The sequence below is a fragment of the Schistocerca americana genome, chromosome 4, assembly GCF_021461395.2.
Source record: "Schistocerca americana isolate TAMUIC-IGC-003095 chromosome 4, iqSchAmer2.1, whole genome shotgun sequence".
NCBI classification, from domain to species: domain Eukaryota; kingdom Metazoa; phylum Arthropoda; class Insecta; order Orthoptera; family Acrididae; genus Schistocerca; species Schistocerca americana.
The window spans coordinates 14,894,531-14,966,619 of record NC_060122.1 but is presented as its reverse complement, the minus strand read 5'-3'; positions in this window follow the sequence as shown (position 1 = coordinate 14,966,619).

The following is a 72,089-nucleotide window of genomic DNA, read 5'->3' as shown; positions in this document are numbered from 1 at the left end:
ATTAGTCGGCATTGTGCCTTTTGTATTTAATTCCGATGCAATTTCTGTGTTTCTTCTTCTATAGGAAGGTCAGAGGGACACAGTAAACCTGAAGTGAAGCATCAGAATCTGTAACTAGTGTCACAGAAATGGTTCAAAACATAGACAGTAAGAAGAGTCAGTCTTCTTGTACTTAAGTCGGCATTGTGCTTTTGTATTTAATTCCGATGCAATTTCTGTGTTTCATCGTCAATAAGAAGGTCAGAGGGATACAGTAAACCTGAAGTGAAGCATCGGAAAGTATAACTAGTGTTACAGGAATGGTTCAAAACATAGACAGCAGGAAGAGTCAGTCTTCTTGTACTTAAGTCGGCATTGTGCCATTTGTAATTTTTCTGATGCAATTTCTGTGTTTCATCCTCAATAAGAAGGTCCAAGGGATACAGTAAACCTGAAGCATCGGAATGTATAATTAGTGTCACAGGAATGGTTCAAAACATAGACATTAAGAAGAGTCAGTATTCTTGTACTTAAGTCGGCATTGTGCCTTTTGTATTTAATTCCGATGCAATTTCTGTTTTTCATCGTCAATAAGTAGGTCAGAGGGATACAGTAAACCTGAAGTTAAGCATCGGAATCTATAACTAGTGTCACAGGAATGGTTTAAAGCATAGACCGTAGGAAAAGTCATTCTTCTTGTACCTTAGTCGGCATTGTGCCTTTTGTATTTAATTCCCATGCAATTTCTGTGTTTCATCTTCAATAGGAAGGTCAGAGGAAAACAGTAGACCTGAAGTGAAGCATCGGAATCTATAACTAGTGTCACAGGAATGGTTCAAAACATAGACAGTAGGAAGAGTCATTCTTCTTGTACTTAAGTCGGCATTGTGCCTTTTGTAATTGATTCCGATGCAATTTCTGTGTTTCATTGTCAATAAGACGGTCGAAGGGATACAGTAAACCTGAAGTGAAGCATCGGAATCTATAACTAGTGTCACAGGAATGGTTCAAAACATATACCGTAGGAAGAGTAATTCTTCTTGTACTTAAGTCGGCATTGTGCCTTTTGTATTTAATTCCGATACAATTTCTGTGTTTCATCGTCAATAAGAAGGTCCAAGGGATACAGTAAACCTGAAGTGATGCATCGGAATGTATAACTAGTGTCACAGGAATGGTTCAAACATAGACAGTAGGAAGAGTCAGACTTCTTGTACTCAAGTCGGCATTGTGCCATTTTTAATTAATTCTGATGCACTTTCTGTGTTTCATCCTCAATAAGAAGGTCCAAGGATACAGTAAACCTGAAGCATCAGAATGTATAATTAGCGTCACAGGAATGGTTCAAAACATAGACATTAAGAAGAGTCAGTATTCTTGTACTTAAGTCGGCATTGTGCCTTTTGTACTTAATTCCGATGCAATTTCTGTGTTTCGTCGTCAATAAGAAGGTCAGAGGAATACAGTAAACCTGAAGTGAAGCATCGGAATCTGTAACTAATGTCACAGGAATGGTTCAAAACATAGACAGTAGGAAGAGTCAGTCTTCTTGTACTTAAGTCGGCATTGTGCCTTTTGTATTTAATTCCGATGCAATTTCTGTGGTTCATCGTCAATAAGAAGGTCCAAGGGATACAGTAAACCTGAAGTGAAGCATTGGAATGTATAACTAGTGTCACAGGAATGGTTCGAAACATAGACAGTAAGAAAGGACAGTCTTCTTGTACTTAAGTCGGCATTGTGCCTTTTGTATTTAATTCCGATGCAATTTTTGTGTTTCATCGTCAATTAGAAGGTCCAAGGGATACAGTAAACCTGAAGTGAAGCATCGGAATGTATAACTAGTGTCACAGGAATGGTTCGAAACATAGACAGTAAGAAGGGTCAGTCTTCTTGGACTTAAGTCGGCATTGTGCCTTTTGTATTTAATTCCGATGCAATTTCTGTGTTTATTCTTCTATAGGAAGGTCAGAGGGATACAGTAAACCTGAAGTGAAGCATCGGAATCTGTAACTAGTGTCACAGGAATTGTTCAAACATAGACAGTAAGAAGAGTCAGTCTTCTCGTACTTAAGTCGGCATTGTGCCTTTTGTATTTAATTCCGATGCAATTTCTGTGTTTCATCTTCAATAGGAAGGTCAGAGGGATACAGTAAACCTGAAGTGAAGCATCGGCATCTATAAGTAGTGTCACAGAAATGGTTCAAAACATATACAGTAAGAGGAGTCAGTCTTCTTGTACTTAAGTCGACATTGTGCCTTTGCATTTAATTCCGATGCAATTTCTGTGTTTGATCGTCAATAAGAAGGTCAGAGGGATACAGTAAACTTGAAGTGAAGCATCGGAATCTATAACTAGTGACACAGGAATGGTTCAAACATAGGCAGTAGGAAGAGTCAAACTTCTTGTACTTAAGTCGGCATTGTGCCACTTGTATTTAATTCTGACGCAATTTCTGTGTTTCATCGTCAATAAGAAGGTCCAAGGGATACAGTAAACCTGAAGCATCGGAATGTATAATTAGTGTCACAGGAATGGTTCAAAACATAGACAGTAAGAAGAGTCAGTATTCTTGTACTTAAGTCGGCATTGTGCCTTTTGTATTTAAATCCGATGCAATTTCTGTGTTTCATCGTCAATAAGGAGGTCAGAGGGATACAGTAAACCTGAAGTGAGGCATCGGAATCTATAACTAATGTCACAGGAATGGTTCAAAACATAGTCAGTAGGAAGCGTCAGTCTTCTTGTACTTAAGTCGGCATTGTGCCTTTTGTATTTAATTCCGATGCAATTTCTGTGTTTCATATTCAATAGGAAGGTCAGAGAAATACAGTAAACCTGAAGTGAAGCATCAGAATCAATAATTAGTGTCACAGGAATTGTTCAAACATAGACAGTAAGAAGAGTCAGTCTTCATGTACTTATGTCGGCATTGTGCCTTTTGTATTTAATTCCAATGCAATTTCTGTGTTACATCTTCAATGGGAAGGTCATAGGGATCCAGTAAACCTGAAGTGAAGCATCGGAATCTATAACTAGTGTCACAGGAATGGTTCAAACATAGACAGTAAGAAGGGTCACTCTTCTTGTACTTAAGTCGGCATTGTGCCTTTGTATTTATTCCGATGCAATTTCTGTGTTTCATCGTCAATAAGAAGGTCAGAGGGATACAGTAAACCTGAAGTGAAGCATCGGAATGTATAACTAGTGTCAGAGGAATGGTTCAAAACATAGACAGTAGGAAGAGTCAGTCTTCTTGTACTTGAGTCGGCATTGTGCCTTTTGTAATTATTTCCGATGCAATTTTTGTGTTTCGTCCTCAATATGAAGGTCAGAGGGATACAGTTAACCTGAAGTGAATCATCGAATCTATAACCAGTGTCACAGGAATGGTTCAAAACATAGACAATAGGAAGAATCATTCCTCTTGTACTTAAGTCGGCATTGTGCCTTTTGTATATAATTCCGATGCAATTTCTGTGTTTCATCGTCAAGAAGAAGGTCCAAGGGATACAGTAAACCTGAAATGAAGCATCGGAATCTATAACTAGTGTCTCAGGAATTGTTCAAACATAGACAGTAAGAAGAGACAGTCTTCTTGTACTTAAGTCGGTATTGTGCCTTTTGTATTTAATTCCGATGCAATTTCTGTGGTTCATCGTCAATAAGAAGGTCCAAGGGATACAGTAAACCTGAAGTGAAGCATCGGAATGTATAACTAGTGTCACAGGAATGGTTCGAAACATAGACAGTAAGAAAGGTCAGTCTTCTTGTACTTAAGTCGGCATTGTGCCTTTTGTATTTCTTTACGATGCAATATCTGTGTTTCTTCTTCTACAGGAAGGTCAGAGGGGTACAGTAAACCTGAAGTGAAGCATCGGAATCCATAACTAGTGTCACAGGAATGGTTGAAAGCATAGACCGTAGGAGGAGTCATCCTTCTCTTACCTTAGTCGGCAGTGTGCCTTTTGTATTTAATTCCCATGCAATTTCTGTGTTTCATCTTCAATAGGAAGGTCAGAGGAATACAGTAAACCTGAAGTGAAGCATCGGAATCTATAACTAGTGTCACAGGAATGGTTCAAAACATAGACAGTAGGAAGAGTCATTCTTCTTGTACTTAAGTCGGCATTGTGCCTTTTGTATTTAATTCCGATGCAATTTCTGTGTTTCATTGTCAATAAGACGGTCGAAGGGATACAGTAAACCTGAAGTGAAGCATCGGAATCTATAACTAGTGTCACAGGAATGGTTCAAAACATAGACAGTAGGAAGAGTAATTCTTCTTGTACTTAAGTCGGCATTGTGCCTTTTGTATTTAATTCCGATACAATTTCTGTGTTTCATCGTCAATAAGAAGGTCCAAGGGATACAGTAAACCTGAAGTGAAGCATCGGAATGTATAACTAGTGTCACAGGAATGGTTCAAACATAGACAGTAGGAAGAGTCAGACTTCTTGTACTTAAGTCGGCATTGTGCCATTTTTAATTAATTCTGATGCAATTTCTGTGTTTCATCCCCAATAAGAAGGTCCAAGGGATACAGTAAACCTGAAGCATCTGAATGTGTAATTAGCGTCACAGGAATGGTTCAAAACATAGACATTAAGAAGAGTCAGTATTCTTGGACTTAAGTCGGCATTGTGCCTTTTGTATTTAATTCCGATGCAATTTCTGTGTTTCATCGTCAATAAGAAGGTCAGAGGAATACAGTAAACCTGAAGTGAAGCATCGGAATCTATAACTAATGTCACAGGAATGGTTCAAAACATAGACAGTAGGAAGAGTCAGTCTTCTTGTACTTAAGTCGGCATTGTGCCTTTTGTATTTAATTCCGATGCAATTTCTGTGGTTCATCGTCAATAAGAAGGTCCAAGGGATACAGTAAAACTGAAGTGAAGCATCGGAATGTATAACTAGTGTCACAGGAATGGTTCGAAACATAGACAGTAAGAAAGGTCAGTCTTCTTGTACTTAAGTCGGCATTGTGCCTTTTGTATTTCTTTACGATGCAATTTCTGTGTTTCTTCTTCTACAGGAAGGTCAGAGGGGTACAGTAAACCTGAAGTGAAGCATTGGAATGTATAACTAGTATCACAGGAATGATTTAAAACTTAGACATTAGGTAGAGTCAGTCTTCTTGTACTTAAGTCGGCATTGTGCCTTTTTTGTTTAATTCCGATGCAATTTCTGTGTTTCATCGTCAATTAGAAGGTCCAAGGGATACAGTAAACCTGAAGTGAAGCATCGGAAACTAGTGTCACAGGAATGGTTCAAAACATAGACAGTAAGAAGAGTCAGTATTCTTATACTTAAGTCGGCATTGTGCCTTTTTGTATGTAATTCCGATGCAATTTCTGTGTTTCATCGTCAATAAGAAGGTCAGAGGGATACACTAAACCTGAAGTGAAGCATCGGAGTCCATAACTAGTGTCACAGGAATGGTTGAAAGCATAGACCGTAGGAAGAGTCATTCTTCTTGTACCTTAGTCGGCATTGTGCCTTTTGTATTTAATTCCCATGCAATTTCTGTGTTTCATCTTCAATAGGAAGGTCAGAGGAATACATTAAACCTGAAGTGAAGCATCGGAATCTATAACTAGTGTCACAGGAATTGTTCAAAACATAGACAGTAAGAAGAGTCAGTATTCTTATACTTAAGTCGGCATTGTGCCTTTTTGTATGTAATTCCGATGCAATTTCTGTGTTTCATCGTCAATAAGAAGGTCAGAGGGATACACTAAACCTGAAGTGAAGCATCGGAGTCCATAACTAGTGTCACAGGAATGGTTGAAAGCATAGACCGTAGGAAGAGTCATTCTTCTTGTACCTTAGTCGGCATTGTGCCTTTTGTATTTAATTCCCATGCAATTTCTGTGTTTCATCTTCAATAGGAAGGTCAGAGGAATACATTAAACCTGAAGTGAAGCATCGGAATCTATAACTAGTGTCACAGGAATTGTTCAAACATAGACAGTAAGAAGGGTCAGTCTTCTTGTACTTAAGTCGGCATTGTGTGTTTTGTATTTAATTCCGATGCAATTTCTGTGTTTCATCTTCAATGGGAAGGTCAGAGGGATACAGTAAACTCGAAGTGAAGCATCGGAATCTATAACTAGTGTCACAGGAATGGTTCAAACATAGACAGTAGGAAGAGTCAGACTTCTTGTACTTAAGTCGGCATTGTGCCACTTGTATTTAATTCTGACGCAATTTCTGTGTTTCATCATCAATAAGAAGATCCAAGGGATACAGTAAACCTGAAGCATCGGAATGCATAATTAGTGTCACACGAATGGTTCAAAACATAGACAGTAAGAAGAGTCAGTATTCTTGTACTTAAGTCGGCATTGTGCCTTTTGTATTTAAATCCGATGATATTTCTGTGTTTCAACGTCAATAAGAAGGTCAGAGGGATACAGTAAACCTGAAGTGAAGCATCGGAATCTATAACTAATGTCACAGGAATGGTTCAAAACATAGTCAGTAGGAAGCGTCAGTCTTCTTGTACTTAAGTCGGCATTGTGCCTTTTGTATTTAATTCCGATGCAATTTCTGTGTTTCATCTTCAATAGGAAGGTCAGAGAAATACAGTAAACCTGAAGTGAAGCATCGGAATCAATAATTAGTGTCACAGGAATTGTTCAAACATAGACAGTAGGAAGAGTCAGTCTTCATGTACTTATGTCGGCATTGTGCCTTTTGTATTTAATTCCGATGCAATTTCTGTGTTACATCTTCAATGGGAAGGTCAGAGGGATACAGTAAACCTGAAGTGAAGCATCGGAATCTATAACTAGTGTCACAGGAATGGGTCAAACATAGACAGTAAGAAGAGTCATTCTTCTTGTACTTAAGTCGGCATTGTGCCTTTTGTATTTAATTCCGATGCAATTTCTGTGTTTCTACGTCAATAAGAAGGTCCAAACGATACAGTAAACCTGAAGTGAAGCATCCGAATGTATAACTAGTGTCACAGGAATGGTTCAAAACATAGACATTAGGAAGAGTCAGTCTTCTTGTACTTAAGTCGGCATTGTGCCTTTTGTATTTAATTCCGATGCAATTTTTGTTTCATCGTCAAAAAGAAAGTCCAAGGGATACAGTAAACCTACAGTGAAGCGTCGGAATGTATAACTAGTGTCACAGGAATGGTTCGAAACATAGACAGTAAGAAGGGTCAGTCTTCTTGGACTTAAGTCGGCATTGTGCCTTTTGTATTTAATTCCGATGCAATTTCTGAGTTTCTTCTTCTATAGGAAGGACAGAGGGATACAGTAAACCTGAAGTGAAGCATCGGAATCTGTAACTAGTGTCACAGGAATTGTTCAAACATAGACAGTAAGAAGAGTCAGTCTTCTCGTACTTAAGTCTGCATTGTGCCTTTTGTATTTAATTCCGATGCAATTTCTGTGTTTCATCTTCAATAGGAAGGTCAGAGGGATACAGTAAACCTGAAGTGAAGCATCGGAATCTATAAGTAGTGTCACAGAAATGGTTCAAAACATATACAGTAAGAAGAGTCAGTCTTCTTGTACTTAAGTCGACATTGTGCCTTTGTATTTAATTCCGATGCAATTTCTGTGTTTGATCGTCAATAAGAAGGTCAGAGGGATACAGTAAACTTGAAGTGAAGCATCGGAATCTATAACTAGTGTCACAGGAATGGTTCAAACATAGGCAGTAGGAAGAGTCAGACTTCTTGTACTTAAGTCGGCATTGTGCCACTTGTATTTAATTCTGACGCAATTTCTGTGTTTCATCGTCAATAAGAAGGTCCAAGGGATACAGTAAACCTGAAGCATCGGAATGTATAATTAGTGTCACAGGAATGGTTCAAAACATAGACAGTAAGAAGAGTCAGTATTCTTGTACTTAAGTCGGCATTGTGCCTTTTGTATTTAAATCCGATGATATTTCTGTGTTTCATCGTCAATAAGGAGGTCAGAGGGATAAAGTAAACCTGAAGTGAGGCATCGGAATCTATAACTAATGTCACAGGAATGGTTCAAAACATAGTCATTAGGAAGCGTCAGTCTTCTTGTACTGAAGTCGGCGTTGTGCCTTTTGTATTTAATTCCGATGCAATTTCTGTGTTTCATATTCAATAGGAAGGTCAGAGAAATACAGTAAACCTGAAGTGAAGCATCAGAATCAATAATTAGTGTCACAGGAATTGTTCAAACATAGACAGTAAGAAGAGTCAGTCTTCATGTACTTATGTCGGCATTGTGCCTTTTGTATTTAATTCCGATGCAATTTCTGTGTTACATCTTCAATGGGAAGGTCATAGGGATACAGTAAACCTGAAGTGAAGCATCGGAATCTATAACTAGTGTCACAGGAATGGTTCAAACATAGACAGTAAGAAGGGTCAGTCTTCTTGTACTTAAGTCGGCATTGTGCCTTTGTATTTATTCCGATGCAATTTCTGTGTTTCATCGTCAATAAGAAGGTCAGAGGGATACAGTAAACCTGAAGTGAAGCATCGGAATGTATAACTAGTGACACAGGAATGGTTCAAAACATAGACAGTAGGAAGAGTCAGTCTTTTTGTACTTGAGTCGGCATTGTGCCCTTTGTATTTATTTCCGATGCAATTTCTGTGTTTCATCGTCAATATGAAGGTCAGAGGGATACAGTTAACCTGAAGTGAATCATCGGAATCTATAACCAGTGTCACAGGAATCTTTCAAAACATAGACAATAGGAAGAATCATTCCTCTTGTACTTAAGTCGGCATTGTGCCTTTTGTATATAATTCCGATGCAATTTCTGTGTTTAATCGTCAAAAAGAAGGTCCAAGGGATACAGTAAACCTGAAATGAAGCATCGGAATCTATAACTAGTGTCACAGGAATTGTTCAAACATAGACAGTAAGAAGAGTCAGTCTTCTTGTACTTAAGTCGGTATTGTGCCTTTTGTATTTAATTCCGATGCAATTTCTGTGGTTCATCGTCAATAAGAAGGTCCAAGGGATACAGTAAACCTGAAGTGAAGCATCGGAATGTATAACTAGTGTCACAGGAAAGGTTCGAAACATAGACAGTAAGAAAGGTCAGTCTTCTTGTACTTAAGTCGGCATTGTGCCTTTTGTATTTCTTCCGATGCAATTTCTGTGTTTCATCGTCAATAAGAAGGTCCAAGGGATACAGTAAACCTGAAATGAAGCATCGGAATCTATAACTAGTGTCACAGGAATTGTTCAAACATAGACAGTAAGAAGAGTCAGTCTTCTTGTACTTAAGTCGGCATTGTGCCTTTTTTGTTTAATTCCGATGCAATTTCTGTGTTTCATCGTCAATTAGAAGGTCCAAGGGATACAGTAAACCTGAAGTGAAGCATCGGAAACTAGTGTCACAGGAATGGTTCAAAACATAGACAGTAAGAAGAGTCAGTATTCTTATGCTTAAGTCGGCATCGTGCCTTTTTGTATGTAATTCCGATGCAATTTCTGTGTTTCATCGTCAATAAGAAGGTCAGAGGGATACACTAAACCTGAAGTGAAGCATCGGAGTCCATAATTAGTGTCACAGGAATGGTTGAACTCATAGACCGTAGGAAGAGTCATTCTTCTTGTACCTTAGTCGGCATTGTGCCTTTTGTATTTAATTCCCATGCAATTTCTGTGTTTCATCTTCAATAGGAAGGTCAGAGGAATACATTAAACCTGAAGTGAAGCATCGGAATCTATAACTAGTGTCACAGGAATTGTTCAAACATAGACAGTAAGAAGGGTCAGTCTTCTTGTACTTAAGTCGGCATTGTGTGTTTTGTATTTAATTCCGATGCAATTTCTGTGTTTCATCTTCAATGGGAAGGTCAGAGGGATACAGTAAACTCGAAGTGAAGCATCGGAATCTATAACTAGTGTCACAGGAATGGTTCAAACATAGACAGTAGGAAGAGTCAGACTTCTTGTACTTAAGTCGGCATTGTGCCACTTGTATTTAATTCTGACGCAATTTCTGTGTTTCATCATCAATAAGAAGATCCAAGGGATACAGTAAACCTGAAGCATCGGAATGCATAATTAGTGTCACACGAATGGTTCAAAACATAGACAGTAAGAAGAGTCAGTATTCTTGTACTTAAGTCGGCATTGTGCCTTTTGTATTTAAATCCGATGATATTTCTGTGTTTCAACGTCAATAAGAAGGTCAGAGGGATACAGTAAACCTGAAGTGAAGCATCGGAATCTATAACTAATGTCACAGGAATGGTTCAAAACATAGTCAGTAGGAAGCGTCAGTCTTCTTGTACTTAAGTCGGCATTGTGCCTTTTGTATTTAATTCCGATGCAATTTCTGTGTTTCATCTTCAATAGGAAGGTCAGAGAAATACAGTAAACCTGAAGTGAAGCATCGGAATCAATAATTAGTGTCACAGGAATTGTTCAAACATAGACAGTAGGAAGAGTCAGTCTTCATGTACTTATGTCGGCATTGTGCCTTTTGTATTTAATTCCGATGCAATTTCTGTGTTACATCTTCAATGGGAAGGTCAGAGGGATACAGTAAACCTGAAGTGAAGCATCGGAATCTATAACTAGTGTCACAGGAATGGGTCAAACATAGACAGTAAGAAGAGTCATTCTTCTTGTACTTAAGTCGGCATTGTGCCTTTTGTATTTAATTCCGATGCAATTTCTGTGTTTCTACGTCAATAAGAAGGTCCAAACGATACAGTAAACCTGAAGTGAAGCATCCGAATGTATAACTAGTGTCACAGGAATGGTTCAAAACATAGACATTAGGAAGAGTCAGTCTTCTTGTACTTAAGTCGGCATTGTGCCTTTTGTATTTAATTCCGATGCAATTTTTGTTTCATCGTCAAAAAGAAAGTCCAAGGGATACAGTAAACCTACAGTGAAGCGTCGGAATGTATAACTAGTGTCACAGGAATGGTTCGAAACATAGACAGTAAGAAGGGTCAGTCTTCTTGGACTTAAGTCGGCATTGTGCCTTTTGTATTTAATTCCGATGCAATTTCTGAGTTTCTTCTTCTATAGGGAGGACAGAGGGATACAGTAAACCTGAAGTGAAGCATCGGAATCTGTAACTAGTGTCACAGGAATTGTTCAAACATAGACAGTAAGAAGAGTCAGTCTTCTCGTACTTAAGTCTGCATTGTGCCTTTTGTATTTAATTCCGATGCAATTTCTGTGTTTCATCTTCAATAGGAAGGTCAGAGGGATACAGTAAACCTGAAGTGAAGCATCGGAATCTATAAGTAGTGTCACAGAAATGGTTCAAAACATATACAGTAAGAAGAGTCAGTCTTCTTGTACTTAAGTCGACATTGTGCCTTTGTATTTAATTCCGATGCAATTTCTGTGTTTGATCGTCAATAAGAAGGTCAGAGGGATACAGTAAACTTGAAGTGAAGCATCGGAATCTATAACTAGTGTCACAGGAATGGTTCAAACATAGGCAGTAGGAAGAGTCAGACTTCTTGTACTTAAGTCGGCATTGTGCCACTTGTATTTAATTCTGACGCAATTTCTGTGTTTCATCGTCAATAAGAAGGTCCAAGGGATACAGTAAACCTGAAGCATCGGAATGTATAATTAGTGTCACAGGAATGGTTCAAAACACAGACAGTAAGAAGAGTCAGTATTCTTGTACTTAAGTCGGCATTGTGCCTTTTGTATTTAAATCCGATGATATTTCTGTGTTTCATCGTCAATAAGGAGGTCAGAGGGATAAAGTAAACCTGAAGTGAGGCATCGGAATCTATAACTAATGTCATAGGAATGGTTCAAAACATAGTCAGTAGGAAGCGTCAGTCTTCTTGTACTGAAGTCGGCGTTGTGCCTTTTGTATTTAATTCCGATGCAATTTCTGTGTTTCATATTCAATAGGAAGGTCAGAGAAATACAGTAAACCTGAAGTGAAGCATCAGAATCAATAATTAGTGTCACAGGAATTGTTCAAACATAGACAGTAAGAAGAGTCAGTCTTCATGTACTTATGTCGGCATTGTGCCTTTTGTATTTAATTCCGATGCAATTTCTGTGTTACATCTTCAATGGGAAGGTCATAGGGATACAGTAAACCTGAAGTGAAGCATCGGAATCTATAACTAGTGTCACAGGAATGGTTCAAACATAGACAGTAAGAAGGGTCAGTCTTCTTGTACTTAAGTCGGCATTGTGCCTTTGTATTTATTCCGATGCAATTTCTGTGTTTCATCGTCAATAAGAAGGTCAGAGGGATACAGTAAACCTGAAGTGAAGCATCGGAATGTATAACTAGTGTCACAGGAATGGTTCAAAACATAGACAGTAGGAAGAGTCAGTCTTTTTGTACTTGAGTCGGCATTGTGCCCTTTGTATTTATTTCCGATGCAATTTCTGTGTTTCATCGTCAATATGAAGGTCAGAGGGATACAGTTAACCTGAAGTGAATCATCGGAATCTATAACCAGTGTCACAGGAATCTTTCAAAACATAGACAATAGGAAGAATCATTCCTCTTGTACTTAAGTCGGCATTGTGCCTTTTGTATTTCTATACGATGCAATTTCTGTGTTTCTTCTTCTACAGGAAGGTCAGAGGGGTACAGTAAACCTGAAGTGAAGCATTGGAATGTATAACTATTATCACAGGAATGGTTTAAAACTGAGACATTAGGTAGAGTCAGTCTCCTTGTACTTAAGTCGGCATTGTGCCTTTTTTGTTTAATTCCGATGCAATTTCTGTGTTTCATCGTCAATTAGAAGGTCCAAGGGATACAGTAAACCTGAAGTGAAGCATCGGAAACTAGTGTCACAGGAATGGTTCAAAACATAGACAGTAAGAAGAGTCAGTATTCTTATACTTAAGTCGGCATTGTGCCTTTTTGTATGTAGTTCCGATGCAATTTCTGTGTTTCTTCGTCAATAAGAAGATCAGAGGGATACAGTAAACCTGAAGTGAAGCATCGGAATCCATAACTAGTGTCACAGGAATGGTTGAAAGCATAGACCGTAGGAAGAGTCACTCTTCTTGTACCTTAGTCGGCATTGTGCCTTTTGTATTTAATTCCCATGCAATTTCTGTGTTTCATCTTCAATAGGAAGGTCAGAGGAATACAGTAAACCTGAAGTGAAGCATCGGAATCTATAACTAGTGTCACAGGAATGGTTCAGAACATAGACAGTAGGAAGAGTCATTCTTCTTGTACTTAAGTCGGCATTGTGCCTTTTGTATTTAATTCCGATGCAATTTCTGTGTTTCATTGTCAATAAGACGGTCGAAGGGATACAGTAAACCTGAAGTGAAGCATCGGAATCTATAACTAGTGTCACAGGAATGGTTCAAAACATAGACAGTACGAAGAGTAATTCTTCTTGTACTTAAGTCGGCATTGTGCCTTTTGTATTTAATTCCGATACAATTTCTGTGTTTCATCGTCAATAAGAAGGTCCAAGGGATACAGTTAACCTGAAGTGATGCATCGGAATGTATAACTAGTGTCACAGGAATGGTTCAAACATAGACAGTAGGAAGAGTCAGACTTCTTGTACTTAAGCCGGCATTGTGCCATTTTTAATTAATTCTGATGCAATTTCTGTGTTTCATCCTCAATAAGAAGGTCCAAGGGATACAGTAAACCTGAAGCATCGGTATGTATAATTAGTGTCACAGGAATGGTTCAAAACATAGACAGTAAGAAGAGTCAGTATTGTTGTACTTAAGTCGGCATTGTGCCTTTTGTATTTAAATCCGATGATATTTCTGTGTTTCAACGTCAATAAGAAGGTCAGAGGGATACAGTAAACCTGAAGTGAAGCATCGGAATCAATAATTAGTGTCACAGGAATTGTTCAAATATAGACAGTAAGAAGAGTCAGTCTTCATGTACTTATGTCGGCATTGTGCCTTTTGTATTTAATTCCGATGCAATTTCTGTGTTACATCTTCAATGGGAAGGTCAGAGGGATACAGTAAACCTGAAGTGAAGCATCGGAATCTATAACTAGTGTCACAGGAATGGTTCAAACATAGACAGTAAGAAGAGTCATTCTTCTTGTACTTAACTCGGCATTGTGCCTTTTGTATTTAATTCCGATGCAATTTCTGTGTTTCTACGTCAATAAGAAGGTCCAAACGATACAGTAAACCTGAAGTGAAGCATCCGAATGTATAACTAGTGTCACAGGAATGGTTCAAAACATAGACATTAGGAAGAGTCAGTCTTCTTGTACTTAAGTCGGCATTGTGCCTTTTGTATTTAATTCCGATGCAATTTCTGTGTTTCATCGTCAAAAAGAAGGTCCAAGGGATACAGTAAACCTGCAGTGACGCATCGGAATGTATAACTAGTGTCACAGGAATGGTTCGAAACATAGACAGTAAGAAAGGTCAGTCTTCTGGTACTTAAGTCGGCATTGTGCCCTTTGTATTTCTTTACGATGCAATTTCTGTGTTTCTTCTTCTACAGGAAGGTCAGAGGGGTACAGTAAACCTGAAGTGAAGCATCGGAATCTATAAGTAGTGTCACAGAAATGGTTCAAAACATATACAGTAAGAAGAGTCAGTCTTCTTGTACTTAAGTCGACATTGTGCCTTTGTATTTAATTCCGATGCAATTTCTGTGTTTGATCGTCAATAAGAAGGTCAGAGGGATACAGTAAACTTGAAGTGAATCATCGGAATCTATAACTAGTGTCGCAGGAATGGTTCAAACATAGGCAGTAGGAAGAGTCAGACTTCTTGTACTTAAGTCGGCAATGTGCCAGTTGTATGTAATTCTGACGCAATTTCTGTGTTTCATCGTCAATAAGAAGGTCCAAGGGATACAGTAAACCTGAAGCATCGGAATGTATAGCTAGTGTCACAGGAGTGGTTCAAAACATAGACAGTAAGAAGAGTCAGTATTCTTGTACTTAAGTCGGCATTGTGCCTTTTGTATTTAAATCCGATGATATTTCTGTGTTTCATCGTCAATAAGGAGGTCAGAGGGCTACAGTAAACCTGAAGTGAGGCATCGGAATCTATAACTAATGTCACAGGAATGGTTCAAAACATAGTCAGTAGGAAGCGTCAGTCTTCTTGTACGTAAGTCGGCATTGTGCCTTTTGTATTTAATTCCGATGCAATTTCTGTGTTTCATATTCAATAGGAAGGTCAGAGAAACACAGTAAACCTGAAGTGAAGCATCAGAATCAATAATTAGTATCACAGGAATTGTTCAAACATAGACAGTAAGAAGAGTCAGTCTTCATGTACTTATGTCGGCATTGTGCCTTTTGTATTTAATTCCGATGCAATTTCTGTGTTACATCTTCAATGGGAAGGTCATAGGGATACAGTAAACCTGCAGTGAAGCATCGGAATCTATAACTAGTGTCACAGGAATGGTTCAAACATAGACAGTAAGAAGGGTCAGTCTTCTTGTACTTAAGTCGGCATTGTGCCTTTGTATTTCTTCCGATGCAATTTCTGTGTTTCATCGTCAATAAGAAGGTCAGAGGGATACAGTAAACCTGAAGTGAAGCATCGGGATGTATAACTAGTGTCACAGGAGTGGTTCAAAACATAGACAGTAGGAAGAGTCAGTCTTCTTGTACTTGAGTCGGCATTGTGCCTTTTGTATTTATTTCCGATGCAACTTCTGTGTATCATCGTCAATAAGAAGGTCAGAGGGATACAGTAAACCTAAAGTGAATCAACGGAATCTATAACCAGTGTCACAGGAATGGTTCAAAACATAGACAGTAGGATGAATCATTCCTCTTGTACTTAAGTCGGCATTGTGCCTTTTGTATATAATTCCGATGCAATTTCTGTGTTTCATCGTCAAAAAGAAGGTCCAAGGGATACAGTAAACCTGAAATGAAGCATCGGAATCTATAACTAGTGTCACAGGAATTGTTCAAACATAGACAGTAAGAAGAGTCAGTCTTCTTGTACTTAAGTCGGTATTGTGCCTTTTGTATTTAATTCCGATGAAATTACTTTGTTTCATCGTCAATACGGAGGTCTGAGGGATACAGTAAACCTGATGTTAAGCATCGGAATCTATAACTAGTGTCACAGGAATGGTTGAAAACATAGACAGTAAGAAGAGTCACTATTCTTGAACTTAAGTCGGCATTGTGCCTTTTTCTATTTAATTCCGATGCAATTTCTGTGTTTCATCTTCAATAGGAAGGTCAGAGGGATACAGTACACCTGAAGTGAAGCATCGGAATCTATAACTATTGTCACAGGAATGGTTCAAAACATAGACAGTAGGAAGGGTCAGAATTCTTGTACTTTAGTCGGCATTGTGCCTTTGTATTTATTCCGATGCAATTTCTGTGTTTCATCGTCAATAAGAAGGTCTGAGGGATACAGTAAACCTGAAGTGAAGCATCGGAATCCAAAACTAGTGTCACAGGAATGGTTGAAACCATAGTCCGTAGGAAGAGTCATTCTTCATGTACCTTAGTCGGCATTGTGCCTTTTGTATTTAATTCCCATGCAATTTCTGTGTTTCATCTTCAATAGGAAGGTCAGAGGAATACAGTAAATATGAAGTGAAGCATCGGAATCTATAACTAGTGTCACAGGAATTGTTCAAACATAGACAGTAAGAAGGGTCAGTCTTCTTGTACTTAAGTCGGCATTGTGCCTTTGTATTTATTCCGATGCAATTTCTGTGTTTCATCGTCAATAAGAAGGTCAGAGGGATACAGTAAACCTGAAGTGAAGCATCGGAATGTATAACTAGTGTCACAGGAGTGGTTCAAAACATAGACAGTAGGAAGGGTCAGAATTCTTGTACTTTAGTCGGCATTGTGCCTTTGTATTTATTCCGATGCAATTTCTGTGTTTCATCGTCAATAAGAAGGTCAGAGGGATACAGTAAACCTGAAGTGAAGCATCGGAATCTATGACTAGTGTCACAGGAATGGTTCAAAACATAGACATTCGGCATTGTGCCTTTTTGTATGTAATTCCGATGCAATTTCTGTGTTTCATCGTCAATAAGAAGGTCAGAGGGATACAGTAAACCTGAAGTGAAGCATCGGAATCCAAAACTAGTGTCACAGGAATGGTTGAAAGCATAGACGGTGGGAAGAGTCATTCTTCTTGTACCTTAGTCGGCATTGTGCCTTTTGTATTTAATTCCTATGCAATTTCTGTGTTTCATCTTCAATAGGAAGGTCAGAGGAATACAGTAAACCTGAAGTGAAGCGTCGGAATCTATAACTAGTGTCACAGGAATTGTTCAAACATAGACAGTAAGAAGGGTCAGTCTTCTTGTACTTAAGACGGCATTGTGCGTTTTGTATTTAATTCCGATGCAATTTCTGTGTTTCATCTTCAATGGGAAGGTCAGAGGGATACAGTAAACTTGAAGTTAAGCATCGGAATCTATAACTAGTGTCACAGGAATGGTTCAAACATAGACAGTAGGAAGAGTCAGTCTTCTTGTACTTGAGTCGGCATTGTGCCTTTGTATTTATTCCGATGCAATTTCTGTGTTTCATCGTCAATAAGAAGGTCAGAGGAATACAGTAAACCTGAAGTGAAGCATCGGAATCTATGACTAGTGTCACAGGAATGGTTCAAAACATAGACAGTAAGAAGAGTCAGTATTCTTATACTTAAGTCGGCATTGTGCCTTTTTGTATGTAATTCCGATGCAATTTCTGTGTTTCATCGTCAATAAGAAGGTCAGAGGGATACAGTAAACCTGAAGTGAAGCATCGGAATCCAAAACTAGTGCCACAGGAATGGTTGAAAGCATAGACCGTAGGAAGAGTCATTCTTCTTGTACCTTAGTCGGCATTGTGCCTTTTGTATTTAATTCCCATGCAATTTCTGTGTTTCATCTTCAATAGGAAGGTCAGAGGAATACAGTAAACCTGAAGTGAAGCGTCGGAATCTATAACTAGTGTCACAGGAATTGTTCAAACATAGACAGTAAGAAGGGTCAGTCTTCTTGTACTTAAGACGGCATTGTGCGTTTTGTATTTAATTCCGTTGCAACTTCTGTGTTTCATCGTCAATAAGAAGGTCAGAGGGATACAGTAAACCTAAAGTGAATCATCGGAATCTATAACCAGTGTGACAGGAATGGTTCAAAACATAGACAGTAGGAAGAATCATTCCTCTTGTACTTAAGTCGGCATTGTGCCTTTTTGTATGTATTTCCGATGCAATTTCTGTGTTTCATCGTCAATAAGAAGGTCAGAGGGATACAGTAAACCTGAAGTGAAGCATCGGAATCCTAAACTAGTGTCACAGGAATGGTTGAAAGCATAGACCGTAGGAAGAGTCATTCTTCTTGTACCTTAGTCGGCATTGTGCCTTTTGTATTTAATTCCCATGCAATTTCTGTGTTTCATCTTCAATAGGAAGGTCAGAGGAATACAGTAAACCTGAAGTGAAGCATCGGAATCAATAATTAGTGTCACAGGAATTGTTCAAACATAGACAGTAAGAAGAGTCAGTCTTCATGTACTTATGTCGGCATTGTGCGTTTTGTATTTAATTCCGATGCAATTTCTGTGTTACATCTTCAATGGGAAGGTCAGAGGGATACAGTAAACCTGAAGTGAAGCATCGGAATCTATAACTAGTGTCACAGGAATGGTTCAAACATAGACAGTAAGAAGAGTCATTCTTCTTGTACTTAAGTCGGCATTGTGCCTTTTGTATTTAATTCCGATTCAATTTCTGTGTTTCTACGTCAATAAGAAGGTCCAAACGATACAGTAAACCTGAAGTGAAGCATCCGAATGTATAACTAGTGTCACAGGAATGGTTCAAAACATAGACATTAGGAAGAGTCAGTCTTCTTGTACTTAAGTCGGCATTGTGCCTTTTGTATTTAATTCCGATGGAATTTCTGTGTTTCATCGTCAAAAAGAAGGTCCAAGGGATACAGTAAACCTGCAGTGAAGCATCGGAATGTATAACTAGTGTCACAGGAATGGTTCGAAACATAGGCAGTAAGAAGACTCAGTCTTCTCGTACTTAAGTCGGCATTGTGCCTTTTGTATTTAATTCCGATGCAATTTCTGTGTTTCATCTTCAATAGGAAGGTCAGAGGGATACAGTAAACCTGAAGTGAAGCATCGGAATCTATAAGTAGTGTCACAGAAATGGTTCAAAACATATACAGTAAGAAGAGTCAGTCTTCTTGTACTTAAGTCGACATTGTGCCTTTGTATTTAATTCCGATGCAATTTCTGTGTTTGATCGTCAATAAGAAGGTCAGAGGGATACAGTAAACTTGAAGTGAAGCATCGGAATCTATAACTAGTGTCACAGGAATGGTTCAAACTTAGGCAGTAGGAAGAGTCAGACTTCTTTTACTTAAGTCGGCATTGTGCCACTTCTATTTAATTCTGACGCAATTTCTGTGTTTCATCGTCAATAAGAAGGTCCAAGGGATACAGTAAACCTGAAGCATCGGAATGTATAATTATTGTCACAGGAATGGTTCAAAACATAGACAGTAAGAAGAGTCAGTATTCTTGTACTTAAGTCGGCATTGTGCTTTTTGTATTTAAATCCGATGATATTTCTGTGTTTCATCGTCAATAAGGAGGTCAGAGGGATACAGTAAACCTGAAGTGAGGCATCGGAATCTATAACTAATGTCACAGGAATGGTTCAAAACATAGTCAGTAGGAAGCGTCAGTCTTCTTGTACTTAAGTCGGCATTGTGCCTTTTGTATTTAATTCCGATGCAATTTCTGTGTTTCATATTCAATAGGAAGGTCAGACAAATACAGTAAACCTGAAGTGAAGCATCAGAATCAATAATTAGTGTCACAGGAATTGTTCAAACATAGACAGTAAGAAGAGTCAGTCTTCATGTACTTATGTCGGCATTGTGCCTTTTGTATTTAATTCCGATGCAATTTCTGTGTTACATCTTCAATGGGAAGGTCATAGGGATACAGTAAACCTGAAGTGAAGCATCGGAATCTATAACTAGTGTCACAGGAATGGTTCAAACATAGACAGTAAGAAAGGTCAGTCTTCTTGTACTTAAGATTGCATTGTGCCTTTGTATTTATTCCGATGCAATTTCTGTGTTTCATCGTCAATAAGAAGGTCAGAGGGATACAGTAAACCTGAAGTGAAGCATCAGAATGTATAACTAGTGTCACAGGAATGGTTCAAAACATAGACAGTAGGAAGAGTCAGTCTTCTTGTACTTGAGTCGGCATTGTGCCTTTTGTATTTATTTCCGATGCAACTTCTGTGTTTCATCGTCAATAAGAAGGTCAGAGGGATACAGTAAACCTAAAGTGAATCAACGGAATCTATAACCAGTGTCACAGGAATGGTTCAAAACATAGACAGTAGGATGAATCATTCCTCTTGTACTTAAGTCGGCATTGTGCCTTTTGTATATAATTCCGATGCAATTTCTGTGTTTCATCGTCAAAAAGAAGGTCCAAGGGATACAGTAAACCTGAAATGAAGCATCGGAATCTATAACTAGTGTCACAGGAATTGTTCAAACATAGACAGTAAGAAGAGTCAGTCTTCTTGTACTTAAGTCGGTATTGTGCCTTTTGTATTTAATTCCGATGAAATTACTTTGTTTCATCGTCAATACGGAGGCTGAGGGATACAGTAAACCTGATGTTAAGCATCGGAATCTATAACTAGTGTCACAGGAATGGTTGAAAACATAGACAGTAAGAAGAGTCACTATTCTTGAACTTAAGTCGGCATTGTGCCTTTTTCTATTTAATTCCGATGCAATTTCTGTGTTTCATCTTCAATAGGAAGGTCAGAGGGATACAGTACACCTGAAGTGAAGCATCGGAATCTATAACTATTGTCACAGGAATGGTTCAAAACATAGACAGTAGGAAGGGTCAGAATTCTTGTACTTTAGTCGGCATTGTGCCTTTGTATTTATTCCGATGCAATTTCTGTGTTTCATCGTCAATAAGAAGGTCAGAGGGATACAGTAAACCTGAAGTGAAGCATCGGAATCTATGACTAGTGTCACAGGAATGGTTCAAAACATAGACAGTCGGCATTGTGCCTTTTTGTATGTAATTCCGATGCAATTTCTGTGTTTCATCGTCAATAAGAAGGTCAGAGGGATACAGTAAACCTGAAGTGAAGCATCGGAATCCAAAACTAGTGTCACAGGAATGGTTGAAAGCATAGACGGTAGGAAGAGTCATTCTTCTTGTACCTTAGTCGGCATTGTGCCTTTTGTATTTAATTCCTATGCAATTTCTGTGTTTCATCTTCAATAGGAAGGTCAGAGGAATACAGTAAACCTGAAGTGAAGCGTCGGAATCTATAACTAGTGTCACAGGAATTGTTCAAACATAGACAGTAAGAAGGGTCAGTCTTCTTGTACTTAAGACGGCATTGTGCGTTTTGTATTTAATTCCGATGCAATTTCTGTGTTTCATCTTCAATGGGAAGGTCAGAGGGATACAGTAAACTCGAAGTTAAGCATCGGAATCTATAACTAGTGTCACAGGAATGGTTCAAACATAGACATTAGGAAGAGTCAGTCTTCTTGTACTTGAGTCGGCATTGTGCCTTTGTATTTATTCCGATGCAATTTCTGTGTTTCATCGTCAATAAGAAGGTCAGAGGAATACAGTAAACCTGAAGTGAAGCATCGGAATCTATGACTAGTGTCACAGGAATGGTTCAAAACATAGACAGTAAGAAGAGTCAGTATTCTTATACTTAAGTCGGCATTGTGCCTTTTTGTATGTAATTCCGATGCAATTTCTGTGTTTCATCGTCAATAAGAAGGTCAGAGGGATACAGTAAACCTGAAGTGAAGCATCGGAATCCAAAACTAGTGCCACAGGAATGGTTGAAAGCATAGACCGTAGGAAGAGTCATTCTTCTTGTACCTTAGTCGGCATTGTGCCTTTTGTATTTAATTCCCATGCAATTTCTGTGTTTCATCTTCAATAGGAAGGTCAGAGGAATACAGTAAACCTGAAGTGAAGCATCGGAATCTATAACTAGTGTCACAGGAATTGTTCAAACATAGACAGTAAGAAGGGTCAGTCTTCTTGTACTTAAGTCGGCATTGTGCCTTTGTATTTATTCCGATGCAATTTCTGTGTTTCATCGTCAATAAGAAGGTCAGAGGGATACAGTAAACCTGAAGTGAAGCATCAGAATGTATAACTAGTGTCACAGGAGTGGTTCAAAACATAGACAGTAGGAAGAGTCAGTCTTCTTGAACTTGAGTCGGCATTGTGCCTTTTGTATTTATTTCCGATGCAACTTCTGTGTTTCATCGACAATAAGAAGGTCAGAGGGATACAGTAAACCTAAAGTGAATCATCGGAATCTATAACCAGTGTGACAGGAATGGTTCAAAACATAGACAGTAGGAAGAATCATTCCTCTTGTACTTAAGTCGGCATTGTGCCTTTTTGTATGTATTTCCGATGCAATTTCTGTGTTTCATCGTCAATAAGAAGGTCAGAGGGATACAGTAAACCTGAAGTGAAGCATCGGAATCCTAAACTAGTGTCACAGGAATGGTTGAAAGCATAGACCGTAGGAAGAGTCATTCTTCTTGTACCTTAGTCGGCATTGTGCCTTTTGTATTTAATTCCCATGCAATATCTGTGTTTCATCTTCAATAGGAAGGTCAGAGGAATACAGTAAACCTGAAGTGAAGCATCGGAATCAATAATTAGTGTCACAGGAATTGTTCAAACATAGACAGTAAGAAGAGTCAGTCTTCATGTACTTATGTCGGCATTGTGCGTTTTGTATTTAATTCCGATGCAATTTCTGTGTTACATCTTCAATGGGAAGGTCAGAGGGATACAGTAAACCTGAAGTGAAGCATCGGAATCTATAACTAGTGTCACAGGAATGGTTCAAACATAGACAGTAAGAAGAGTCATTCTTCTTGTACTTAAGTCGGCATTGTGCCTTTTGTATTTAATTCCGATGCAATTTCTGTGTTTCTACGTCAATAAGAAGGTCCAAACGATACAGTAAACCTGAAGTGAAGCATCCGAATGTATAACTAGTGTCACAGGAATGGTTCAAAACATAGACATTAGGAAGAGTCAGTCTTCTTGTACTTAAGTCGGCATTGTGCCTTTTGTATTTAATTCCGATGGAATTTCTGTGTTTCATCGTCAAAAAGAAGGTCCAAGGGATACAGTAAACCTGCAGTGAAGCATCGGAATGTATAACTAGTGTCACAGGAATGGTTTGAAACATAGACAGTAAGAAGACTCAGTCTTCTCGTACTTTAGTCGGCATTGTGCCTTTTGTATTTAATTCCGATGCAATTTCTGTGTTTCATCTTCAATAGGAAGGTCAGAGGGATACAGTAAACCTGAAGTGAAGCATCGGAATCTATAAGTAGTGTCACAGAAATGGTTCAAAACATATACAGTAAGAAGAGTCAGTCTTCTTGTACTTAAGTCGACATTGTGCCTTTGTATTTAATTCCGATGCAATTTCTGTGTTTGATCGTCAATAAGAAGGTCAGAGGGATACAGTAAACTTGAAGTGAAGCATCGGAATCTATAACTAGTGTCACAGGAATGGTTCAAACTTAGGCAGTAGGAAGAGTCAGACTTCTTTTACTTAAGTCGGCATTGTGCCACTTCTATTTAATTCTGACGCAATTTCTGTGTTTCATCGTCAATAAGAAGGTCCAAGGGATACAGTAAACCTGAAGCATCGGAATGTATAATTATTGTCACAGGAATGGTTCAAAACATAGACAGTAAGAAGAGTCAGTATTCTTGTACTTAAGTCGGCATTGTGCTTTTTGTATTTAAATCCGATGATATTTCTGTGTTTCATCGTCAATAAGGAGGTCAGAGGGATACAGTAAACCTGAAGTGAGGCATCGGAATCCATAACTAATGTCACAGGAATGGTTCAAAACATAGTTAGTAGGAAGCGTCAGTCTTCTTGTACGTAAGTCGGCATTGTGCCTTTTGTATTTAATTCCGATGCAATTTCTGTGTTTCATATTCAATAGGAAGGTCAGAGAAATACAGTAAACCTGAAGTGAAGCATCAGAATCAATAATTAGTGTCACAGGAATTGTTCAAACATAGACAGTAAGAAGAGTCAGTCTTCATGTACTTATGTCGGCATTGTGCCTTTTGTATTTAATTCCGATGCAATTTCTGTGTTACATCTTCAATGGGAAGGTCATAGGGATACAGTAAACCTGAAGTGAAGCATCGGAATCTATAACTAGTGTCACAGGAATGGTTCAAACATAGACAGTAAGAAAGGTCAGTCTTCTTGTACTTAAGTTTGCATTGTGCCTTTGTATTTATTCCGATTCAATTTCTGTGTTTCATCGTCAATAAGAAGGTCAGAGGGATACAGTAAACCTGAAGTGAAGCATCAGAATGTATAACTAGTGTCACAGGAATGGTTCAAAACATAGACAGTAGGAAGAGTCAGTCTTCTTGTACTTGAGTCGGCATTGTGCCTTTTGTATTTATTTCCGATGCAACTTCTGTGTTTCATCGTCAATAAGAAGGTCAGAGGGATACAGTAAACCTGAAGTGAATCATCGGAATCTATAACCAGTGTCACAGGAATGGTTCAAAATAGACAGTAGGAAGAATCATTCCTCTTGTACTTAAGTCGGCATTGTGCCTTTTGTATATAATTCCGATGCAATTTCTGTGTTTCATCGTCAAAAAGAAGGTCCAAGGGATACAGTAAACCTGAAATGAAGCATCGGAATCTATAACTAGTGTCACAGGAATTGTTCAAACATAGACAGTAAGAAGAGTCAGTCTTCTTGTACTTAAGTCGGTATTGTGCCTTTTGTATTTAATTCCGATGAAATTACTTTGTTTCATCGTCAATAAGGAGGTCTGAGGGATACAGTAAACCTGATGTTAAGCATCGGAATCTATAACTAGTGTCACAGGAATGGTTGAAAACATAGACAGTAAGAAGAGTCAGAATTCTTGAACTTAAATCGGCATTGTGCCTTTTTCTATTTAATTCCGATGCAATTTCTGTGTTTCATCTTCAATAGGAAGGTCAGAGGGATACAGTAAACCTGAAGTGAAGCATCGGAATCTATAACTAGTGTCACAGGAATTGTTCAAAACATAGACAGTAGGAAGTGTCATTCTTCTTGTACTTAAGTCGGCATTGTGCCTTTTGTATTTAATTCCGATGCAATTTCTGTGTTTCATTGTCAATAAGGAGGTCTGAGGGATACAGTAAACCTGAAGTGAAGCATCGGAATCTATAACTAGTGTCACAGGAATGGTTGAAAACATAGACAGTAAGAAGAGTCACTATTCTTGAACTTAAGTCGGCATTGTGCCTTTTTCTATTTAATTCCGATGCAATTTCTGTGTTTCATCTTCAATAGGAAGGTCAGAGGGATACAGTACACCTGAAGTGAAGCATCGGAATCTATAACTATTGTCACAGAAATGGTTCAAAACATAGACAGTAGGAAGGGTCAGAATTCTTGTACTTAAGTCGGCATTGTGCCTTTTGTATTTAATTCCGATGCAATTTCTGTGTTTCATTGTCAATAAGGATGTCTGAGGGATACAGTAAACCTGAAGTGAAGCATCGGAATCTACAACTAGTGTCACAGGAATGGTTGAAAACATAGACAGTAAGAAGAGTCACTATTCTTGAACTTAAGTCGGCATTGTGCCTTTTTCTATTTAATTCCGATGCAATTTCTGTGTTTCATCATCAATAGGAAGGACAGAGGGATACAGTACACCTGAAGTGAAGCGTCGGAATCTATAACTAGTGTCACAGGAATGGTTCAAAACATAGACTGTAGGAAGAGTCATTCTTCTTGTACTTAAGTCGGCATTGTGCCTTTTGTATTTAATTCCGATGCAATTTCTGTGTTTCATTGTCAATAAGACGGTCGAAGGGATACAGTAAACCTGAAGTGAAGCATCGGAATCTATAACTAGTGTCACATGAATGGTTCAAAACATAGACAGTAGGAAGAGTAATTCTTCTCGTACTTAAGTCGGCATTGTGCCTTTTGTATTTAATTCCGATACAATTTCTGCGTTTCATCGTCAATAAGAAGGTCCAAGGGATACAGTAAACCTGAAGTGATGCATCGGAATGTATAACTAGTGTCACAGGAATGGTTCAAACATAGACAGTAGTAAGAGTCAGACTTCTTGTACTTAAGTCGGCATTGTGCCATTTGTAATTAATTCAGATGCAATTTCTGTGTTTCATCCTCAATAAGAAGGTCCAAGGGATACAGTAAACCTGAAGCATCGGAATGTATAATTAGTGTCACAGGAATGGTTCGAAACATAGACAGTAAGAAAGGTCAGTCTTCTTGTACTTAAGTCGGCATTGTGCATTTTGTATTTCTTTACGATGCAATTTCTGTGTTTCTTCTTCTACAGGAAGGTCAGAGGGGTACAGTAAACCTGAAGTGAAGCATTGGAATGTATAACTAGTATCACAGGAATGGTTCAAAACTTAGACATTAGGTAGAGTCAGTCTTCTTGTACTTAAGTCGGCATTGTGCCTTTTTTGTTTAATTCCGATGCAATTTCTGTGTTTCATCGTCAATTAGAAGGTCCAAGGGATACAGTAAACCTGAAGTGAAGCATCGGAAACTAGTGTCACAGGAATGGTTCAAAACATAGACAGTAAGAAGAGTCAGTATTCTTATACTTAAGTCGGCATTGTGCCTTTTTGTATGTAATACCGATGCAATTTCTGTGTTTCATCGTCAATAAGAAGGTCAGAGGGATACAGTAAACCTGAAGTGAAGCATCGGAGTCTATAACTAGTGTCACAGGAGTGGTTCAAAGCATAGACCGTAGGAAGAGTCATTCTTCTTGTACCTTAGTCGGCATTGTGCCTTTTGTATTTAAATCCGATGATATTTCTGTGTTTCAACGTCAATAAGAAGGTCAGAGGGATACAGTAAACCTGAAGTGAAGCATCGGAATCTATAACTAATGTCACAGGAATGGTTCAAAACATAGTCAGTAGGAAGCGTCAGTCTTCTTGTACTTAAGTCGGCATTGTGCCTTTTGTATTTAATTCCGATGCAATTTCTGTGTTTCATCTTCAATAGGAAGGTCAGAGAAATACAGTAAACCGTAAGTGAAGCATCGGAATCAATAATTAGTGTCACAGGAATTGTTCAAACACGGACAGTAAGAAGAGTCAGTCTTCATGTACTTATGTCGGCATTGTGCCTTTTGTATTTAATTCCGATGCAAGTTCTGTGTAACATCTTCAATGGGAAGGTCAGAGCTATACAGTAAACCTGAAGTGAAGCATCGGAATCTATAACTAGTGTCAGAGGAATGGTTCAAACATAGACAGTAAGAAGAGTCATTCTTCTTGTACTTAAGTCGGCATTGTGCCTTTTGTATTTAATTCCGATGCAATTTCTGTGTTTCTACGACAATAAGAAGGTCCAAACGATACAGTAAACCTGAAGTGAAGCATCGGAATGTATAACTAGTGTAACAGGAATGGTTCGAAACATAGACAGTAAGAAAGGTCAGTCTTCTTGTACTTAAATCGGCATTGTGCATTTTGTATTTCTTTACGATGCAATTTCTGTGTTTCTTCTTCTACAGGAAGGTCAGAGGGGTACAGTAAACCTGAAGTGAAGCATTGGAATGTATAACTAGTATCACATGAATGGTTCAAATGTTAGACATCAGGTAGAGTCAGTCTTCTTGTACTTAAGTCGGCATTGTGCATTTTTTGTTTAATTCCGATGCAATTTCTGTGTTTCATTGTCAATTAGAAGGTCCAAGGGATACAGTAAACCTGAAGTGAAGCATCGGAAACCAGTGTCACAGGAATGGTTCTAAACATAGACAGTAAGAAGAGTCAGTATTCTTATACTTAAGTCGGCATTGTGCCTTTTTGTATGTAATTCCGATGCAATTTCTGTGTTTCATCGTCAATAAGAAGGTCAGAGGGATACAGTAAACCTGAAGTGAAGCATCGGAGTCTATAACTAGTGTCACAGGAATGGTTCAAAGCATAGTCCGTAGGAAGAGTCATTCTTCTTGTACCTTAGTCGGCATTGTGCCTTTTGTATTTAAATCCGATGATATTTCTGTGTTTCAACGTCAATAAGAAGGTCAGAGGGATACAGTAAACCTGAAGTGAAGCATCGGAATCTATAACTAATGTCACAGGAATGGCTCAAAACAAAGTCAGTAGGAAGCGTCAGTCTTCTTGTACTTAAGTCGGCATTGTGCCTTTTGTATTTAATTCCGATGCAATTTCTGTGTTTCATCTTCAATAGGAAGGTCAGAGAAATACAGTAAACCTGAAGTGAAGCATCGGAATCAATAATTAGTGTCACAGGAATTGTTCAAACATAGACAGTAAGAAGAGTCAGTCTTCATGTACTTATGTCGGCATTGTGCCTTTTGTATGTAATTCCGATGCAATTTCTGTGTTACATCTTCAATGGGAAGGTCAGAGGGGTACAGTAAACCTGAAGTGAAGCATCGGAATCTGTAACTAGTGTCACAGGAATGGTTCAAACATAGACAGTAAGAAGAGTCATTCTTCTTGTACTTAAGTCGGCATTGTGCCTTTTGTATTTAATTCCGATGCAATTTCTGTGTTTCTACGTCAATAAGAAGTTCCAAACGATACAGTAAACCTGAAGTGAAGCATCCGAATGTATAACTAGTGTCACTGGAATGGTTCAAAACATAGACAGAAGGAAGAGTCAGTCTTCTTGTACTTAAGTCTGCATTGTGCCTTTTGTATTTAATTGTTATGCAATTTCTGTGTTTCATCGTCAAAAAGAAGGTCCAAGGGATACAGTAAACCTGCAGTGAAGCATCGGAATGTATAACTAGTGTCACAGGAATGGTTCGAAACATAGACAGTAAGAGGGGTCAGTCTTCTTGGCCTTAAGTCGGCATTGTGCCTTTTGTATTTAATTCCGATGCAATTTCTGTGTTTCTTCTTCTATAGGAAGGTCAGAGGGATACAATAAACCTGAAGTGAAGCATCGGAATCTGTAACTAGTGTCACAGGAATTGTTCAAACATAGACAGTAAGAAGAGTCAGTCTTCTCGTACTTAAGTCGGCATTGTGCATTTTGTATTTAATTCCGATGCAATTTCTGTGTTTCATCTTCAATAGGAAGGTCAGAGGGATACAGTAAACCAAAAGTGAAGCATCGGAATCTATAAGTAGTGTCACAGAAATGGTTCAAAACATATACAGTAAGAAGAGTCAGTCTTCTTGTACTTAAGCCGGTATTGTGCCTTTGTATTTAATTCCGATGCAATTTCTGTGTTTGATCGTCAATAAGAAGGTCAGAGGGATACAGTAAACTTGAAGTGAGGCATCGGAATCTATAACTAGTGTCACAGGAATGGTTCAAACATAGTCAGTAGGAAGAGTTAGACTTCTTGTACTTAAGTCGGCATTGTGCCACTTGTATTTAATTCTGACGCAATTTCTGTGTTTCATCGTCAATAAGAAGGTCCAAGGGATACAGTAAACCTGAAGCATCGGAATGTATAATTAGTGTCACAGGAATGGTTCAAAACATAGACAGTAAGAAGAGTCAGTATTCTTGTACTTAAGTCGGCATTGTGCCTTTGGAATTTAAATCCGATGATATTTCTGTGTTTCATCGTCAATAAGGAGGTCAGAGGGATACAGTAAACCTGAAGTGAGGCATCGGAATCTATAACTAATGTCACAGGAATGGTTCAAGCATAGTCAGTAGGAAGCGTCAGTCTTCTTGTACTTAAGTCGGCATTGTGCCTTTTGTATTTTATTCCGATGCAATTTCTGTGTTTCTTCTTCTATAGGAAGGTCAGAGGGATACAGTAAACCTGAAGTGAAGCATCGGAATCTGTAACTAGTGTCACAGGAATTGTTCAAACATAGACAGTAAGAAGAGTCAGTCTTCTCGTACTTAAAGCGGCATTGTGCCTTTTGTATTTAATTCCGATGCAATCTCTGTGTTTCATCTTCAATAGGAAGGTCAGAGGGATACAGTAAACCTGAAGTGAAGCATCGGAATCTATAAGAAGTGTCACAGAAATGGTTCAAAACATAGACAGTAAGAAGAGTCAGTCCTCTTGTACTTAAGTCGGCATTGTGCCTCTGTATTTATTCCGATGCAATTTCTGTGTTTCATTGTCAATAAGAAGGTCAGAGGGATACAGTAAACCTGAAGTGAAGCATCGGAATGTATAACTAGTGTCACAGGAATGGTTCAAAACATAGACAGTAGGAAGAGTCATTTCTCTTGTACTTAAGTCGGCATTGTGCCTTTTGTATTTAATTCCGATGCAATTTCTGTGTTTCATTGTCAATAAGGAGGTCTGAGGGATACAGTAAACCTGAAGTGAAGCATCGGTATCTATAACTAGTGTCACAGGAATGGTTGAAAACATAGACAGTAAGAAGAGTCACTATTCTTGAACTTAAGTCGGGATTGTGCCTTTTTCTATTTAATTCCGATGCAATTTCTGTGTTTCATCTTCAATAGGAAGGTCAGAGGGATACAGTACACCTGAAGTGAAGCATCGGAAGCTGTAACTAGTGTCACAGGAATGGTTCAAAACATAGACAGTAGGAAGGGTCAGTCTTCTTGTACTTGAGTCGGCATTGTGCCTTTTGTATTTATTTCCGATGCAATTTCTGTGTTTCATCGTCAAAAAGAAGTTCCAAGGGATACACTAAACCTGAAATGAAGCATCGGAATCCATAACTAGTGTTACAGGAATGGTTCGAATCATAGACTGTAAGAAGGGTCAGTCTTCTTGTACTTGAGTCGGCATTGTGCGTTTTGTATTTAATTCCGATGCAATTTCTGTGTTTCTTCTTCTATAGGAAGGTCAGAGGGATACAGTAAACCTGAAGTGAAGCATCGGAATCTGTAACTAGTGTCACAGGAATTGTTCAAACATAGACAGTAAGAAGAGTCAGTCTTCTTGTACTCAAGTCGGCATTGTGCCTTTCGTATTTATTTCCGATGCAATTTCTGTGATTCATCGTCAATAAGAAGGTCACAGGGATACAGTAAACCTGAAGTGAAGCATCGGAATCTATAACTAGTGTCACAGGAATGGTTCATAACATAGACAGTAGGAAGAGTAATTCTTCTTGTACTTAAGTCGCCATTGTGCCTTTTGTATTTAATTCCGATGCAATTTCTGTGTTTCATAGTCAACAAGACGGTCGAAGGGATACAGTAAACCTGAAGTGAAGCATCGGAATGTATAACTAGTGTCACAGGAATGGTTCAAAACATAGACAGTAGGAAGAGTAATTCTTCTTGTATTTAAGTCGGCATTGTGCCTCTTGTATTTAATTCCGATGCAATTTCTGTGTTTCATCGTCAATAAGAAGGTCCAAGGGATACAGTAAGCCTCCTGAAGTGAAGCATCGGAATGTATTATTAGTGTCACAGGAATGGTTCAAAACATAGACAGTAAGAAGAGTCAGTCTTCTTGTACTTAAGTCGGCTTTATGCCTTTTGTATTTAATTCCGATGCAATTTCTGTGTTTCATCTTCAATAGGAAGGTCAGAGGGATACAGTAAACCTGAAGTGAAGCATCGGAATCTATAACTAGTGTCACAGAAATGGTTCAAACATAGACAGTAGGAAGCGTCAGTCTTCTTGTACCTAAGTCGGCATTGTCCATTTTGTATTAAATTCCGATACAATTTCTGTGTTTCATCGTCAACAAGAAGGTCCAAGGGATACAGTATACCTGAAGTGATGCATCGGAATGAATAACTAGTGTCACAGGAATGGTTCAAACATAGACAGTTGGAAGAGTCAGACTTCTTCTACTTAAGTCGGCATTGTGCCATTTGTGTTTAATTCTGATGCAATTTCTGTGTTTCATAGTCAATAAGAAGGTCCAAACGATACAGTAAACCTGAAGTGAAGCATCGGAATGTATAACTAGTGTCACAGGAATGGTTCAAAACATAGACAGTAGGAAGAGTCAGTCTTCTTGTACTTAAGACGGCATTGTGCCTTTTGTATTTAATTCCGATGCAATTTCTGTGTTTCATCGTCAAAAACAATGTCCAAGGGATACAGTAAACCTGAAGTGAAGCATCGGAATGTATAACTAGTGTCACAGGAATTGTTCGAAACATAGACAGTAAGAAGGGTCAGTCATCTTGTACTTAAGTCGGCATTGTGCCTTTTGTATTTAATTCCGATGCAATTTCTGTGTTTCTTCTTCTATAGGAAGGTCAGAGGGTGCAGTAAACCTGAAGTGAAGCATCGGAATGTATAAATAGTGTCACAGGAATGGTTCAAAACTTAGACTTTAGGTAGGGTCAGTCTTCTTGTACTTAAGTCGGCATTGTGCCTTGCATATTTAATTCCGATGCAGTTTCTGTGTTTCAACGTCAATAAGAAGGTCCAAGGTATACAGTAAACCTGAAGTGAAGCATCGGAATGTATAACTAGTGTCACAGGAATGGTTCGAAACATAGACAGTAAGAAGAGTCAGTCTTCTTGTACTTAAGTCGGCATTGTGCCTTTTGTATTTAATTCCGATGCAATCTCTGTGTTTCATCTTCAATAGGAAGGTCAGAGGGATACAGTAAACCTGAAGTGAAGCATCGGAATCTATAAGTAGTGTCACAGAAATGGTTCAAAACATAGACAGTAAGAAGAGTCTGTCTTCTTGTACTTAAGTCGGCATTGTGCTTTTGTATTTAATTCCGATGCAATTTCTGTGTTTCATCGTCAATAGGAAGGTCAGGGGGATACAGTAAACCTGAAGTGAAGCATCGGAATCTATAACTAGTGTCACAGAAATGGTTCAAACATAGACAGTAAGAAGAGTCAGTCTTCTTGTACTTAAGTCGGCATTGTGCCTTTTGTATTAAATTCCGATACAATTTCTGTGTTTCATCGTCAATAAGAAGGTCCAAGGGATACAATAAACCTGAAGTGATGCATCGGAATGTATAACTAGTGTCACAGGAATGGTTCAAAACTTAGGCATTAGGTAGAGTTAGTCTTCTTGTACTTAAGTCGGCATTGTGCCTTTTTTATTTAATTCCGAAGCAATTTCTGTGTTTCATCGTCAATAAGAAGGTCCAAGGTATACAGTAAACCCGAAGTGAAGTATTGGAATGTATAACTAGTGTCACAGGAATGGTTCGAAACATAGACAGTAAGAAGGGTCAGTCTTCTTGTACTTAAGTCGGCATTGTGCCTTTTGTATTTAATTCCGATGCAAATTCTGTGTTTCTTCTTCTATAGGAAGGTCAGAGGGATGCAGTAAACCCGAAGTGAAGCATCGGAATCTGTAACTAGTGTCACAGGAATTGTTCAAACATAGACAGTAAGAAGAGTCAGTCTTCTTGTACTTAAGTCGGCATTGTGCCTTTTGTATTTAATTCCGATGCAATCTCTGTGTTTCATCTTCAATAGGAAGGTCAGAGGGATACAGTAAACCTGAAGTGAAGCATCGGAATCTATAAGTAGTGTCACAGAAACGGTTCAAATCATAGCCAGTAAGAAGAGTCAGTCTTCTTGTACTTAAGTCGGCATTGTGCTTTTGTATTTAATTTCGATGCAATTTCTGTGTTTCATCGTCAATAAGAAAGTCAGAGGGATACAGTAAACCAGAAGTGAATCATCGGAATCTATAACCAGTGTCACAGGAATGGTTCAAAAACTTAGACAGTAGGAAGAATCATTCTTCTTGTACTTAAGTCGGCATTGTGCGTTTTGTATATAATTCTGATGCAATTTCTGTGTTTCATCGTCAAAAAGAAGGTCCACGGGATACAGTAAACCTGAAGTGAAGCATCGGAATCTATAACTAGTGTCACAGGAATTGTTCAAACATAGACAGTAAGAAGAGTCACTCTTCTTGTACTTAAGTCGGTATTGTGCCTTTTGTATTTAATTCCGATAAAATTACTTTGTTTCATCGTCAATAAGGAGGTCTGAGGGATACAGTAAACCTGAAGTTAAGCATCGGAATCTGTAACTAGTGTCACAGGAATGGTTGAAAACATAGACAGTAAGGAGAGTCAGAATTCTTGAACTTAAGTCGGCATTGTGCCTTTTTCTATTTAATTCCGATGCAATTTCTGTGTTTCATCTTCAATAGGAAGGTCAGAGGGATACAGTAAACCTGAAGTGAAGCATCGGAGTCTATAACTAGTGTCACAGGAATGGTTCAAAGCATAGTCCGTAGGAAGAGTCATTCTTCTTGTACCTTAGTCGGCATTGTGCCTTTTGTATTTAAATCCGATGATATTTCTGTGTTTCAACGTCAATAAGAAGGTCAGAGGGATACAGTAAACCTGAAGTGAAGCATCGGAATCTATAACTAATGTCACAGGAATGGTTCAAAACAAAGTCAGTAGGAAGCGTCAGTCTTCTTGTACTTAAGTCGGCATTGTGCCTTTTGTATTTAACTCCGATGCAATTTCTGTGTTTCATCTTCAATAGGAAGGTCAGAGAAATACAGTAAACCTGAAGTGAAGCATCGGAATCAATAATTAGTGTCACAGGAATTGTTCAAACATAGACAGTAGGAAGAGTCAGTCTTCATGTACTTATGTCGGCATTGTGCCTTTTGTATGTAATTCCGATGCAATTTCTGTGTTACATCTTCAATGGGAAGGTCAGAGGGGTACAGTAAACCTGAAGTGAAGCATCGGAATCTATAACTAGTGTCACAGGAATGGTTCAAACATAGACAGTAAGAAGAGTCATTCTTCTTGTACTTAAGTCGGCATTGTGCCTTTTGTATTTAATTCCGATGCAATTTCTGTGTTTCTACGTCAATAAGAAGTTCCAAACGATACAGTAAACCTGAAGTGAAGCATCCTAATGTATAACTAGTGTCACTGGAATGGTTCAAAACATAGACAGAAGGAAGAGTCAGTCTTCTTGTACTTAAGTCTGCATTGTGCCTTTTGTATTTAATTGTTAAGCAATTTCTGTGTTTCATCGTCAAAAAGAAGGTCCAAGGGATACAGTAAACCTGCAGTGAAGCATCGGAATGTATAACTAGTGTCACAGGAATGGTTCGAAACATAGACAGTAAGAGGGGTCAGTCTTCTTGGACTTAAGTCGGCATTGTGCCTTTTGTATTTAATTCCGATGCAATTTCTGTGTTTCTTCTTCTATAGGAAGGTCAGAGGGATACAATAAACCTGAAGTGAAGCATCGGAATCTGTAACTAGTGTCACAGGAATTGCTCAAACATAGACAGTAAGAAGAGTCAGTCTTCTCGTAGTTAAGTCGGCATTGTGCCTTTTGTATTTAATTCCGATGCAATTTCTGTGTTTCATCTTCAATAGGAAGGTCAGAGGGATACAGTAAACCAAAAGTGAAGCATCGGAATCTATAAGTAGTGTCACAGAAATGGTTCAAAACATATACAGTAAGAAGAGTCAGTCTTCTTGTACTTAAGCCGGTATTGTGCCTTTGTATTTAATTCCGATGCAATTTCTGTGTTTGATCGTCAATAAGAAGGTCAGAGGGATACAGTAAACTTGAAGTGAGGCATCGGAATCTATAACTAGTGTCACAGGAATGGTTCAAACATAGTCAGTAGGAAGAGTTAGACTTCTTGTACTTAAGTCGGCATTGTGCCACTTGTATTTAATTCTGACGCAATTTCTGTGTTTCATCGTCAATAAGAAGGTCCAAGGGATACAGTAAACCTGAAGCATCGGAATGTATAATTAGTGTCACAGGAATGGTTCAAAACATAGACAGTAAGAAGAGTCAGTATTCTTGTACTTAAGTCGGCATTGTGCCTTTTGTATTTAAATCCGATGATATTTCTGTGTTTCATCGTCAATAAGGAGGTCAGAGGGATACAGTAAACCTGAAGTGAGGCATCGGAATCTATAACTAATGTCACAGGAATGGTTCAAGCATAGTCAGTAGGAAGCGTCAGTCTTCTTGTACTTAAGTCGGCATTGTGCCTTTTGTATTTAATTCCGATGCAATTTCTGTGTTTCTTCTTCTATAGGAAGGTCAGAGGGATACAGTAAACCTGAAGTGAAGCATCGGAATCTGTAACTAGTGTCACAGGAATTGTTCAAACATAGACAGTAAGAAGAGTCAGTCTTCTCGTACTTAAGTCGGCATTGTGCCTTTTGTATTTAATTCCGATGCAATCTCTGTGTTTCATCTTCAATAGGAAGGTCAGAGGGATACAGTAAACCTGAAGTGAAGCATCGGAATCTATAAGAAGTGTCACAGAAATGGTTCAAAACATAGACAGTAAGAAGAGTCAATCCTCTTGTACTTAAGTCGGCATTGTGCCTCTGTATTTATTCCGATGCAATTTCTGTGTTTCATCGTCAATAAGAAGGTCAGAGGGATACAGTAAACCTGAAGTGAAGCATCGGAATGTATAACTAGTGTCACAGGAATGGTTCAAAACATAGACAGTAGGAAGAGTCATTTCTCTTGTACTTAAGTCGGCATTGTGCCTTTTGTATTTAATTCCGATGCAATTTCTGTGTTTCATTGTCAATAAGGAGGTCTGAGGGATACAGTAAACCTGAAGTGAAGCATCGGTATCTATAACTAGTGTCACAGGAATGGTTGAAAACATAGACAGTAAGAAGAGTCACTATTCTTGAACTTAAGTCGGGATTGTGCCTTTTTCTATTTAATTCCGATGCAATTTCTGTGTTTCATCTTCAATAGGAAGGTCAGAGGGATACAGTACACCTGAAGTGAAGCATCGGAAGCTGTAACTAGTGTCACAGGAATGGTTCAAAACATAGACAGTAGGAAGGGTCAGTCTTCTTGTACTTGAGTCGGCATTGTGCCTTTTGTATTTATTTCCGATGCAATTTCTGTGTTTCATCGTCAAAAAGAAGTTCCAAGGGATACACTAAACCTAAAATGAAGCATCGGAATCTATAACTAGTGTTACAGGAATGGTTCGAATCATAGACTGTAAGAAGGGTCAGTCTTCTTGTACTTGAGTCGGCATTGTGCGTTTTGTATTTAATTCCGATGCAATTTCTGTGTTTCTTCTTCTATAGGAAGGTCAGAGGGATACAGTAAACCTGAAGTGAAGCATCGGAATCTGTAACTAGTGTCACAGGAATTGTTCAAACATAGACAGTAAGAAGAGTCAGTCTTCTTGTACTCAAGTCGGCATTGTGCCTTTCGTATTTATTTCCGATGCAATTTCTGTGATTCATCGTCAATAAGAAGGTCACAGGGATACAGTAAACCTGAAGTGAAGCATCGGAATCTATAACTAGTGTCACAGGAATGGTTCATAACATAGAAAGTAGGAAGAGTCATTCTTCTTGTACTTAAGTCGCCATTGTGCCTTTTGTATTTAATTCCGATGCAATTTCTGTGTTTCATAGTCAACAAGACGGTCGAAGGGATACAGGAAACCTGAAGTGAAGCATCGGAATGTATAACTAGTGTCACAGGAATGGTTCAAAACATAGACAGTAGGAAGAGTAATTCTTCTTGTATTTAAGTCGGCATTGTGCCTCTTGTATTTAATTCCGATGCAATTTCTGTGTTTCATCGTCAATAAGAAGGTCCAAGGGATACAGTAAACCTCCTGAAGTGAAGCATCGGAATGTATTATTAGTGTCACAGGAATGGTTCAAAACATAGACAGTAAGAAGAGTCAGTCTTCTTGTACTTAAGTCGGCTTTATGCCTTTTGTATTTAATTCCGATGCAATTTCTGTGTTTGATCTTCAATAGGAAGGTCAGAGGGATACAGTAAACCTGAAGTGAAGCATCGGAATCTATAACTAGTGTCACAGAAATGGTTCAAACATAGACAGTAGGAAGCGTCAGTCTTCTTGTACCTAAGTCGGCATTGTCCATTTTGTATTAAATTCCGATACAATTTCTGTGTTTCATCGTCAACAAGAAGGTCCAAGGGATACAGTATACCTGAAGTGATGCATCGGAATGAATAACTAGTGTCACAGGAATGGTTCAAACAAAGACAGTAGGAAGAGTCAGACTTCTTGTACTTAAGTCGGCATTGTGCCATTTGTGTTTAATTCTGATGCAATTTCTGTGTTTCATAGTCAATAAGAAGGTCCAAACGATACAGTAAACCTGAAGTGAAGCATCGGAATGTATAACTAGTGTCACAGGAATGGTTCAAAACATAGACAGTAGGAAGAGTCAGTCTTCTTGTACTTAAGACGGCATTGTGCCTTTTGTATTTAATTCCGATGCAATTTCTGTGTTTCATCGTCAAAAACAATGTCCAAGGGATACAGTAAACCTGAAGTGAAGCATCGGAATGTATAACTAGTGTCACAGGAATTGTTCGAAACATAGACAGTAAGAAGGGTCAGTCATCTTGTACTTAAGTCGGCATTGTGCCTTTTGTATTTAATTCCGATGCAATTTCTGTGTTTCTTCTTCTATAGGAAGGTCAGAGGGTTGCAGTAAACCTGAAGTGAAGCATCGGAATGTATAAATAGTGTCACAGGAATGGTTCAAAACTTAGACTTTAGGTAGGGTCAGTCTTCTTGTACTTAAGTCGGCATTGTGCCTTTTATATTTAATTCCGATGCAGTTTCTGTGTTTCAACGTCAATAAGAAGGTCCAAGGTATACAGTAAACCTGAAGTGAAGCATCGGAATGTATAACTAGTGTCACAGGAATGGTTCGAAACATAGACAGTAAGAAGAGTCAGTCTTCTTGTACTTAAGTCGGCATTGTGCCTTTTGTATTTAATTCCGATGCAATCTCTGTGTTTCATCTTCAATAGGAAGGTCAGAGGGATACAGTAAACCTGAAGTGAAGCATCGGAATCTATAAGTAGTGTCACAGAAATGGTTCAAAACATAGACAGTAAGAAGAGTCAGTCTTCTTGTACTTAAGTCGGCATTGTGCTTTTGTATTTAATTCCGATGCAATTTCTGTGTTTCATCGTCAATAGGAAGGTCAGGGGGATACAGTAAACCTGAAGTGAAGCATCGGAATCTATAACTAGTGTCACAGAAATGGTTCAAACATAGACAGTAAGAAGAGTCAGTCTTCTTGTACTTAAGTCGGCATTGTGCCTTTTGTATTAAATTCCGATACAATTTCTGTGTTTCATCGTCAATAAGAAGGTCCAAGGGATACAATAAACCTGAAGTGATGCATCGGAATGTATAACTAGTGTCACAGGAATGGTTCAAACATAGACAGTAGGAAGAGTCAGACTTCTTGTACTTAAGTCGGCATTGTGCCATTTGTATTTAATTCTGATGCGATTTCTGTGTTTCATCGTCAATAAGAAGGTCCAAACGAAACAGTAAACCCGAAGTGAAGCATCGGAATGTATAACTAGTGTCACAGGAATGGTTCAAAACATAGACAGTAGGAAGAGTCAGTCTTCTTGTACTTAAGTCGGCATTGTGCCTTTTGTATTTAATTCCGATGCAATTTCTGTGTTTCATCGTCAAAAACAAGGTCCAAGGGATACAGTAAACCTGAAGTGAAGCATCGGAATGTATAACTAGTGTCACAGGAATGGTTCGAAACATAGACAGTAAGAAGGGTCAGTCTTCTTGTACTTAAGTCGGCATTGTGCCTTATGTATTTAATTCCGATGCAATTTATGTGTTTCTTCTTCTATAGGAAGGTCAGAGGGTTACAGTAAACCTGAAGTGAAGCATCGGAATGTATAACTAGTGTCACAGGAATGGTTCAAAACTTAGGCATTAGGTAGAGTTAGTCTTCTTGTACTTAAGTCGGCATTGTGCCTTTTTTATTTAATTCCGAAGCAATTTCTGTGTTTCATCGTCAATAAGAAGGTCCAAGGTATACAGTAAACCCGAAGTGAAGTATTGGAATGTATAACTAGTGTCACAGGAATGGTTCGAAACATAGACAGTAAGAAGGGTCAGTCTTCTTGTACTTAAGTCGGCATTGTGCCTTTTGTATTTAATTCCGATGCAAATTCTGTGTTTCTTCTTCTATAGGAAGGTCAGAGGGATGCAGTAAACCCGAAGTGAAGCATCGGAATCTGTAACTAGTGTCACAGGAATTGTTCAAACATAGACAGTAAGAAGAGTCAGTCTTCTTGTACTTAAGTCGGCATTGTGCCTTTTGTATTTAATTCCGATGCAATCTCTGTGTTTCATCTTCAATAGGAAGGTCAGAGGGATACAGTAAACCTGAAGTGAAGCATCGGAATCTATAAGTAGTGTCACAGAAACGGTTCAAATCATAGCCAGTAAGAAGAGTCAGTCTTCTTGTACTTAAGTCGGCATTGTGCATTTGTATTTAATTTCGATGCAATTTCTGTGTTTCATCGTCAATAAGAAAGTCAGAGGGATACAGTAAACCAGAAGTGAATCATCGGAATCTATAACCAGTGTCACAGGAATGGTTCAAAAACTTAGACAGTAGGAAGAATCATTCTTCTTGTACTTAAGTCGGCATTGTGCGTTTTGTATATAATTCTGATGCAATTTCTGTGTTTCATCGTCAAAAAGAAGGTCCACGGGATACAGTAAACCTGAAGTGAAGCATCGGAATCTATAACTAGTGTCACAGGAATTGTTCAAACATAGACAGTAAGAAGAGTCAGTCATCTTGTACTTAAGTCGGCTTTATGCCTTTTGTAATAAATTCCGATGCAATTTCTGTGTTTCATCTTCAATAGGAGGGTCAGAGGGATACAGTAAACCTGAAGTGAAGCATCGGAATCTATAACTAGTGTCACAGAAATGGTTCAAACATAGACAGTAAGAAGAGTCAGTCTTCTTGTACTTAAGTCCTCATTATGCCTTTTGTATTAGGTTCCGATACAATTTCCGTGTTTCATTGTCAATAAGAAGGTCCAAGGGATACAGTAAACCTGAAGTGATGGATCGGAATGTATAACTAGTGTCACAGGAATGGTTCAAACATAGACAGTGGGAAGAGTCAGACTTCTTGTACTTAAGTCGGCATTGTGCCATTTGTATTTAATTCTGATGCAATTTTTGTGTTTCATCGTCAATAAGAAGCTCCAAGGGATACAGTGAACCTGATGCATCGGAATGTATAATTAGTGTCACAGGAATGGTTCAAAACATAGACAGTAAGAAGAGTCAGTATTCTTGTACTTAAGTCGGCATTGTGCCCTTTGTATTTAATTCCGTTGCAATTTCTGTGTTTCATCGTCAATAAGAAGGTCAGAGGGATACAGTAAACCTGAAGTGAAGCATCGGAATGTATAACTAGTGTCACAGGAATGGTTCGAAACTTAGACAGTAAGAAGGGTCAGTCTTCTTGTACTTAAGTCGGCATTGTGCCATTTGTATTTAATTCCGATGCAATTTCTGTATTTCTTCTTCTATAGGAAGGTCAGAGGGTTACAGCAAACCTGAAGTGAAGCATCGGAATGTATAACTAGTGTCACAGGAATGGTTCAAATCTTAGACATTAGGTAGAGTCAGTATTCTTGTACTTAAGTCGGCATTGTGCCCTTTGTATTTAATTCCGTTGCAATTTCTGTGTTTCATCGTCAATAAGAAGGTCAGAGGGATACAGTAAACCTGAAGTGAAGCATCGGAATGTATAACTAGTGTCACAGGAATGATTCGAAACATAGACAGTAAGAAGGGTCGGTCTTCCTGTACTTAAGTCGCCATTGTGCCTTTTGTATTTAATTCCGATGCAATTTCTGTGTTTCTTCTTCTATAGGAAGGTCAGAGGGATACAGTTAACCTGAAGTGAAGCATCGGAATCTGTAACTAGTGTCACAGGACTTGTTCAAACATTGACAGTAACAAGAGTCAGTCTTCTTGTACTTAAGTCGGCATTGTGCCTTTTGTATTTAATTCCGATGCAATCTCTGTGTTTCATCTTCAATAGGAAGGTCAGAGGGATACAGTAAACCTGAAGTGAAGCATCGGAATCTATAAGTCGTGTCACAGAAATGGTTCAAAACACAGACAGTAAGATGAGTCATTCTTCTTGTACTTAAGTCGGCATTGTGCTTTTGTATTTATTTCCGATGCAATTTCTGTGTTTCATCGTCAATAAGAAGGTCAGAGGGATACAGTAAACCTGAAGTGAAGCATCGGAATGTATAACTAGTGTCACAGGAATGGTTCAAACATAGACAGTAGGAAGAGTCATTCTTCTTGTACTTAAGTCGGCATTGTGCCTTTTGTATTTAATTCCGATGCAATTTCTGTGTTTCATTGTCAATAAGGAGGTCTGAGGGATACAGTAAACCTGAAGTGAAGCATCGGAATCTATAACTAGTGTCACAGGAATGGTTCAAAACATAGACAGTAGGAAGAGTAATTCTTCTTGTATTTAAGTCGGCATTGTGCCTTTTGTATTTCATTCCGATGCAATTTCTGTGTTTCATCGTCAATAACAAGGTCCAAGGTATACAGTGAACCTGAAGTGAAGCATCGGAATGTATAACTAGTGTCACAGGAATGTTTCGAATCATAGACTGTAAGAAGGGTCAGTCTTCTTGTACTTGAGTCGGCATTGTGCCTTTTGAATTTAATTCCGATGCAATTTCTGTGTTTCTTCTTCTATAGGAAGGTCAGAGGGATACAGTAAACCTGAAGTGAAGCATCTTAATCTGTAACTAGTGTCACAGGAATTGTTCAAACATAGACAGTAAGAAGAGTCAGTCTTCTTGTACTCAAGTCGGCATTGTGCCTTTCGTATTTATTTCCGATGCAATTTCTGTGATTCATCGTCAATAAGAAGGTCAGAGGGATACAGTAAACCAGAAGTGAAGCATCGGAATCTATAACTAGTGTCACAGGAATGGTTCATAACATAGACAGTAGGAAGAGTCATTCTTCTTGTACTTAAGTCGCCATTGTGCCTTTTGTATTTAATTCCGATGCAATTTCTGTGTTTCATAGTCAACAAGACGGTCGAAGGGATACAGTAAACCTGAAGTGAAGCATCGGAATGTATAACTAGTGTCACAGGAATGGTTCAAAACAGAGACAGTAGGAAGAGTAATTCTTCTTGTATTTAAGTCGGCATTGTGCCTCTTGTATTTAATTCCGATGCAATTTCTGTGTTTCATCGTCAATAAGAAGGTCCAAGGGATACAGTAAACCTCCTGAAGTGAAGCATCGGAATGTATTATTAGTGTCACAGGAATGGTTCAAAACATAGACAGTAAGAAGAGTCAGTCTTCTTGTACTTAAGTCGGCTTTATGCCTTTTGTATTTAATTCCGATGCAATTTCTGTGTTTCATCTTCAATAGGAAGGTCAGAGGGATACAGTAAACCTGAAGTGAAGCATCGGAATCTATAACTAGTGTCACAGAAATGGTTCAAACATAGACAGTAAGAAGAGTCAGTCTTCTTGTACCTAAGTCGGCATTGTCCATTTTGTATTAAATTCCGATACAATTTCTGTGTTTCATCGTCAATAAGGAGGTCCAAGGGATACAGTATACCGGAAGTGATGCATCGGAATGAATAACTAGTGTCACAGGAATGGTTCAAACATAGACAGTAGGAAGAGTCAGTCTTCTTGTACTTAAGTCGGCATTGTGCCATTTGTGTTTAATTCTGATGCAATTTCTGTGTTTCATCGTCAATAAGAAGGTCCAAACGATACAGTAAACCTGAAGTGAAGCATCGGAATGTATAACTAGTGTCACAGGAATGGTTCGAAACATAGACAGTAAGAAGGGTCAGTCATCTTGTACTTAAGTCGGCATTGTGCCTTTTGTATTTAATTCCGATGCAATTTCTGTGTTTCTTCTTCTATAGGAAGGTCAGAGGGTTACAGTAAACCTGAAGTGAAGCATCGGAATGTATAACTAGTGTCACAGGAATGGTTCAAAAATTAGACTTTAGGTAGGGTCAGTCTTCTTGTACTTAAGTCGGCATTGTGCCTTTTATATTTAATTCCGATGCAATTTCTGTGTTTCAACGTCAATAAGAAGGTCCAAGGTATACAGTAAACCTGAAGTGAAGCATCGGATTGTATAACTAGTGTCACAGGAATGGTTCGAAACATAGACAGTAAGAAGAGTCAGTCTTCTTGTACTTAAGTCGGCATTGTGCCTTTTGTATTTAATTCCGATGCAATTTCTGTGTTTCTTCTTCTATAGGAAGGTCAGAGGGATACAGTAAGCCTGAAGTGAAGCATCGGAATCTGTAACTAGTGTCACAGGAATTGTTCAAACATAGACAGTAAGAAGAGTCAGTCTTCTTGTACTTAAGTCGGCATTGTGCCTTTTGTATTTAATTCCGATGCAATCTCTGTGTTTCATCTTCAATAGGAAGGTCAGAGGGATACAGTAAACCTGAAGTGAAGCATCGGAATCTATAAGTAGTGTCACAGAAATGGTTCAAAACATAGACAGTAAGAAGAGTCAGTCTTCTTGTACTTAAGTCGGCATTGTGCTTTTGTATTTAATTCCGATGCAATTTCTGTGTTTCATCGTCAATAGGAAGGTCAGGGGGATACAGTAAACCTGAAGTGAAGCATCGGAATCCATAACTAGTGTCACAGAAATGGTTCAAACATAGACAGTAAGAAGAGTCAGTCTTCTTGTACTTAAGTCGGCATTGTGCCTTTTGTATTAAATTCCGATACAATTTCTGTGTTTCATCGTCAATAAGAAGGTCCAAGGGATACAATAAACCTGAAGTGATGCATCGGAATGTATAACTAGTGTCACAGGAATGGTTCAAACATAGACAGTAGGAAGAGTCAGACTTCTTGTACTTATGTCGGCATTGTGCCATTTGTATTTAATTCTGATGCGATTTCTGTGTTTCATCGTCAATAAGAAGGTCCAAACGAAACAGTAAACCTGAAGTGAAGCATCGGAATGTATAACTAGTGTCACAGGAATGGTTCAAAACATAGACAGTAGGAAGAGTCAGTCTTCTTGTACTTAAGTCGGCATTGTGCCTTTTGTATTTAATTCCGATGCCATTTCTGTGTTTCATCGTCAAAAACAAGGTCCAAGGGATACAGTAAACCTGAAGTGAAGCATCGGAATGTATAACTAGTGTCACAGGAATGGTTCGAAACATAGACAGTAAGAAGGGTCAGTCTTCTTGTACTTAAGTCGGCATTGTGCCTTTTGTATTTAATTCCGATGCAATTTATGTGTTTCTTCTTCTATAGGAAGGTCAGAGGGTTACAGTAAACCTGAAGTGAAGCATCGGAATGTATAACTAGTGTCACAGGAATGGTTCAAAACTTAGACATTAGGTAGAGTTAGTCTTCTTGTACTTAAGTCGGCATTGTGCCTTTTTTATTTAATTCCGATGCAATTTCTGTGTTTCATCGTCAATAAGAAGGTCCAAGGTATACAGTAAACCCGAAGTGAAGTATTGGAATGTATAACTAGTGTCACAGGAATGGATCGAAACATAGACAGTAAGAAGGGTCAGTCTTCTTGTACTTAAGTCGGCATTGTGCCTTTTGTATTTAATTCCGATGCAAATTCTGTGTTTCTTCTTCTATAGGAAGGTCAGAGGGATGCAGTAAACCCGAAGTGAAGCATCGGAATCTGTAACTAGTGTCACAGGAATTGTTCAAACATAGACAGTAAGAAGAGTCAGTCTTCTTGTACTTAAGTCGGCATTGTGCCTTTTGTATTTAATTCCGATGCAATCTCTGTGTTTCATCTTCAATAGGAAGGTCAGAGGGATACAGTAAACCAGAAGTGAAGCATCGGAATCTATAAGTAGTGTCACAGAAACGGTTCAAAACATAGCCAGTAAGAAGAGTCTGTCTTCTTGTACTTAAGTCGGCATTGTGCTTTTGTATTTAAATTCGATGCAATTTCTGTGTTTCATCGTCAATAAGAATGTCAGAGGGATACAGTAAACCAGAAGTGAATCATCGGAATCTATAACCAGTGTCACAGGAATGGTTCAAAAACATAGACAGTAGGAAGAATCATTCTTCTTGTACTTAAGTCGGCATTGTGCGTTTTGTATATAATTCTGATGCTATTTCTGTGTTTCATCGTCAAAAAGAAGGTCCACGGGATACAGTAAACCTGAAGTGAAGCATCGGAATCTATAACTAGTGTCACAGGAATTGTTCAAACATAGACAGTAAGAAGAGTCAGTCTTCTTGTACTTAAGTCGGTATTGTGCCTTTTGTATTTAATTCCGGTAAAATTACTTTGTTTCATCGTCAATAAGGAGGTCTGAGGGATACAGTAAACCTGAAGTTAAGCATCGGAATCTGTAACTAGTGTCACAGGAATGGTTGAAAACATAGACAGTAAGAAGAGTCAGAATTCTTGAACTTAAGTCGGCATTGTGCCTTTTTCTATTTAATTCCGATGCAATTTCTGTGTTTCATCTTCAATAGGAAGGTCAGAGGGATACAGTAAACCTGAAGTGAAGCATCGGAATCTATAACTAGTGTCACAGGAATGGTTCAAAACATAGACAATGAGAAGAGTCATTCTTCATGTACTTAAGTCGGCATTGTGCCTTTTGTATTTAATTCCGATGCAATTTCTGTGTTTCATTGTCAATAAGGAGGTCTGAGGGATACAGTAAACCTGAAGTGAAGCATCGGAATCTATAACTAGTGTCACAGGAATGGTTGATAACGTAGACAGTAAGAAGAGTCAGTATTCTTGAACTTAAGTCGGCATTGTGCCTTTTGTATTTAATTCAGATGCAATTTCTGTGTTTCATTGTCAATAAGACGGTCGAAGGGATACAGTAAACCTGAAGTGAAGCTTAGGAATCTATAACTAGTGTCACAGGAATGGTTCAAAACATAGACAGTGGGAAGAGTAATTCTTCTTGTATTTAAGTCGGCATTGTGCCTTTTGTATTTAATTCCGATGCAATTTCTGTGTTTCATCGTCAATAAGAAGGTCCAAGGGATCCAGTAAACCTCCTGAAGTGAAGCATCGGAATGTATTATTAGTTTCACAGGAATGGTTCAAAACATAGACAGTAAGGAGAGTCAGTCTTCTTGTACTTAAGTCGGCTTTATGCCTTTTGTAATTAATTCCGATGCAATTTCTGTGTTTCATCTTCAATAGGAGGGTCAGAGGGATACAGTAAACCTGAAGTGAAGCATCGGAATCTATAACTAGTGTCACAGAAATGGTTCAAACATAGACAATAAGAAGAGTCAGTCTTCTTGTACTTAAGTCCTCATTATGCCTTTTGTATTAGGTTCCGATACAATTTCTGTGTTTCATTGTCAATAAGAAGGTCCAAGGGATACAGTAAACCTGAAGTGATGGATCGGAATGTATAACTAGTGTCACAGGAATGGTTCAAACATAGACAGTGGGAAGAGTCAGACTTCTTGTACTTAAGTCGGCATTGTGCCATTTGTATTTAATTCTGATGCAATTTCTGTGTTTCATCGTCAATAAGAAGGTCCAAGGGATACAGTGAACCTGATGCATCGGAATGTATAATTAGTGTCACAGGAATGGTTCAAAACATAGACAGTAAGAAGAGTCAGTATTCTTGTACTTAAGTCGGCATTGAGACTTTTGTATTTAATTCCGTTGCAATTTCTGTGTTTCATCGTCAATAAGGAGGACCAAACGATACAGTAAACCTGAGGTGAAGCATCGGAATGTATAACTAGTGTTACAGGAATGGTTCAAAACATAGACAGTTGGAAGAGTCAGTCTTCTTGTACTTAAGTCGGCATTGTGCCTTTTGTATTTAATTCCGATGCAATTTCTGAGTTTCATCGTCAATAAGAAGGTCCAAGCGATGCAGTAAACCTGAAGTGAAGCATCGGAATGTATAACTAGTGTCACAGGAACGGTTCGAAACTTAGACAGTAAGAAGGGTCAGTCTTCTTGTACTTAAGTCGGCATTGTGCCATTTGAATCTAATTCCGATGCAATTTCTGTATTTCTTCTTCTATAGGAAGGTCAGAGGGTTACAGCAAACCTGAAGTGAAGCATCGGAATGTATAACTAGTGTCACAGGAATGGTTCAAATCTTAGACATTAGGTAGAGTCAGTCTTCTTGTACTTAAGTCGGCATTGTGCCTTTTTTATTTAATTCCGATGCAATTTCTGTGTTTCATCGTCAATAAGAAAGTCAAAGGGATACAGTAAACTTGAAGTGAAGCATGGGAATGTATAACTAGTGTCACAGGAATGGTTCGATACATAGACAGTAAGAAGGGTCGGTCTTCCTGTACTTAAGTCGCCATTGTGCCTTTTGTATTTAATTCCGATGCAATTTCTGTGTTCCTTCTTCTATAGGAAGGTCAGAGGGATACAGTAAACCTGAAGTGAAGCATCGGAATCTGTAACTAGTGTCACAGGACTTGTTCAAACATTGACAGTAAGAAGAGTCAGTCTTCTTGTACTTAAGTCGGCATTGTGCCTTTTTCTATTTAATTCCGATGCAATTTCTGTGTTTCACCTTCAATAGGAAGGTCAGAGGGATACAGTAAACATGAAGTGAAGCATCGGAATCTATAATTAGTGTCACAGGAATGGTTCAAAACATAGACAGTAGGAAGAGTCATTCTTCTTGTACTTAAGTCGGCATTGTGCCTTTTGTATTTAATTCCGATGCAATTTCTGTGTTTCATTGTCAATAAGACGGTCGAAGGGATACATTAAACCTGAAGTGAAGCATCGGAATCTATAACTAGTGTCACACGAATGGTTCAAAACATAGACAGTAGGAAGAGTAATTCTTCTTGTACTTAAGTCGGCATTGTGCCTTTTGTATTTAATTCCGATGCAATTTCTGTGTTTCTTCTTCTATAGGAAGGTCAGAGGGTTACAGTAAACCTGAAGTGAAGCATCGGAATGTATAACTAGTGTCACAGGAATGGTTCAAAACTTAGACATTAGGTAGAGACAGTATTCTTCTACTTAAGTCAGCATTGTGCCTTTTTTATTTAATTCCGATGCAATTTCTGTGTTTCATCGTCAATAAGAAGGTCAAAGGGATACAGTAAACCAGAAGTAAAGCATCGGAATGTATAACTAGTGTCACAGGAATGGTTCGAAACATAGACAGTAAAAAGGGTCAGTCTTCTTGTACTTAAGTCGGCATTGTGCCTTTTGTATTTAATTCCGATGCAATCTCTGTGTTTCATCTTCAATAGGAAGGTCAGAGGGATACAGTAAACGTGAAGTGAAGCATCGGAATCTATAAGTAGTGTCACAGAAATGGTTCAAAACATAGACAGTAAGAGGAATCAGTCTTCTTGTACTTAAGTCGGCATTGTGCTTTTGTATTTAATTCCGATGCAATTTCTGTGTTGCATCGTCAATACGAAGGTCAGAGGGATACAGTAAACTTGAAGTAAAGCATCGGAATGTATAACTAGTGTCACAGGAATTGTTCAACCATAGACAGTGAGAAGTGTCAGTCTTCTTGTACTTAAGTCGGTATTGTGCCTTTTGTATTTAATTCCGATGAAATTACTTTGTTTCATCGTCAATAAGGAGGTCTGAGGGATACAGTAAACCTGAAGAGAAGCATCGGAATCTATAACTAGTGTCACAGGAATGGTTGAAAACATAGACAGTAAGAAGAGTCAGTATTCTTGAACTTAAGTCGGCATTGTGCCTTCTTCTATATAATTCCGATGCAATTTCTGTGTTTCACCTTCAATAGGAAGGTCAGAGGGATACAGTAAACATGAAGTGAAGCATCGGAATCTATAACTAGTGTCACAGGAATGGTTCAAAACATAGACAGTAGGAAGAGTCATTCTTCTTGTACTTAAGTCGGCATTGTGCCATTTGTATTTAATTCTGATGCAATTTCTGTGTTTCATCGTCAATAAGATGGTCCAAGGGATACAGTAAACCTAATGCATCGGAATGTATAATTAGTGTCACTTGAATGGTTCAAGATATAGGCAGTAAGAAGAGTCAGTATTCTTGTACTTAAGTCGGCATTGTGCCTTTTGTATTTAATTCCGATTCAATTTCTGTGTTTCATCGTCAATAAGAAGGTCCAAGGGATACAGTAAACCTGAAGTGAAGCATCGGAATGTATAACTAGTGTCACAGGAATGGTTCGAAACATAGACAGTAAGAAGAGTCAGTCTTCTTGTACTTAAGTCGGCATTGTGTCTTTTGTATTTAATTACGAAGCAATTTCTGTATTTCTTCTTCTACAGGAAGGTCAGAGGGTTACAGTAAACCTGAAGTGAAGCATCGGAATGTATAACTAGTGTCACAGGAATGGTTCAAAACTTAGACATTAGGTAGAGTCAGTCTTCTTGTACTTAAGTCGGCATTGTGCCTTTTTTATTTAATTCCGATGCAATTTCTGTGTTTCATCGTCAATTAGAAGGTCCAAGGGATACAGGAAACCTGAAGTGAAGCATCGGAAACTAGTGTCACAGGAATGGTTCAAAACATAAACAGTAAGGAGGGTCAGTCTTCTTGTACTTATGTCGGCATTGTGCCTTTTGTATTTAATTACGATGCAATTTCTGTGTTTCTTCTTCTACAGGAAGGTCAGAGGGTTACAGTAAACCTGAAGTGAAGCATCGGAATCTATAACTAGTGTCACAGGAATGGTTCAAAGCATAAACAGTAGGAAGAGTCATGCTTCTTGTACTTAAGTCGGCATTGTGCCTTTTGTATTTAATTCCCATGCAATTTCTGAGTTTCATCTTCAATAGGAAGGTCAGAGGAATACAGTAAACCTGAAGTGAAGCATCGGAATCTATAACTAGTGCCACAGGAATTGTTCAATATAGACAGTAAGAAGGGTCAGTCTTCTTGTACTTAAGTCGGCATTGTGCTTTTTCTATTTAATTCCGATGCAATTTCTGTGTTTCATCTTCAATGGGAATGTCAGAGGGATACAGTAAACTTGAAGTGAAGCATCGGAATCTATAACTAGTGTCACAGAAATGGTTCAAAACATAGACAGTAGGAGGAGTCAGTCTTCTTGCACTTGAGTCGGCATTGTGCCTTTTGTATTTATTTCCGATGCAATTTATGTGTTTCATCTTCAAAAGGAAGGTCAGAGGGATACAGTAAACCTGAAGTGAAGCATCGGATTCTGTAACTAGTGTCACAGGAATTGTTCAAACATAGACAGTAAGAAGTGTCAGTCTTCTTGTACTTAAGTCGGCATTGTGCCTTTTGTATTTAATTCCGATGCAGTCTCTGTGTTACATCTTCAATAGGATGTTCAGAGGGATACAGTAAACCTGAAGTGAAGCATCGGAATCCATAAGTAGTGTGACAGAAATGGTTCAAAACATAGACAGTAAGAAGAGTCAGTCTTCTTGTACTTAAGTCGGCATTGTGCTTTTGTATTTAATTCCGATGCAATTTCTGTGTTTCATCGTCAATAAGAAGGTCAGAGGGATACAGTAAACCTGAAGTGAATCATCGGAATCTATAACCAGTGTCACAGGAATGGTTCAAAACATAGACAGTAGGAAGAATCATTCTTCTTGTACATAAGTCGGCATTGTGCCTTTTGTATGTAATTCCGATGCAATTTCTGTGTTTCATCGTCAAAAAGAAGGTCCAAGGGATACAGTAAACCTGAAGTGAAGCATCGGAATCTATAACTAGTGTCACAGGAATTGTTCAAACATAGACAGTAAGAAGAGTCAGTCTTCTAGTACTTAAGTCGGTATTGTTCCTTTTGTATTTAATGCTGATGAAATTTCTTTGTTTCATCGTCAATAAGAAGGTCTGAGGGATATAGTATACCTGAAGTGAAGCATCGGAATCTATAACTAGTGTCACAGGATTATTTCAAAACATAAACAGTAGGAAGAGACATTCTTCTTGTACTTAAGTCGGCATTGTGTCTTTTGTATTTAATTCCGATGCAATTTCTGTGTTTCATTGTCAACAAGACGGTCGAAGGGATACAGTAAACCTGAAGTGAAGCATCGGAATCTATAACTAGTGTCACAGGAATTGTTCAAAACATAGACAGTAGGGAGAGTCAGTCTTCATGTACTTAAGTCGGCATTGTGCCTTTTGTATTTAATTCGGATGCAATTTCTGTGTTTCATCGTCAATAAGAAGGTCCAAGGGACACAGTAAACCTGAAGTGAAGCATCGGAATGTATGACTAGTGTCACAGGATTGGTTCAAAACATAGACAGTAGGAAGTGTCAGTCTTCTTGTACTTAAGTCGGCATTGTGACTTTTTTATTTAATTCCGATGCAATTTCTGTGTTTCTTCTTCTATAGGAAGGTCAGAGGGTTACAGTAAACCTGAAGTGAAGCATCGGAATGTATAACTAGTGTCACAGGAATGGTTCAAAACTTAGACATTAGGTAGAGTCAGTCTTCTTGTACTTAAGTCGGCATTGTGCCTTTTTTATTTAATTCCGATGCAATTTCTGTGTTTCATCGTCAATAAGAAGGTCAAAGGGATACAGTAAACCAGAAGTGAAGCATCGGAATGTATAACTAGTGTCACAGGAATGGTTCGAAACATAGACAGTAAAAAGGGTCAGTCTTCTTGTACTTAAGTCGGCATTGTGCCTTTTGTATTTAATTCCGATGCAATTTCTGTGTTTCATCGTCAATAAGAAGGTCAGAGGGATACAGTAAACCTGAAGTGAAGCATCGGAATGTATAACTAGTGTCACAGGAATGGTTCAAAACATAGACAGTAGGAAGAGTCAGTCTTCTTGTACTTGAGTCGGCTTTGTGTCTTCTGTATTTATTTCCGATGCAATTTCTGTGTTTCATTGTCAATAAGACGGTCGAAGGTATACAGTAAACCTGAAGTGAAGCATCGGAATCTATAACTAGTGTCACACGAATGGTTCAAAACATAGACAGTGGGAAGTGTAATTCTTCTTGTACTTAAGTCGGCATTGTGCATTTTGTATATGATTCCGATGCAATTTCTGTGTTTCATCGTCAAAACGAAGGTCCAAGGGATACAGTAAACCTGAAGTCAAGCGTCGGAATCTGTAACTAGTGTCACAGGAATTGTTCAACCATAGACAGTAAGAAGAGTCAGTCTTCTTGTACTTAAGTCGGTATTGTGCCTTTTGTATTTAATTCCGATGAAATTACTTTGTTTCATCGTCAATAAGGAGGTCTGAGGGATACAGTAAACCTGAAGTGAAATATCGGAATCTATAACTAGTGTCACAGAAATGGTTCAAAACATAGACAATAGGAAGAGTCATTCTTCTTGTACTTAAGTCGGCATTGTGCCTTTTGTATTTAATTCCGATGCAATTTCTGTGTTTCATTGTCAATAAGACGGTAGAAGGTATACAGTAAACCTGAAGTGAAGCATCGGAATCTATAACTAGTGTCACACGAATGGTTCAAAACATAGACAGTGGGAAGTGTAATTCTTCTTGTACTTAAGTCGGCATTGTGCCTTTTGTATTTAATTCCGATACAATTTCTGTGTTTCATCGTCAATAAGAAGGTCCAAGGGATACAGTAAACCTGAAGTGATGCATCGGAATGTATAACTAGTGTCACAGGAATGGTTCAAACATAGACAGGAGGAAGAGTCAGACTTCTTGTACTTAGTTCGGCATTGTGCCATTTGTATTTAATTCTGATGCAATTTCTGTGTTTCATCGTCAATAAGAAGGTCCAAGGGATACAGTAAACCTAAAGCATCGGAATGTATAATTAGTGTCACTTGAATGGTTCAAGATATAGACAGTAAGAAGAGTCAGTATTCTTGTACTTAAGTCGGCATTGTGCCTTTTGTATTTAATTCCGATTCAATTTCTGTGTTTCATCGTCAATAAGAAGGTCCAAGGGATACAGTAAACCTGAAGTGAAGCATCGGAATGTATAACTAGTGTCACAGGAATGTTTCGAAACATAGACAGTAAGATGGGTCAGTCTTCTTGTACTTAAGTCGGCATTGTGCCTTTTGTATTTAATTACGAAGCAATTTCTGTGTTTCTTCTTCTACAGGAAGGTCAGAGGGTTACAGTAAACCTGAAGGGAAGCATCGGAATGTATAACTAGTGTCACAGGAATGGTTCAAAACTTAGACATTAGGTAGAGTCAGTCTTCTTGTACTTAAGTCCGCATTGTGCCTTTTTTATTTAATTCCGATGCAATTTCTGTGTTTCATCGTCAATTAGAAGGTCCAAGGGATACAGTAAACCTGAAGTGAAGCATCGGAAACTAGTGTCACAGGAATGGATCAAAACATAGACAGTAAGGAGGGTCAGTCTTCTTGTACTTATGTCGGCATTGTGCCTTTTGTATTTAATTACGATGCAATTTCTGTGTTTCTTCTTCTACAGGACGGTCAGAGGGTTACAGTAAACCTGAAGTGAAGCATCGGAATCTATAACTAGTGTCACAGGAATGGTTCAAAGCATAGACAGTAGGAAGAGTCATTCTTCTTGTACTTAAGTCGGCATTGTGCCTTTTGTATTTAATTCCCATGCAATTTCTGTGTTTCATCTTCAATAGGAAGGTCAGAGGAATACAGTAAACCTGAAGTGAAGCATCGGAATTTATAACTAGTGTCACAGGAATTGTTCAAACATAGACAGTAAGAAGGGAGAGTCTTCTTGTACTTAAGTCGGCATTGTGCTTCTTGTATTTAATTCCGATGCAATTTCTGTGTATCATCTTCAATGGGAAGGTCAGAGGGATACAGTAAACTTGAAGTGAAGCATCGGAATCTATAACTAGTGTCACAGAAATGGTTCAAAACATAGACAGTAGGCGGAGTCAGTCTTCTTGTACTTGAGTCGGCATTGTGCCATTTGTATTTATTTCCGATGCAATTTATGTGTTTCATCTTCAAAAGGAAGGTCAGAGGGATACAGTAAACCTGAAGTGAAGCATCGGAATCTGTAACTAGTGTCACAGGAATTGTTCAAACATAGACAATAAGAAGTGTCAGTCTTCTTGTACTTAAGTCGGCATTGTGCCTTTTGTATTTAATTCGGATGCAATCTCTGTGTTTCATCCTCAATAGGATGTTCAGAGGGATACAGTAAACCTGAAGTGAAGCATCGGAATCTGTAAGTAGTGTCACAGAAATGGTTCAAAACATAGACAGTAGGAAGTGTCATTCTTCCTGTACTTAAGTCGGCATTGGGCCTTTTGTATTTAATTCCCATGCAATTTCTGTGTTTCATCTTCAATAGGAAGGTCAGAGGAATACAGTAAACCTGAAGTGAAGCATCGGAATTTATAACTAGTGTCACAGGAATTGTTCAAACATAGACAGTAAGAAGGGTCAGTCTTCTTGTACATAAGTCGGCATTGTGCTTTTTGTATTTAATTCCGATGCAATTTCTGTGTTTCATCTTCAATAGGAAGGTCAGAGGGATACAGTAAACTTGAAGTGAAGCATCGGAATCTATAACTAGTGTCACAGAAATGGTTCAAAACATAGACAGTAGGAGGAGTCAGTCATCTTGTACTTGAGTCGGCATTGTGCCATTTGTATTTATTTCCGATGCAATTTATGTGTTTCATCTTCAAAAGGAAGGTCAGAGGGATACAGTAAACCTGAAGTGAAGCATCGGAATCTGTAACTAGTGTCACAGGAATTGTTCAAACATAGACAGTAAGAAGTGTCAGTCTTCTTGTACTTAAGTCGGCATTGTGCCTTTTGTATTTAATTCCGATGCAATCTTTGTGTTTCATCTTCAATATAATGTTCAGAGGGATACAGTAAACCTGAAGTGAAGCATCGGAATCTATAAGTAGTGTCACAGAAATGGTTCAAAACATAGACAGTAAGAAGAGTCAGTCTTCTTGTACTTAAGTCGGCATTGTGCTTTTGTATTTAATTCCGATGCAATTTCTGTGTTTCATCGTCAATTAGAAGGTCAGAGGGATACAATAAACCTGAAGTGAAGCATCGGAATGTACAACTAGTGTCACAGGAATGGTTCAAAACATAGACAGTAGGAAGAGTCAGTCTTCTTGTACTTGAGTTGGCATTGTGCCTTTTGTATTTATTTCCGATGCAATTTTTGTGTTTCATCATCAATAAGAAGGTCAGAGGGATACAGTAAACTTGAAGTGAAGCATCGGAATCTATAACTAGTGTCACAGGAATTGTTCAAACAAAGACAGTAAGAAGAGTCAGTCTTCTTGTACTTAAGTCGGTATTGTGCCTTTTGTATTTAATTCCGATGAAATTTCTTTGTTTCATCGTCAATAAGAAGGTCTGAGGGATATAGTATACCTGAAGTGAAGCATAGGAATCTATAACTAGTGTCACAGGATTGGTTCAAAACATAGACAGTTGGAAGAGTCATTCCTCTTGTACTTAAGTCGGCATTGTGTCTTTTGTATTTAATTCCGATGCAATTTCTGTGTTTCATTGTCAACAAGACGGTCGAAGGGATACAGTAAACCTGGAGTGAAGCGTCGGAATCTATAACTAGTGTCACAGGAATTGTTCAAAACATAGACAGTAGGAAGAGTCAGTCTTCTTGTACTTAAGTCGGCATTGTGCCTTTTGTATTTAATTCCGATGCAATTTCTGTGTTTCATCGTCAATAAGAAGGTCCAAGGGACACAGTAAACCTGAAGTGAAGCATCGGAATGTATGACTAGTGTCACAGGAATGGTTCAAAACATAGACAGTAGGAAGAGTCAGTCTTCTTGTACTTGAGTCGGCATTGTGCCTTTTGTATTTATTTCCGATGCAATTTCTGTGTTTCATCATCAATAAGAATTTCAGAGGGATACAGTAAACCTGAGGAGAAGCATCGGAATCTATAACCAGTGTCACAGGAATGGTTCAAAACATAGACAGTAGGAAAAGTCATTCTTCTTGTACTTAAGTCGGCATTGTGTCTTTTGCATTTAATTCCGATGCAATTTCTGTGTTTCATCGTCAAAAAGAAGGTCCAAGGGATACAGTAAACCTGAAGTGAAGCATCGGAATCTATAACTAGTGTCACAGGAACTGTTCAAACAATGACAATAAGAAGAGTCAGTCTTCTTGTACTTAAGTCGGCATTGTGCTTTTTGTATTAAATTCCGATGCAATTTCTGTGTTTCTTCTTCAATAGGAAGGTCAGAGGGATACAGTAAACTTGAAGTGAAGCATGAGAATCTATAACTAGTGTCACAGAAATGGTTCAAAGCATAGACAGTAGGAGGAGTCAGTCTTCTTGTACTTGAGTCGGCATTGTGCCATTTGTATTTATTTCCGATGCAATTTATGTGTTTCATCTTCAAAAGGAAGGTCAGAGGGATACAGTAAACCTGAAGTGAAGCATCGGAATCTGTAACTAGTGTCACAGGAATTGTTCAAACATAGACAATAAGAAGTGTCAGTCTTCTTGTACTTAAGTCGGCATTGTGCCTTTTGTATTTAATTCCGATGCAATCTCTGTGTTTCATCTTCAATAGGATGTTCAGAGGGATACAGTAAACCTGAAGTGAAGCATCGGAATCTATAAGTAGTTCACAGAAATGGTTCAAAACATAGACAGTAGGAAGAGTCATTCTTCTTGTACTAAAGTCGGCATTGTGCCTTTTGTATTTAATTCCCATGCAATTTCTGTGTTTCATCTTCAATAGGAAGGTCAGAGGAATACAGTAAACCTCAAGTGAAGCATCGGAATTTATAACTAGTGTCACAGGAATTGTTCAAACATAGACAGTAAGAAGGGTCAGTCTTCTTGTACTTAAGTCGGCATTGTGCTTTTTGTATTAAATTCCGATGCAATTTCTGTGTTTCATCTTCAATAGGAAGGTCAGAGGGATACAGTGAACTTGAAGTGAAGCATGAGAATCTATAACTAGTGTCACAGAAATGGTTCAAAACATAGACAGTAGGAGAAGTCAGTCTTCTTGTACTTGAGTCGGCATTGTGCCATTTGTATTTATTTCCGATGCAATTTATATGTTTCATCTTCAAAAGGAAGGTCAGAGGGATACAGTAAACCTGAAGTGAAGCATCGGAATCTGTAACTAGTGTCACAGGAATTGTTCAAACATAGATAGTAAGAAGTGTCAGTCTTCTTGTACTTAAGTCGGCATTGTGCCTTTTGTATTTAATTCCGATGCAATCTTTGTGTTTCATCTTCAATAGGATGTTCAGAGGGATACAGTAAACTTGAAGTGAAGCATCGGAATCTATAACTAGTGTCACAGGAATTGTTCAAACATAGACAGTAAGAAGAGTCAGTCTTCTTGTACTTAAGTCGGTATTGTGCCTTTTGTATTTAATTCCGATGAAATTTCTTTGTTTCATCGTCAATAAGAAGGTCTGAGGGATATAGTATACCTGAAGTGAAGCATCGGAATCTATAACTAGTGTCACAGGATTGGTTCAAAACATAGACAGTTGGAAGAGTCATTCCTCTTGTACTTCAGTCGGCATTGTGTCTTTTGTATTTAATTCCGATGCAATTTCTGTGTTTCATTGTCAACAAGACGGTCGAAGGGATGCAGTAAACCTGAAGTGAAGCGTCGGAATCTATAACTAGTGTCACAGGAATTGTTCAAAACATAGACAGTAGGAAGAGTCAGTCTTCTTGTACTTATGTCGGCATTGTGCCTTTTGTATTTAATTCCGATGCAATTTCTGTGTTTCATCGTCAATAAGAAGGTCCAAGGGACACAGTAAACCTGAAGTGAAGCATCGGAATGTATGACTAGTGTCACAGGAATGGTTCAAAACATAGACAGTAGGAAGAGTCAGTCTACTTGTACTTGAGTCGGCATTGTGCCTTTTGTATTTATTTCCGATGCAATTTCTGTGTTTCATCATCAATAAGAAGTTCAGAGGTATACAGTAAACCTGAGGTGAAGCATCGGAATCTATAACCAGTGTCACAGGAATGGTTCAAAACATAGACAGTAGGAAAAGTCATTCTTCATGTACTCAAGTCGGCATTGTGTCTTTTGTATTTAATTCCGATGCAATTTCTGTGTTTCATCGTCAAAAAGAAGGTCCAAGGGATACAGTAAACCTGAAGTGAAGCATCGGAATCTATAACTAGTGTCACAGGAACTGTTCAAACATAGACAGTAAGAAGAGTCAGTCTTCTTGTACTTAAGTCGGTATTGTGCCTTTTGTATTTAATTCCGATGAAATTTCTTTGTTTCATCGTCAATAAGAAGGTCTGAGGGATATAGTATACCTGAAGTGAAGCATCGGAATCTATAACTAGTGTCACAGGATTGGTTCAAAACATAGACAGTAGGAAGAGTCATTCTTCTTGTACTTATGTCGGTATTGTGCCTTTTGTATTTAATTCCGATGAAATTTCTTTGTTTCATCGTCAATAAGAAGGTCTGAGGGATATAGTATACCTGAAGTGAAGCATCGGAATCTATAACTAGTGTCACAGGATTGGTTCAAAACATAGACAGTAGGAAGAGTCATTCCTCTTGTACTTAAGTCGGCATTGTGTCTTTTGTATTTAATTCCGATGCAATTTCTGTGTTTCATTGTCAACAAGGCGGTCGAAGGGATACAGTAAACCTGAAGTGAAGCGTCGGAATCTATAACTAGTGTCACAGGAATTGTTCAAAACATAGACAGTAGGAAGAGTCAGTCTTCTTGTACTTAAATCGGCATTGTGCCTTTTGTATTTAATTCCGATGCAATATCTGTGTTTCATCGTCAATAGGAAGGTCCAAGGGACACAGTAAACCTGAAGAGAAGCATCGGAATGTATGACTAGTGTCACAGGATTGGTTCAAAACATAGACAGTAAGAAGAGTCAGTCTTCTTGTACTTGAGTCGGCATTGTGCCTTTTGTATTTATTTCCGATGCAATTTCTGTGTTTCATCATCAATAAGAAGTTCAGAGGGATACAGTAAACCTGAGGTGAAGCATCGGAATCTATAACCAGTGTCACAGGAATGGTTCAAAACATAGACAGTAGGAAAAGTCATTCTTCTTGTACTTAAGTCGGCATTGTGTCTTTTGTATTTAATTCCGATGCAATTTCTGTGTTTCATCGTCAAAAAGAAGGTCCAAGGGATACAGTAAACCTGAAGTGAAGCATCGGAATCTATAACTAGTGTCACAGGAACTGTTCAATTATAGACAGTAAGAAGAGTCAGTCTTCTTGTACTTAAGTCGGTATTGTGCCTTTTGTATTTAATTCCGATGAAATTTCTTTGTTTCATCGTCAATAAGAAGGTCTGAGGGATATAGTATACCTGAAGTGAAGCATCGGAATCTCTAACTAGTGTCACAGGATTGGTTCAAAACATAGACAGTAGGAAGAGTCATTCTTCTTGTACTTAAGACGGCATTGTGTCTTTTGTATTTAATTCCGATGCAATTTCTGTGTTTCATCGTCAACAAGACGGTCGAAGGGATACAGTAAACATGAAGTGATGCATCGGAATGTATAACTAGTGTCACAGGAATGGTTCAAACATAGACAGGTGGAAGAGTCAGACTTCTTGTACTTAGTTCTGCATTGTGCCATTTGTATTTAATTCTGATGCAATTTCTGTGTTTCATCGTCAATAAGAAGGTCCAAGGGATACAGTAAACCTAATGCATCGGGATGTATAATAAGTGTCACTTGAATGGTTCAAGATATAGACAGTAAGAAGAGTCAGTATTCTTGTACTTAAGTCGGCATTGTGCCTTTTGTGTTTAATTCCGATTCAATTTCTGTGTTTCATCGTCAATAAGAAGGTCCAAGGGATACAGTAAACCTGAAGTGAAGCATCGGAATGTATAACTAGTGTCACAGGAATGGTTCAAAACTTAGACATTAGGTAGAGTCAGTCTTCTTGTACTTAAGTCGGCAATGTGCCTTTTTAATATAATTCCGATGCAATTTCTGTGTTTCATCGTCAATTAGAAGGTCCAAGGGATACAGTAAACCTGAAGTGAAGCATCGGAAACTAGTGTCACAGGAATGGTTCAAAACATAGACAGTAAGGAGGGTCAGTCTTCATGTACTTTTGTCGGCATTGTGCCTTTTGTATTTAATTACGATGCAATTTCTGTGTTTCTTCTTCTACAGGAAGGTCAGAGGGATACAGTAAACCTGAAGTGAAGCATCGGAATCTATAACTAGTGTCACAGGAATGGTTCAAAGCATAGACAGTAGGAAGAGTCACGCTTCTTGTACTTAAGTCGGTATTGTGCCTTTTGTATTTAATTCCCATGCAATTTCTGTGTTTCATCTTCAATAGGAAGGTCAGAGGAATACAGTAAACCTGAAGTGAAGCATCGGAATCTATAACTAGTGTCACAGGAATTGTTCAAACATAGACAGTAAGAAAGGTCAGTCTTCTTGTACTTAAGTCGGCATTGTGCTTTTTGTATTTAATTCCAATGCAATTTCTGTGTTTCATCTTCAATGGGGAGGTCAGAGGGATACAGTACTCTTGAAGTGAAGCATCGGAATCTATAACTAGTGTCACAGAAATGGTTCAAAACATAGACAGTAGGAGGAGTCAGTCTCCTTGTACTTGAGTCGGCATTGTGCCTTTTGTATTTATTTCCGATGCAATTTATGTGTTTCATCTTCAAAAGGAAGGTCAGAGGGATACAATTAATCTGAAGTGAAGCATCGGAATCTGTAACTAGTGTCACAGGAATTGTTCAAACATAGACAGTAAGAAGTGTCAGTCTTCTTGTACTTAAGTCGACATTGTGCCTTTTGTATTTAATTCCGCTGCAATTTCTGTGTTTCTTCTTCTATAGGAAGGTTAGAGGGATACAGTAAACCTGAAGTGAAGCATCGGAATCTGTAACTAGAGGCACAGGAATTGTTCAAACATAGACAGTAAGAAGAATCAGTCTTCTTGTACTTAAGTCGGCATTGTGCCTTTTGTATTTAATTCAGATGCAATCTCTGTCTTTCATCTTCAATAGGAAGGTCAGAGGGATACAGCAAACGTGAAGTGAAGCATCGGAATCTATAAGTAGTGTCACAGAAATGGTTCAAAACATAGACAGTAAGAAGAATCAGTCTTCTTGTACTTAAGTCGGCATTGTGATTTTGTATTTAATTCCGATGCAATTTCTGTGTTTCATCGTCAATAAGAAGGTCAGAGGGATACAGTAAACCTGAAGTGAAGCATCGGAATGTATAACTAGTGTCTCAGGAATGGTTCAAAACATAGACAGTAGGAAGAGTCAGTCTTCTTGTACTTGAGTCGGCATTGTGTCTTCTGTATTTATTTCCGATGCAATTTCTGTGTTTCATCATCAATAAGAAGGTCAGAGAAATACAGTAAACCTGAAGTGAATCATCGGAATCTATAACCAGTGTCACAGGAATGGTTCAAAACATAGACAGTAGGATGAATCATTCTTCTTGTACTTAATTCGGCATTGTGCATTTTGTATATAATTCCGATGCAATTTCTGTGATTCATCGTGAAAACGAAGGTCCAAGGGATACAGTAAACCTGAAGTGAAGCATCGGAATCTATAACTAGTGTCACAGGAATTGTTCAACCATAGACAATAAGAAGAGTCAGTCTTCTTGTACTTAAGTCGGTATTGTGCCTTTTGTATTTAATTCCGATGAAATTACTTTGTTTCATCGTCAATAAGGAGGTCTGAGGGATACAGTAAACGTGAAGTGAAGCATCGGAATCTATAACTAGTGTCACAGAAATGGTTGAAAACATAGACAGTAAGAAGAGTCAGTATTCTTGAACTTAACTCGGCATTGTGCCTTTTTCTATATAATTCCGATGCAATTTCTGTGTTTCACCTTCAATAGGAAGGTCAGAGGGATACAGTAAACATGAAGTGAAGCATCGGAATCTATAACTAGTGTCACAGGAATGGTTCAAAACATAGACAGTAGGAAGAGTAATTCTTCTTGTACTTAAGTCGGCATTGTGCCTTTTGTATTTAATTCCGATACAATTTCTGTGTTTCATCGTCAATACGAAGGTCCAAGGGATACAGTAAACCTGAAGTGATGCATCGGAATCTATAACTAGTGTCACAGGAATGGTTCAAACTTAGACATTAGGTAGAGTCAGTCTTCTTGTACTTAAGTCGGCAATGTGCCTTTTTAATTTAATTCCGATGCAATTTCTGTGTTTCATCGTCAATTAGAAGGTCCAAGGGATACAGTAAACCTGAAGTGAAGCATCGGAAACTAGTGTCACAGGAATGGTTCAAAACATAGACAGTAAGGAGGGTCAGTCTTCTTGAACTTTTGTCGGCATTGTGCCTTTTGTATTTAATTACGATGCAATTTCTGTGTTTCTTCTTCTACAGGAAGGTCAGAGGGATACAGTAAACCTGAAGTGAAGCATCGGAATCTATAACTAGTGTCACAGGAATGGTTCAAAGCATAGACAGTAGGAAGAGTCATGCTTCTTGTACTTAAGTCGGTATTGTGCCTTTTGTATTTAATTCCCATGCAATTTCTGTGTTTCATCTTCAATAGGAAGGTCAGAGGAATACAGTAAACCTGAAGTGAAGCATCGGAATCTATAACTAGTGTCACAGGAATTGTTCAAACATAGACAGTAAGAAGGGTCAGTCTTCTTGTACTTAAGTCGGCATTGTGCTTTTTGTATTTAATTCCAATGCAATTTCTGTGTTTCATCTTCAATGGGGAGGTCAGAGGGATACAGTAAACTTGAAGTGAAGCATCGGAATCTATAACTAGTGTCACAGAAATGGTTCAAAACATAGACAGTAGGAGGAGTCAGTCTCTTTGTACTTGAGTCGGCATTGTGCCTTTTGTATTTATTTCCGATGCAATTTATGTGTTTCATCTTCAAAAGGAAGGTCAGAGGGATACAATTAATCTGAAGTGAAGCATCGGAATCTGTAACTAGTGTCACAGGAATTGTTCAAACATAGACAGTAAGAAGTGTCAGTCTTCTTGTACTTAAGTCGACATTGCGCCTTTTGTATTTAATTCCGATGCAATCTCTGTGTTTCATCTTCAATAGGATGGCCAGAGGGATACAGTAAACCTGAAGTGAAGCATCGGAATCTATAAGTAGTGTCACAGAAATGGTTCAAAACATAGACAGTAAGAAGAGTCAGTCTTCTTGTACTTAAGTCGGCATTGTGCTTTTGTATTTAATTCCGATGCTATTTCTGTGTTTCATCGTCAATAAGAAGGTCAGAGGGATACAGTAAACCTGAAGTGAAGCATCGGAATGTATAACTAGTGTCACAGGAATGGTTCAAAACATAGACAGTAGGAAGAGTCAGTCTTCTTGTACTTGAGTCGGCATTGTGCCTGTTGTATTTATTTCCGATGCAATTTTTGTGTTTCATCATCAATAAGAAGGTCAGAGGGATACAGTAAACCTGAAGTGAATCATCGGAATCTATAACCAGTGTCACAGGAATGGTTCAAAACATAGACAGTAGGAAGAATCATTCTTCTTGAACATAAGTCGGCATTGTGCCTTTTGTATGTAATTCCGATGCAATTTCTGTGTTTCATCGTCAAAAAGAAGGTCCAAGGGATACAGTAAACCTGAAGTGAAGCATCGGAATCTATAACTAGTGTCACAGGAATTGTTCAAACATAGACAGTAAGAAGAGTCAGTCTTCTAGTACTTAAGTCGGTATTGTGCCTTTTGTATTTAATTCCGATGAAATTTCTTTGTTTCATCGTCAATAAGAATGTCTGAGGGATATAGTATACCTGAAGTGAAGCATCGGAATCTATAACTAGTGTCACAGGAATTGTTCAAAACAAAGACAGTAGGAAGAGTCAGTCTTCTTGTACTTAAGTCGGCATTGTGCCTTTTGTATTTAATTCCGATGCAATTTCTGTGTTTCATCGTCAATAAGAAGGTCCAAGGGACACAGTAAACCTGAAGTGAAGCATCGGAATGTATGACTAGTGTCACAGGATTGGTTCAAAACATAGACAGTAGGAAGAGTCAGTCTTCTTGTACTTGAGTCGGCATTGTGCCTTTTGTATTTAATTCCGATGCAATTTCTGTGTTTCATTGTCAATAAGACGGTCGAGGGATACAGTAAACCTGAAGTGAAGCATCGGAATCTATAACTAGTGTCACACGAATGGTTCAAATCATAGACAGTAGGAAGACTAATTCTTCTTGTACTTAAGTCGGCATTGTGCCTTTTGTATTTAATTCCGATACAATTTCTGTGTTTCATCGTCAATACGAAGGTCCAAGGGATACAGTAAACCTGAAGTGATGCATCGGAATGTATAACTAGTGTCAAAGGAATGGTTGAAACATAGACAGTAGGAAGGGTCAGTCTTCTTGTACTTAAGTCGGCATTGTGACTTTTGTATTTAATTCCGATGCAATTTCTCTGTTTCTTCTTCTATAGGAAGGTCAGAGGGTTACAGTAAACCTAAAGTGAAGCAACGGAATGTATAACTAGTGTCACAGGAATGGTCCAAAGCTTAGACATTAGGTAGAGTCAGTCTTCTTGTACTTAAGTCGGCATTGTGCCTTTTTTATTTAATTCCGATGCAATTTCTGTGTTTCATCGTCAATAATAAGGTCAAAGGGATACAGTAAACCAGACGTTAAGCATCGGAATGTATAACTAGTGTCACAGGAATGGTTCGAAACATAGACAGTGAAAAGGGTCAGTCTTCTTGTACTTAAGTCGGCATTGTGCCTTTTGTATTTAATTCCAGTGCAATTTCTGTGTTTCTTCTTCTATAGGAAGGTTAGAGGGATACAGTAAACCTGAAGTGAAGCATCGGAATCTGTAACTAGAGACACAGGAATTGTTCAAACATAGACAGTAAGAAGAATCAGTCTTCTTGTACTTAAGTCGGCATTGTGCCTTTTGTATTTAATTCCGATGCAATCTCTGTCTTTCATCGTCAATAGGAAGGTCAGAGGGATACAGCAAACGTGAAGTGAAGCATCGGAATCTATAAGTAGTTTCACAGAAATGGTTCAAAACATAGACAGTAAGAAGAATCAGTCTTCTTGTACTTAAGTCGGCATTGTGATTTTGTATTTAATTCCGATGCAATTTCTGTGTTTCATCGTCAATAAGAAGGTCAGAGGGATACAGTAAACCTGAAGTGAAGCATCGGAATGTATAACTAGTGTCACAGGAATGGTTCAAAACATAGACAGTAGGAAGAGTCAGTCTTCTTGTACTTGAGTCGGCATTGTGTCTTCTGTATTTATTTCCGATGCAATTTCTGTGTTTCATCATCAATAAGAAGGTCAGAGAAATACAGTAAACCTGAAGTGAATCATCGGAATCTATAACCAGTGTCACAGGAATGGTTCAAAACATAGACAGTAGGATGAATCATTCTTCTTGTACTTAATTCGGCATTGTGCATTTTGTATATAATTCCGATGCAATTTCTGTGTTTCATCGTCAAAACGAAGGTCCAAGGGATACAGTAAACCTGAAGTGAAGCATCGGAATCTATAACTAGTGTCACAGGAATTGTTCAACCATAGACAATAAGAAGAGTCAGTCTTCTTGTACCATAGTCGGTATTGTGCCTTTTGTATTTAATTCCGATGAAATTACTTTGTTTCATAGTCAATAAGGAGGTCTGAGGGATACAGTAAACCTGAAGTGAAGCATCGGAATCTATAACTAGTGTCACAGGAATGGTTGAAAACATAGACAGTAAGAAGAGTCAGTATTCTTGAACTTAACTCGGCATTGTGCCTTTTTCTATATAATTCCGATGCAATTTCTGTGTTTCACCTTCAATAGGAAGGTCAGAGGGATACAGTAAACATGAAGTGAAGCATCGGAATCTATAACTAGTGCCACAGGAATGGTTCAAAACATAGACAGTAGGAAGAGTAATTCTTCTTGTACATAAGTCAACATTGTGCCTTTTGTATTTAATTCCGATACAATTTCTGTGTTTCATCGTCAATACGAAGGTCCAAGGGATACAGTAAACCTGAAGTGATGCATCGGAATGTATAACTAGTGTCACAGGAATGGTTCAAACATAGACAGGAGGAAGAGTCAGACTTCTTGTACTTAGTTCGGCATTGTGCCATTTGTATTTAATTCTGATGCAATTTCTGTGTTTCATCGTCAATAAGAAGGTCCAAGGGATACAGTAAACCTAAAGCATCGGAATGTATAATTAGTGTCACTGGAATGGTTCAAGATATAGACAGTAAGAAGAGTCAGTATTCTTGTACTTAAGTCGGCATTGTGCCTTTTGTATTTAATTCCGATTCAATTTCTGTGTTTCATCGACAATAAGAAGGTCCAAGGGGTACAGTAAACCTGAAGTGAAGCATCGGAATGTATAACTAGTGTCACAGGAATGGTTCGAATCATAGACAGTAAGATGGGTCAGTCTTCTTGTACTTAAGTCGGCATTGTGCCTTTTGTATTTAATTACGAAGCAATTTCTGTATTTCTTCTTCTACAGGGAGGTCAGAGGGTTACAGTAAACCTGAAGTGAAGCATCGGAATGTATAACTAGTGTCACAGGAATGGTTCAAAACTTAGACATTAGGTAGAGTCAGTCTTCTTGTATTTAAGTCGGCATTGTGCCTTTTTTATTTAATTCCGGTGCAATTTCTGTGTTTCATCTTCAATTAGAAGGTCCAAGGGATACAGTAAACCTGAAGTGAAGCATCGGAAACTAGTGTCACAGGAATGGTTCAAAACATAGACAGTAAGGAGGGTCAGTCTTCTTGTACTTATGTCGGCATTGTGCCTATTGTATTTAATTACGATGCAATTTCTGTGTTTCTTCTTCTACAGGAAGGTCAGAGGGTTACAGTAAACCTGAAGTGAAGCATCGGAATCTATAACTAGTGTCACAGGAATGGTTCAAAGCATAGACAGTAGGAAGAGTCATTCTTCTTGTACTTAAGTCGGCATTGTGATTTTTGTATTTAATTCCGATGCAATTTCTGTGTTTGGTCTTCAATGGGAAGGTCAGAGGGATACAGTAAACTTGAAGTGAAGCAACGGAATCTATAACTAGTGTCACAGAAATGGTTCAAAACATAGACAGTAGGAGGAGTCAGTCTTCTTGTACTTGAGTCGGCATTGTGCCATTTGTATTTATTTCCGATGCAATTTATGTGTTTCATCTTCAAAAGGAAGGTCAGAGGGATACAGTAAACCTGAAGTGAAGCATCGGAATCTGTAACTAGTGTCACAGGAATTGTTCAAACATAGACAGTAAGAAGTGTCAGTCTTCTTGTACTTAAGTCGGCATTGTGCCTTTTGTATTTAATTCCGATGCAATTTCTGTGTTTCATCGTCAATAAGAAGGTCAGAGGGATACAGTAAACCTGAAGTGAAGCATCGGAATGTATAACTAGTGTCACAGGAATGGTTCAAAACATAGACAGTAGGAAGAGTCAGTCTTCTTGTACTTGAGTCGGCATTGTGCCTTTTGTATTTATTTCCGATGCAATTTTTGTGTTTCATCATCAATAAGAAGGTCAGAGGGATACAGTAAACCTGAAGTGAATCATCGGAATCTATAACCAGTGTCACAGGAATGGTTCAAAACATTGACAGTAGGAAGAATCATTCTTCTTGTACATAACTCGGCATTGTGCCTTTTGTATGTAATTCCGATGCAATTTCTGTGTTTCATCGTCAAAAAGAAGGTCCAAGGGATACAGTAAACCTGAAGTGAAGCATCGGAATCTATAACTAGTGTCACAGGAATTGTTCAAACAAAGACAGTAAGAAGAGTCAGTCTTCTTGTACTTAAGTCGGTATTGTGCCTTTTGTATTTAATTCCGATGAAATTTCTTTGTTTCATCGTCAATAAGAAGGTCTGAGGGATATAGTATACCTGAAGTGAAGCATCGGAATCTATAACTAGTGTCACAGGATTGGTTCAAAACATAGACAGTAGGAAGAGTCATTCTTCTTGTACTTAAGTCGGCATTGTGTCTTTTGTATTTAATTCCGATGCAATTTCTGTGTTTCATTGTCAACAAGACGGTCGAAGGGATACAGTAAACCTGAAGAGAAGCATCGGAATCTATAACTAGTGTCACAGGAATTGTTCAAAACATAGACAGTAGGAGGATTCAGTCTTCTTGTACTTAAGTCGGCATTGTGCCTTTTGTATTTAATTCCGGTGCAATTTCTGTGTTTCATCGTCAATAAGAAGGTCCAAGGGACACAGTAAACCTGAAGTGAAGCATCGGAATGTATGACTAGTGTCACAGGAATGGTTCAAAACATAGACAGTAGGAAGAGTCAGTCTTCTTGTACTTGAGTCGGCATTGTGCCTTTTCTATTTAATTCCGATGCAATTTCTGTGTTTCATCTTCAATAGGAAGGTCACAGGGATACAGTAAACCTGAAGTGAACCATCGGAATGTATAACTAGTGTCACAGGAATGGTTCAAAACATAGACAGTAGGAAGAGTCATTCTTCTTGTACTTAAGTCGGCATTGTGCTTTTGTATTTAATTCCGATGCAATATCTGTGTTTCATCGTCAATAAGAAGGTCCAAGGGATACAGTAAACCTGAAGTGATGCATCGGAATGTATAACTAGTGTCACAGGAATGGTTCAAACATAGACATGAGGAAGAGTCAGACTTCTTGTACTTAAGTCGGCATTGTGCCTTTTGTATTTAATTCCGATTCAATTTCTGTGTTTCATCGTCAATAAGAAGTTCCAAGGGATACAGTAAACCTGAAGTGAAGCATCGGAATGTATAACTAGTGTCACAGAATGGTTCGATACATAGACAGTAAGAAGGGTCAGTCTTCTTGTACTTAAGTCGGCATTATGCCTTTGTATTTAATTACGAAGCAATTTCTGTGTTTCTTCTTCTACAGGAAGGTCAGAGGGTTACAGTAAACCTGAAGTGAAGCATCGGAATGTATAACTAGTGTCGCAGGAATGGTTCAAAACTTAGACATTAGGTAGAGTCAGTCTTCTTGTACTTAAGTCGGCATTGTGCCTTTTTTATTTAATTCCGATGCAATTTCTGTATTTCATCGTCAATTAGAAGGTCCATGGGATACAGTAAACCTGAAGTGAAGCATCGGAAACTAGTGTCACAGGAATGGTTCAAAACATAGACAGTAAGAAGGGTCAGTCTTCTTGTACTTATGTCGGCATTGTGCCTTTTGTATTTAATTACGATGCAATTTCTGTGTTTCTTCTTCTACAGGAAGGTCAGAGGGTTACAGTAAACCTGAAGTGAAGCATCGGAATCTATAACTAGTGTCACAGGAATAGTTCAAACATAGACAGTAAGAAGGGTCAGTCTTCTTGTACTTAAGTCGGCATTGTGCTTCTTGTACTTAATTCCGATGCAATTTCTGTGTTTCATCTTCAATGGGAAGGTCAGAGGGATACAGTAAACTTGAAGTGAAGCATCGGAATCTATAACTAGTGTCACAGAAATGGTTCAAAACATAGACAGTAGGCGGAGTCAGTCTTCTTGTACTTGAGTCGGCCTTGTGCCTTTTGTATTTATTTCCGATGCAGTTTATGTGTTTCATCTTCAAAAGGAAGGTCAGAGGGATACAGTAAACCTGAAGTGAAGCATCGGAATCTGTAACTAGTGTCACAGGAATTGTTCAAACATAGTAAGAAGTGTCAGTCTTCTTGTACTTAAGTCGGCATTGTGCCTTTTGTATTTAATTCCGATGCAATCTCTGTGTTTCATCTTCAATAGGATGTTCAGAGGGATACAGTAAACCTGGAGTGAAGCATCGGAATCCATAAGTAGTGTCACAGAAATGGTTCAAAACATAGACAGTAAGAAGAGTCAGTCTTCTTGTACTTAAGTCGGCATTGTGCTTTTGTATTTAATTCCGATGCAATTTCTGTGTTTCATCGTCAATAAGATGGTCAGAGGGATACAGTAAACCTGAAGTGAATCATCGGAATCTATAACCAGTGTCACAGGAATGGTTCAAAACATAGACAGTAGGAAGAATCATTCTTCTTGTACATAAGTCGGCATTGTGCCTTTTGTATGTAATTCCGATGCAATTACTGTGTTTCATCGTCAAAAAGAAGGTCCAAGGGATACAGTAAACCTGAAGTGAAGCATCGGAATCTATAACTAGTGTCACAGGAATTGTTCAAACATAAACAGTAAGAAGAGTCAGTCTTCTAGTACTTAAGTCGGTATTGTTCCTTTTGTTTTTAATGCCGATGAAATTTCTTTGTTTCATCGTCAATAAGAAGGTCTGAGGGATATAGTATACCTGAAGTGAAGCATCGGAATCTATAACTAGTGTCACAGGATTGGTTCAAAACATAGACAGTAGGAAGAGTCATTCTTCTTGTACTTAAGTCGGCATTGTGTCTTTTGAATTTAATTCCGATGCAATTTCTGTGTTTCATTGTCAACAAGACGGTCGAAGGGATACAGTAAACCTGAAGTGAAGCATCGGAATCTAAACTAGTGTCACAGGAATTGTTCAAAACATAGACAGTAGGAAGAGTCAGTCTTCTTGTACTTAAGTGGGCATTGTGCCTTTTGTATTTAATTCCGATGCAATTTCTGTGTTTCATCGTCAATAAGAAGGTCCAAGGGACACAGTAAACCTGAAGTGAAGCATCGGAATGTATGACTAGTGTCACAGGATTGGTTCAAAACATAGACAGTAGGAAGAGTCAGTCTTCTTGTACTTGAGTCGGCATTGTGCCTTTTGTATTTAATTCCGATGCAATTTCTGTGTTTCATTGTCAATAAGAGGGTCGAAGGGATACAGTAAACCTGAAGTGAAGCATCGGAATCCATAACTAGTGTCACACGAATGGTTCAAAACATAGACAGTAGGAAGAGTAATTCTTCTTGTACATAAGTCGGCATTGTGCCTTTTGTATTTAATTCCGATACAATTTCTGTGTTTCATCGTCAATACGAAGGTCCAAGGGATACAGTAAACCTCAAGTGATGCATCGGAATGTATAACTAGTGTCACAGGAATGGTTCAAACATAGACAGTAGGAAGGGTCAGTCTTCTTGTACTTAAGTCGGCATTGTGACTTTCTTATTTAATTCCGATGCAATTTCTGTGTTTCTTCTTCTATAGGAAGGTCAGAGGGTTACAGTAAACCTGAAGTGAAGCATCGGAATGTATAACTAGTGTCACAGGAATGGTTCAAAACTTAGACATTAGGTAGAGTCAGTCTTCTTGTACTTAAGTCGGCATTGTGCCTTTTTTATTTAATTCCGATGCAATTTCTGTGTTTCATCGTCAATAAGAAGGTCAAAGGGATACAGTAAACCAGAAGTGAAGCATCGGAATGTATAACTAGTGTCACAGGAATGGTTCGAAACATAGACAGTAAAAAGGGTCAGTCTTCTTGTACTTAAGTCGGCATTGTGAATTTTGTATTTAATTCCGATGCAATTTCTGTGTTTCATCGTCAATAAGAAGGTCAGA